At 41.0% G+C, this 72,089-nt stretch overlaps 1 protein-coding gene and 1 long non-coding RNA gene across 2 annotated transcripts; one reads left to right on the forward strand and one right to left on the reverse strand.

The window, feature by feature from the left end:
* Positions 1-7,365: 7,365 nt before the first annotated feature.
* On the forward strand, positions 7,366-13,525 carry LOC109244505. Its single transcript, XR_002070704.1, has 2 exons — positions 7,366-8,032; positions 13,283-13,525. It is a non-coding gene; the product is annotated as an uncharacterized LOC109244505 (long non-coding RNA).
* Positions 13,526-13,795: 270 nt separating this feature from the next.
* Positions 13,796-56,959, reverse strand: LOC109244502. The gene is made up of 8 exons (XM_019411606.1): positions 56,699-56,959; positions 16,921-17,094; positions 15,632-15,774; positions 15,395-15,450; positions 14,845-14,956; positions 14,615-14,734; positions 14,286-14,427; positions 13,796-14,086 (listed from the first exon to the last, which is right to left on the reverse strand). Exons 1-8 carry the CDS (start codon positions 56,957-56,959, stop codon positions 13,796-13,798), a joined length of 1,299 nt encoding a protein of 432 aa, XP_019267151.1.
* Positions 56,960-72,089: the final 15,130 nt, after the last annotated feature.

Consider the following 72,089-nt stretch of genomic DNA (forward strand, 5'->3'; position numbering starts at 1 on the left):
TTCCTTCAAGCGCAAGAGCCAAATTACTTTCAAAACATGATGTCGGCAGTTGGCAAATCCTTCTCGGAAGCAATCAAAATGGGAGAAATGGTAGAGAATGGTCTTAAGACAGGCAAAATTATAAGTCAAGCAGTTCTTAAAGCCGCAATCAGGCTGTCCAAGTTGAATCTGATAATTTTAGTGACACAAATGAGAAGGATGAAGAAATCATGATGACAACAGGGTCGAGAAGAGGTCCCAGGAGAGCACCTCGAAGGTATGCGCAGCCTCATCAGGTTTCCCATGACTCCCCTGAGCATTACTATCCACTTCAGAACATACAATACTCTGTTGCTCCACCTCAGTATGTTGGCCAGCCACCAAAACACCACAGAAGGCGAGCACGAGCACCGCAAAATCTCCTTAAGCCTCCATAAAATTTTCAATTTCCCTATTACCAACATCCAAGCCAGTGGTATAAAGGGGAACAAAGGTTGAAAGATAATTTTACGCCAATAGGAGAGTCCTATGCAAGCTTATTTGAGAAGTTAAAGCATCATGACATGATTGCACCCATTTCTCCAAATCATGTGGACCCACGCGCAAGAAGCTTTGACCCTTCTAAAAGGTGCGAATACCATTCTAATGCCCAGGGGCACAATGTTGAAAGCTGTCGGGATTTGAAAAGAGAAATAGAAAGGATGATCCAGGAAAAACGGATGGTGATCCAAGACAAAGGCACCCAGAATATCGTGCAGAATCCTTTACCTGCACATGATGATGCACACTTTGTGGGGATGATGCCTGGTGACATGGAGTAAGAGAATCCTCTCGAGAACTTGCCGACTGAAATTGGAGAAGGCCGTGGTGATTCAGATGAGCAAATTTGTGGCTAAATGTCAAGCTTAGCAATTGAAAAGTCATTATCTCCTTACTAGGAAGGAATCTTGGTAGCTTGTTTTGATGTTTTTTCTATTATTTGGGTTATTTCAGGGTTGTGATCCAGATTTTATTTATTTCATTGAGTCAAACCCTACTATCCCTCCACTCTGTCTGTGTGAGTCTTGTCCGTTTGTTCTGTTGCTATTTTCATTATTCGGGTTATTTTAGGGTTATTCGTGTCATTCTGTTCCTAGTTCTTTTCTCGCTAGTTCTAATGACATGACATGCATGCGGAAATTTTGGCCAGATCTTAGAAATTAATTCAATCTGGAGTTGGAAAACTGGAAAAAAAAACATTTTTGAGGATGAATAAAGAGTTGAAATACTTTGGAATTAAGGTCGAGTAAAATTCACCTTCAAATCATTGTGAAGATTGGGCTTGAAGGTGTTTAATCAATTGAAGTTTGTTGGAAAGTTTAACACTACGGGATAGGAAATTGTCTTGTGACCACGACACGCCAAGAAGACATACATGTTCGTCAATGTTGTGATCGCAAAAAGATACTATGTCTGGCATTCTCGAGGTTGGGAGGCCCTTTTTCTGCTACCCAAACACTTTACACCCTTTGTCACCCCTTTGAGCCTGTGTTATTTTCTTCGACCACCCTCTTTTGGAATCAAGTTTAGAGTCAAAAATAAAAAAAATAAAAAGAAGAAGTTCATGTCCCAAGAGTACAAACTGGGGCAACTCTAGAAAGTTTAGAAAAGGAAAAAAGAAAAAGAAAAGTCAAAGGACCATGTCCCCAGAAAATAAAAGCTGGGGGAATTTATTTTGAAAAAAAAAAAGAAAAAAAAGAAAAAAAAAAGAGACAAAGAAAAAGAAAGAAAGATGAAAAAAAAGTTAGGTCAGATGTTTGAACTACGTTAGACCTGATTCCTTAAAAAAAAGGATACGTAGGCAGCCTCACGGTTCGGTCCAACCAAATAAGAATTCCAAAAAAAAAAAAGAAAAAAAAATAAGAATTCAAAAAAAAAAACCAAAATAATCCCCAATAGCTGAAACCGGGGAAGAGATTTTATTTCACTTTTGAAAGAGTCGATTCCAAGAGTTGCAAGTCTACAACCCCTAATTTTGAGTCTACTTTGAGCCTTCATGCCGACCCTTATTTCCAACCCTGTCCAAAAATGTCACGACCCCAACCCCGGTCGTGATGGCGCCCAACACACTGCTAGGCAAGCCCGACCATTTAGACAACCTTAACCAATTAATCACAGTGCATGAATAAATTAACATAGCTGAATCACTAAGTCAAATGCTGAAATCCTGAAATAGATTCGAACATACGGAAAACCCAAAGTATGAAATGACCACACAGCCCGTAGAATCCGGTGTCACAAGTCTGAGCCTCTAATACATGAGTATCAACCTATTACATATCGTCCTCTAGAAATGCAGAAATAAAATAAATAGGATTGAAGGAAGATCAGGACTGCGAACGTCAGATGCAGCTACCTTGAAACTCCCAGATGTGATGCTAGGCAGAGAAGTCCTCACTCAGCCTCAGTAGTACCTAGATCTGCACGCAAGGTGCCGGGAGTAATGTGAGTACTCCGACCCAGTGAGTAATAAACATAAATAAAGGCTGAGAATAAGAAATCCTGAATAGGCACAAAGTAATTCTATAATACAGCAACTTGAACCCGGTAGCATAAAAATCAGTAAAACAGTGAAAAACAATTATAGAAATATCACAGTAGATAAAGGGATAAATGACAATTAAGAATATGCAATGCAACACATAGACCGGTACTCTCCAGTACCCGCTGCGGTGTGCAGCCCGCTCCATTTATTTATCGTCGACGACGCTCACTGGGGGTGTATAGACTCCGGGAGGGGCCCCTTACGGCCCAAGCGAAATAATAAACCATATCGTGGCACCAACTAGGCCCTCGGCCTCATATCAATATCAACTTCATACCGCTGCGGCGCGCAGCCCGATCCCATACTCAGTCCAAAATCACATAAGCCTCTCGGGCACATTAATATAGAAACATTCAACCCAAACTTCATTTAAAAATATTAGTTAAGTTTCTAGTTTGAGAAAAGTGGCTGAGTTCGCAAAACAATATTAAATTCTAGGACTGAGTTCAATGATATGTAGAAATGGTAAGAAACCAGTAACAACAATCCCTGAAGGATTTAATCAATTGGCACGAAGCCCAAATATAGCAATCAGCTCAATTAAAATAATAATAAGTGAATTTCAGTCAAATACGCAGTATATTCATCTACCGGGACGGACCAAGTCACAATCCCCAACGGTGCTCTACCCCATGCTCGCTACCCGGCGTGCAAGTCACCTCAATATAGCACTACGATGTGCAAACACGAGGTTTCAAACCCTCAGAACAGCATTTACATCTATTACTCACCTCAAGCCGGCCAAAATCCTAGCTCGCTATGCCCTTGACTTTCGAATTGACCTCCTCGTGCACCAAATCTGATCAAAACCACAACGAATACGTCACAATATGCCAATGGGACAATTCTCAATTGAAAATAATCGAAAAATAGCGGAAATCTCGAAATTAGCGAAACCCGAGCCCTGGGCCCACTTCTCGAAAATCAAAATTTTTACCATCAACGGATTCCTCATCTCGCCACGAGTCTATACATATAAAAGACACCAAAATCGGAGTCCAAATGACCCCTCAAGTCCCCATTTTAGTTCTCTTAAGTTTCAAGCCCTAATCACCATTTTTGTCTATTAATTCCTTGAGTTTTCCGCTCTAATCTATGTATCTACACCATAAAATTGTGTTTTAGACTCAGAAATCCTTACCTCAAAGAAGTCCCTTGATTTCTCTCTTCCAACTCGCCCAAATTCTCCAAGTCCGAAGTGAAAATTATGAAACCCTTCGAAATTTCGCGAAGGAGAAATAAAACATCAACGACCAGTTATTTCCGCATCTGCGGCTCCTTAGCCGCATCCGCGACTTCCGTTTTTGCGGTTAAGTGCCGCTTCTGCGGAATAAACCGCTTCTGCGGTGACAAGACCGCTTCTGCGGATCAAGCTTCGCATTTGCGGATTCCTTTAAGATCTCCAATCTCCGCATCTGCGGTCGTTTTGTCGCATCTGCGACTCCGCACATGTGGTCAGCCTATCTGCTTTTGCGATCCCTGCCGCTTTTGCGGCTAACATCTCGCTTCTGCGGTACCGCTTCTGCGGCGAAGCAAAAATACCAGAAGCAGTTGCAATCTTCTTAAGTTCTCAAACCAAAACTCCCCGCCAACCATCCGAAATTACCCCGAGGCCCCCGGGACCTCAACCAAAAGCACCAACACCTCCTATAACATCATTCAAACTTGTTCCAATCATAAAAACACCTCAAACAACACTAAAACCATCATTTCTCATCGAATTCAAGCCTAAGTTCTTTAAGAACTTCCGAAATACGCATTCGATCAAAACCTAACCAAATGACCTCCGAATGACCTGAAATTTTGCACACACATCCCAAATCACATAACGAAGCTACAACAACTCTCGAAATTCCATTCCGACCCTCGGATCAAAATCTCACCTATCAACTGGAATTCTCCAAAATACTAACTTCGCCAATTCAAGCCTAATTCTACACCGGACCTCCAAAATTACTTCCGATCACACTCCTAAGTCACAAATCATCCCCCGAAGCTAACCGAATCATCGGAATTCATATCCGAGCCCTCTAGTACATAGGTCAACGTCCGGTTGACTTTTCCAAAACAAGCCTTCCTTAAAGAGACTAAGTTCTCATTTCCTTCTAAAACCAATCCAAATCAACTCGTTCACACCCAACATTGATAATGAAGCATAAAGAAATAGAAAATGGGGGAAACGGGGTAGTAACCCACGTGACGACGTGTTGGGTCGTCACAAAAAGTCTCTTGAGACTGACTCAAGCTGATTGAGCACAAAGCCAAGATGCTCAAGACTTAAGGCCACAAACCGACCACCACTTTCAAAACTGACAAAATTTTCTTTGTTTGAAACAGGAACAACACGGTGCAAGGATAGTGGTTCAGAAAGAGCGAGAAAAAGAAAACAAAAAAAGAGAGAGATAAAAAGAGCCGACAAAGAGAAGTTTCTCAAATCTTTGCCTTTATTCGTCTTGCTATTGTGCATAAAATCTTGTCATTGATCTTCACATTTTTCCTTCTAGGATAAAAAGTCCTAGTCTGATGGATTTTCCTCCCAATATAAATTAGTCTGATGAATCTTTCTCCTAAAATAACAAAACAGAGGACCTAGTCTGATGAACTTTCTCCTAGGATCAAAATCTTAGTCTGATGAATTTTTCTCCTAAGATAGACAACCTAGTCTGATGCACTTTCTTCTAGGATAGAAATCTTAGTCTGATGAATCTTTCTCCTAAGATAACAAAAAAGAGGACCTAGTCTGATGAATTTTCTCCTAGGATAGAAATCTTAGTCTGATGAATCTTTCTCCTAAAATATTAAAAAAAAACGGGGGGGGGGACCTAGTCTGATGAACTTTCTCCTAGGATCAAAATCTTAGTCTGATGAACTTTCTCCTAAGATAATAATAAAATAAAAAACTAGTCTGATGAATCTTTCTCCTAGGATAAACATCTTAGTCTGATGAATTTTCTCCTAAGATAGAAGACCTAGTTTGATGAACTTTCTCCTAGGATAGAAATCTTAGTCTGATGAATCTTTCTCCTAAGATACCTAAAAAAAGGAGACCTAGTCCAATGAACTTTCTCCTAAAATAAAAATCGTAGTCTGATGAACCTTTCTCCTAAGATTAAAACCTAGTCTGATGAATTTTCTCCTAGGATAATGATTTTTTTAGAAATAAAAAAAAGGGAAGTCTAGATTTGAAAACAAAGGGTCAATTTTTAGTTTTCTTAAGTTATTTATCTTTAGTTTTCTTGAAATCAGGGGTCCCGCCTGGAGAATATGGTCAGTTTTTACTTTAGTCAAGCTTAGTTTATATTTTTCCACAAGCTTAATCATAAATCTAGGAGATGCACTTCCTAGTCTGGATCATTTAGGTTTTTTTTAGTAGATGCATTTGCAAGTCGAAATTTTCTTGGTTTTACTCATAGGAGACACACATCCTAGTTGAGTCTTTAGTTTTACTCTCATCGTTGCATCCTTTATCAATAGAATAGGTGATTTATAGTTCTGCTAATAACTCACAAATCCTCCTAGTGCAAACTGGGGCAGAAAAGTTTCTTTGTTTTGTCTGTTTTGCTGTAGTATCAGGCGCCCACCTGGAGAACGAGGGAACTCATTTTAGAATTCATTTCAGAGCCATTTGAAGTTTCAAGTCAGTAGCAGGTGCCCACCTGGAGAATGAGGGAATTCATTTCAAGTTCCAGTCAGAGACAGCAGGATCCCTCTTGAAGAATAGGGGCAACCTCCAGTCGTGTTGTCAATTCAAGTTAGAAGAAGCAGAAGCTCGCCTCAAGAATACGGGTTGACAAGGGTTCGAGAAGACCAAAAAGAAGTCTCAATCAAGAATAAAAGAAAGAAAAAAAAAGTGAATCCAAAGTGCTGAAGCGGAGAAAAGAGGTGGATTGCTCAAGACATAATTGAAGTCACAAGCTCTACATGTCCCGTCTTGATCTGGAAGAGCTGAAGAAGATTGAACCAACACCTGCAGCTAGCAAGCATCAAGGTTCAAATCAAAAGTCTTCATGAAGAATCATTCAAGACTCAAGATCAAGCTTCGGAAGACTTATAGATAGGAATCTTGTAACTCATAGCTGATAGGTTAAGTTAGTCTTTTTCATTTTGATTTTGATGTAATAACAGGACTGCGGATCGGAGCCTCGACAGAACCTCACTCGAATCTCAAACTCATCATTCCACATTTCTCCCAAAACTACACAGACCTGATTCTTTTATAGTCAAGGATATGTAGGCAACCTCCAAAGCAATGTTCGGTCAAATTTTTTCAAAATACTTCTCATGGAGTATCAAACGAGCAAAAATTGTTCATATTGCTCACTTTATCTTTGCCCGAAAACTCTTCATGTTTCCCAGCAAAGAGGGGCAGCTGTGAGCACCTAATTTTTTCCCTACATAGGAAATTACTCCTAAAATATTCAAAAATAGTTTTAGTGACTTCTGTAGAATTTAGAAATTTTTATTTCTATTTGTTTTGCATTCATTTGCACTTTCAACATGTTTTAGAAGCATTTCAAATCACAAAAATGATAAAAAAAATATTTTTCTTTTGCTTTTTGCATCCTTAGATTTTTACTTGCTTTATTAACATGTAGTTTACATTAAAATACAAAAATACTTTAGTTTGTTTTACATTTTAGGTTAAAAATTAATTAATTGACCTCAAAATCGAAACTGAGCCAAAACAATTCCACAATAGCCCAATCTTCTTTCACCAACCCAAGCTCATCCCCTCCTCACTCCCTAAAACAACCCTAATACACACATTAGGTGAGGACCTAATTTGGAATTACCCCCTTGAAGAAGAACGGCGGACTTGGAGTTAACACCCAATTACTCCAACCTAGCAAAACACTTTCCCTGACCCCAACAAAGAGAACGACACTATCTTCATCTCTAAGGAAAAATGAGCCACCTACCACATCTGAGGAGAGACTTCACTCTCTCTTTCACTTGAGAGACAGCCGTTGACCCCTAAACAAATTTCTTCTCGGATTTGGAGTTTTCTTCCTCAAATTTTTCCACTGTTTCCTTGAGATTATATAGATAATGGATGAAAAAGAAAGAGGAGGATTCTGTTGTTAAGCTAGTTTATGTTTGAGTTTCTAAAGATAAATCCGAACATATGCACTTTAAATTCCTCCATCCAGTTTTCATTTTCGAAATTTGAAGTTGAGGTCGATTCGAGTCGCGTTCGAAGGCTCCGTTCAATTTTCCGGTCGAGCTCAAGTCCCTGTTCATGTTCATACACCATCGGCGTAATTGAAAAGAGACCTACTCATTGAGCAAGAACAGCTCCATTTTCAACCGAAAATCCAGCAGATCCTAACCAAAATGGAATAAATCAAGTGAATCTTTCTGTTGAGTCCGGTTGCCGTTCTTTGAGTTTGTCGGCGAGGCTGTCCGGTCGAGTTTTGGAGAAAGATCCATGGCCATTAGTTTTGTTGTATTGCACCTCCGACAATAAAGGTCCGATTTCTCTATATTCTATTTTTGACTTTGAGATTTCCAAATCTCAGTGTTTTATCTTGTTGGTTCTTATTGTTGTTCCTCTTATTCAGTGTCACTCTATCTGCATTTTGCCGTTCTTACATAGTCATTTTCATTGTAACGTTATTTCATTCTTTAGTATTAATGGGTCATATGCTTTTCACTTTAAAACAATGATAATTGGATTTGGGATTAATTCTTGGTGAAATTGTTTCGATAAGGGAATTTGCTTTCTTCGTCTGGGATGATAACAGAATGAATTCTACTAAGCTTAGTTGGGTCTAGCTATAGTTATTCTACTTTAAATAAGTTTAATAACCTTTAGTATTGAATCCTACACCCTCCCAATACACCTCCCTAATCTGTTGGCTTCACACTGAATCCCGAATGTAGCAAGAATTATGAACATCGTAGTTTGCTTTAGGCGCAATTAATAAAATCATCGTGGCCATGGGTATGGTTCCCGTGGCATGGTCACGATACTTAATCCCAAATTCGGGTGCACATTTCATGTGACCTGACCACAACTTCGAACAATAATAAAAATACACATGTGGGTACGGTCCCCGTGATACGATTTGCAATGTGTACAAAAACAAATAAGTGTACGACAATCGTGACTTGTTCCAGAAATAACTCCATAAATAAATAAAAGCGGTTATAAAGTGAAAATGCACAATAGGTTTAAAACATGTAATAAATCAGATAATTGGGCCAATTATTAATAGTTGAGCGACCGTGCTAAAATCATAGAACTCAGGAGTGCCTAAAACCGTCTCCATGCTTAACGGAATTTCTTACCCGGTCTTCTAGTTTCGCAGACTTTAAAACAGAGTCAAATTTCCTCGATCTGGGATTTAAAATAAACCCGTGAATTGGGAAACCAATAATTATTCCAAGTGGCGACTCTAAACAAATAAGTAATCACATTTCGATTAATGTCACTTAAATTGGAAAATTTTTTATTCCCCCTCGGGAAAAAAGAAGGTGTGATAGTCAATGCTTTGAGTAGGAAGTCAGCTAGTATAGGTAGTCTTGCATATATTCCGGTTGGTGAGAGACCGCTTGCATTAGATGTTCAGGCTTTGGACAATCAGTTCGTGAGGTTGGATATTTCGGAGCCCAGTCGTCTTTTAGCTTGCACATTGCTCGGTTTTCCTTATTTGAGCCTATCAGAGATCGGCAGTATGATGACCCTCATTTTCTCGTCCTTAAGGACACGGTGCGGCATGGTGATGCCAAGCAGGTTACGGTTGGAGATGGTGGAGTTTTGAGGATGCATGGTCGTGTTTGTGTGCCTAATGTTGATGGAATTTGTGAGGTGATTCTAGAGGAGCTCACAGTTCCCGGTATTCTATTCATCCGGGAACCGCCAAGATGTATCAGGACTTGTGGTAACATTATTGGTGGAGGAGGATGAAGAAGGATATTATTGCATATGTAGCTCGGTGTCTAAATTGTCAACAAGTAAAGTACGAGCATCAGAGACCTGGTGGTTTGCTTCAGAAGATAGAGATTCCTGAGTGGAAGTGAGAGCATATCACTATGGATTTCGTTGTTGGTCTCCCACGGACTCAAAGGAAGTTCGATGCAGTTTGGGTTATTGTGGATAGACTGACCAAGTCAGCGCATTTCATTCCTGTGGCAGTTTCCTATTCTTCGGAGCGGTTGGCAGAGATTTATATCCGTGAAATCGTTTATTTTCACGGTATGCCCGTGTCTATCATTTCTGATCGAGGTATGTATTTTACTTCGCACTTCTGGTGGGCAATACAGCGTGAGTTGGTACGCGGGTCGAGTTGAGCACAACATTTCATTCTCAGACGGACGGACAGTCCGAGCGTACCATTCAGATCTTGGAGGATATGCTCCGCGCCTATGTTATTGACTTTAGAGGTTCTTGGGATTAGTTCTTGCCGTTAGCGGAGTTTGCCTACAACAAAAGCTATCAATCGAGCATCCAGATGGCTCCCTATGAGGCATTATATGGTAGACGGTGTCGATCGCCGATTGGGTGGTTCGAGCGGGGAAGGCTCGGTTATTAGGTACAGATTGGTACAGGATGCCTTGGATAAGGTTAAGATCATTCAGGATAGACTTCGTACAGCTCAGTCCAAGCAGAAGAGTTATGCCTGTCGTAAGGTTCGTGATATTGCATTCATGGTCGGAGAGAGAGTGTTGCTTCGGGTGTCGCCCATGAAGGGTGTAATAAGGTTTGGGAAGAAGCGCGAGTTAATCCCTAGGTTTATCGGGCCTTTTCAGATTCTTGATCGAGTGGGAGAGGTGGCTTACTACTTGCGTTGCCACCAGGCTTATCAGCGGTGCATCCACTATTTTATGTGTCTGCTTCGAAAGTATCACGCAGATCCATCCCACATGTTAGATTTCAGCACTATCTAGTTGGACAAGGATTTGACCTACGAGAAGGAGCAGATAACTATTCTAGACTGGCAGGTTCATCAATTGAGATCGCATAGTTATCCTTTGGTTCGAGTGAAGTGGAGAGGTCAGCCTGTTGAGGCAGCTACCTGGGAGTCCGAGTCTGACATGCAGAGTAGATATCCCCACCTTTTTCCTAGCCCAGGTACTTTTCTATGTCCGTTCAAGGACGAACGGTTGTTCTAGAGGTGGAGAATGTGATGACCCAAAAGGTCATCTTATGTTTTAGAGCTCGATTCCGTGTTTCGAAGCCTTCAAAACCTCATTCTTAAGGAATGATATAAAAAAAGAGGGAAAATATTCATATTAAATAAATATGAAGTAGAAGAACCTAGATTCCAAATAAAAAAATTCAAACTTGAAAAGGATTTTATTCCTCCTCGATTTTCGTGCGCAGTCCGAACGTGTTTCCGAAAAGCTTTTATGTTGAAAGTTAATAAAAAAAATTGCATTTAAAAGTGAATTTAGTTGACTTCGGTTAACGTTTTGGGTAAACGGACCCGGACTCGTACTTTAACAGTCCCAGTGGATCCGTATTGAAATATGGGACCTGGGCGTATGCCCGGAATCAGATTCGTAGGTCCCTAGCCCGAGTAATGAATTTTTGTTATTGTAAGTCTGAAAATCTAATGATTTAAATAATTTGATTAATGTTTGATCTTGTTGGTATCAGGTCCGTATTTTGGTTCCGGAGCCCGGTACAAGTTTAAAATAATATTTAAGTCATGTCTGTGAAATTTGGTAAAAATCGGAGTTGATTTGACGTGATTCGGGCATCCGGTTGAGAAAAGAGGAATTTCAAAATGTTCTTAAGAATTTCATGTGATTTGGTGCTAAATTCATAGTTCTAGATGCTATTTGGGGAATTTGATCGCACGAGCAAGTTTGTATGATGTTTTATGACTTGTGTGCATGTTCGGTTTGGAGCCCCGAGGGCTCCCGTGAGTTTCGAATAGGCTACAGAGTGATTTGGACTTAGAAAACGTAGCTGGTATGCTTAAGGTCTGCAGATATCGCATTTGCGAGGTCTGGCTCGCAAACGCGAGCCTCACATTTGCGAAGAAAGTTCGCATTTGCGAGCATGGGAGGAGACTGGGTAGTTTCGCATTTGCGAAGAATAGGTCCGCATTTGCGGAAGTCAAAGTTTGCATTTGCGAAGGGTGCAGGAATGCGACGAGTTCGCATTTGCGATACTTTACTCGCATTTGCGAGTTTCCCAAATGTGAAGCTCAGGTCGCAAATGCGACATTTGCAGCTGATAAGTCAAACTTAGACGGAATTTTTCATTCATTCTCCAATTTTTCAAAACCTAGAACACAAGAGGCGATTTTCCAAAGATCTTTTCTTCCCAAATCATAAGTAAGTGATTCTTAACTAGTTTCTTTCAATCTTTTACCTCTTTTTACAAGATTTTATCCTAGAATCTAGGGTTTTCATGGTGGAATTGGGGATTTTCGGGTAGAAATTAGGGATTTCCAAATTTGGGGATGTAGACCTCAAATTGAGGTCGGATTCCAAAACCAATTGTAAATCCAGGCTCGGGGGTGAATGAGTAATCGGGTAATTTCGGGTTTTGACCAAGCAGGCCCGAGAACGATTTTTGACTTTTTGGGGGAAATGTTGGGAAACTTATAATTATGTATTGGAATTGATTTCTTTAGCGATAATTGATGCTGTTAAGTTAATTATGACTAGATACGAGTGTCAGAGGTGGAAACTGGAGGAAACACGGTGACTGAGCTTTGAGTTGGCCGTGGGCTTGAGGTAAGTGTTGTGTCTAACTTTGACTCGAGGGATTAGGGATCCCCGACTTAATTGCTATGTGAAATCCATGTGTGTGGCGTATAGGTGAGGTGATGAGTACCTATACGCCACCAATTTATCCGTTTTGCCCGTTTCCTTCCCGTTCATAATATATTGTTCCTTGTCTTAACTGCTACATGCTTCACTAGTATTTCCATGCTTCATTGCTACTTGTTAGACATTGTTTGTCATTGTTGAAGGAATTAGCTATTTCATATTTTCATTGTCTCATATTATTGGCTCAATTCGGTTATCGGTGTTTTATGGTATATTTTGGGTTGATTTTGCTGAGTAGTATAATTTGAGTGAAGTTTCATAATTGTACAGCTTTCCGTTGCTTTAGTTTGAGGTTTAAATATAGTGGGGAGTTTGAGTTAAATTGTGACATTCTTGTTCTTATTGTGTGATTGGTATTGATATGGTGGGATCGGGTTGCATGCCGCAACAGGAGGAATAAGGGTGATGTATTGAGGAGGAATAAGGGTGAAATGTTATTATATGGTGGGATCGAGTTATGCGCCGCAACAGGAGTAATAAGGGTGGTATATTGAAGAGAAATAAGGGTGAATTACTATTGTACGGTGGGATCGGGTTGCACGCCGCAACAGGAGGAATAAGGGCGGATTGATATGGAGTAATAAGGGTGAATGTTCATATTGATATTGATTATATGGCGGGATTGGGATGCGCGCCGCATCAGTTTATGTGTTTATGTATCTTTCTTCTACTGTGCAAGTTATTCTGTAGTTTGCGTTTCACTTAAGGATTGGTTATAGCTGGGTACTGATGAGATACTTGAGATCTGTATTCCTTCCTTCCAAATACTGTTTCATTTTGTTCCGTACTTCTTTCCGCTTTATTTCATACTGTATACAGGTTATATTGTAATTGCCCTGCCGTAGCCTCGTTACTACCTCGTCGAGATTAGGCTCGGCACTTACCAATACATGGGGTCGGTTGTACTGATACTGCACTCTGCACTTTCAGTGCAGATTACGGAGCAGGCAGTGGCTGATTGAGAAATTGGCTTCAGGTTACTAAGTTTGGAGACCCAACGTAGTCTTGCAGGCGTCTGCAGGAACTGGTGTCCCCTTTTATATTTCTACATTTTTGTTTTCTTTCTTTTCAAAATAGTTGTAATTTCCTTCAGACCAATGTTTGTAGAAAATTCTGGTTTGTTCGTGAGTCGTGACACCGGATTCTGGGTAATAATAGCTATAATATTGGTAGTGTGTGTGTATATATATATATATATATATATATATATATATATATATATATATATATATATATATATATATATATATATAATGAGACTCATTACTTCCTTCCGCAATTATTTCTACTTGTTTAAGTTTGTTTACTCGTAATCATTAAATATAAAGAAAATTGGTTAATAACACTCTAACGTTGGCTTGCCTAGCAAGTGTGACGTTGGGCGTCATCACGGTCCCGAGGGCGGGAATTCCGAGTCGTGACAAGTACATAGAACTATCTTGATTATACCTGTTCTTTGGCATCCTTCCAGAGAGTAAGGGGATCCTCCCCTACAGTGACAGAATTAAGATATATAAAAACTGGTCCAAAGACTTTCTTCCATGGCTGCAGATTACTACTCACAGAAAGAGTAGTTGGACCAACATGAGAAATGAGGTTTTGTTTAAGGGGTCCCCCGGATCGAAATTCGTCACTGGGAATAATTGTCCAGAACCCCAGTGGTGGATCCATACAAATCCATCCATGAACCTTGAGATCTTTGTCCTCACATGAGTATTGATACTTGTCATCGACCTGATAGGATTGATCAATCAAGAATCAACAGCCAGTTAACAGAAGTAACATTACTGACACATTATGTAAATGGATAAATAGAGATGCAGATATGTGTGTAACTATCCTATCTAAAACCTTAAGTTGTTAAAGAGAACATACATTTAATGGAGTACTTGATTATATTATACATCAGCAAATGGTAGAAGAAATTATGTACCTCGCCTTTGAACTCAGGCTCCACGGGATTGACAAGTAGGACTGCTTCTGGATAAACAAGTGGTTGTCCTCTATCTGGTAACCTGTCATCAGGTAAGGTCATGTATCTCTGCCTGTTATCTGCGATTGCCATGTAATGTAACCTGGTTGATGTTCAAGATTAATTAAACAATAAAACATCCTTCATACATAAGAGATGACATCGTGTCTTTGATATATACAAACATTAATCACTAATATTATACATTTCATTATGTAAATATGAGAACTTAAAAAGATATGCCAGTAAGAAAAAGTTAACAGATTGGATGAAGAGAAAATGAGTATTACTTGTCTTTTCTGAGCTTGAATGCGATCCTAGTCTCATCAAGGTTGAAAGCAGGCCATCCCTCTAAATGCTCATAAATTGCATCAGAATAGAAACCTGAGGAACCTTTAAGCATTATAAACCTGAACATTCATACTTCTGGTTAGTCATCATGTATAATGTCTTTTCGCTTTTCTAGGTTCAAAAAATACCAACAAAAATCTAACAAAGGGAGAGAAAAGCAAAACAAAACCTTTTGTCTATGTTCAGGGGAATAAGCTTGTCCTGAAGTGACACATCCCAATTCCTTGAGAAGGATTTGATCATCTGTTTCCAATATGACCTTATAGGTTGTGCATATGAGCCTACATTATATTGGTGAAACAATCTTATTGCTCAAAACAATTTTGGTTTTACTAACAGTTTTTGTTTTTTGGGAACCCTATGGTCAGTGGCTTGGGGTAGGGTATATATACCTTTCAAATATTCCTGTTAGAAATATGCTTTAGAAGCTGCTCTCAGTAAAATTATTTTACTGTTTCAGCTATTTACTGCAGTAATTTAGTTTGGATTTGAAATAATTTTGAACTAGTCTTTAGGAGTGAACTAGTCTCTAGGAGTTAGTTATTTTCAGCAGATTTTTAGGTCTTTTAAATTAGTATTTCTCTTATAAATTGTAGTCCAAAATGCAGTAAAATAATATAGTATTTTCAGCTTCAGTTCCTTTTACATCTATTCCAGTATATTTTTTTATTTTCTTGTCATCTTCCCAGTTATTTCCCTTAATTTCTTTTATCAAGAACCAACAATTCCAGTAGTTCCTTTAGTCCCAGCCCAACTCCAGACAACATCCCAGTATCTAGACGAAACATTTACCAAGTGTCACATTCAATTAATTCCTTTTGCAAGGGAAACTTAGTTAATCCATTTTCATGATGAAAGAGAGAAGTTATATATTTATAGCAGACCTCTTCTTCTTGTTTTTCTTAAAGAGAAAAATATCAGAAGCATTTGACGAAAGAAATGGCAGATAGAATTACCCTCTGTTTGTTTCATCATCATTTAGAATCTCAAGCAAATTGTCAACACCATTGTATTTGATTCCAGTTACAATGCCATCTGGTACCGATAATATCACTTGGACAATACCATTATCCATTACCAGCTGAAGAATTTTGTTTACCTATTACTGCACTTAACAATACTTCATTAAAAACACAAGAATTTTCAACATGTTTAAGCTGCGCCCCATGTATTGATTAAGGAAAAAACTTAATGGCTTTGATCCTATACTTGAAAACTAGTGAAGTTAACCTTCTTTTCAAAAATGAAAATGCTTTTTTCTTGTAAATTCTATGCTTCCACTGCCACATATAGTCACCACCAACAACAAACTAGGGTCTGGGTAGGGTAGAGTGTACGCAGATCTTACTCCTTGTAACGACCCGACCGGTCGTTTTGAGCCCTAGCGCACCGTTTAGCAGTTCGAGGCCATAAGCAGCTTCAATTCAGGTATTATGACTTGTACGCGTGGTCGAAATTAAATTTCGGAAAGTTCGGAGTCGACTTGGAGAGGAAAGTCTCATTTCAGAAGCTTTAAGTTGAAAGAATTAGCTAAGATTGGATTTTTGAGTAAACGACCTCGGAATCAGGATTCGAAGGTTCCAGCAGGTTTATGATGATTTCCGACTCGGGCGTATATCCGGGTCGGCTTTTGGATGACCCGGGAGCGTTTTGGCGCATATTGTGGAAGTTAGCATTTTGGAGAAAATTTTATAAGTTGGGTTGAAGTACATTTCAGTGTTATCGATGTCCGTTTGGGATTTCGAGCCAGGGAGCAGCTCCGTATGGTGATTCAGGAGTTGGGAGCGCGATAGGAAGTGAATTCGGAGGTCTGTGGGTCATTTTGGAGTCATTTGGCTAAAGATAGAAATTTGAAAGCTTTTGAGAAGTTTGACCGGAAGTGGACCTTTTGATATCGGGGTCGGAATCCAATTCCTAAAGTTGGAGTAGGCTCGTAATGTCGAATATGACTTGTGTGCAAAATTTGAAGTCAATCGGACGTGATTTGATAGGTTTAAACATCGAAAGTAGAAGTTTGAAATTCTAAAGTTCATAAAGCTTGGATTGGAGATCGCGATATGATTTGAGGCCTCGAGCAAGTCCATAATGTGTTTTGGGACTGGTTGGTATGATTGGTTGGGGTCCCGGGGGCCTCGAGTGGATTCCGGGTTGTTAGCGGATCGAAAATGGATTTGTTTGAGAAGGGCTGAAGTTTGCTGCTTCTGTCATAACCGCACCTGCGGTTGGTGGACCGCAGGTGTGAGACCGCAGATGTGGTCCTCGTATCGCAGAAGTGGCCCAGGCAGGCCAGGCCAGGAACGCAGAAGCGGCTCCCAAGCCGCAGATGCGGCTCCGCAAATGCGGCTCCAGACCGCAGAAGCGGTCCCGGCCTTCTCTCCCCATTTCGTAGATGCGATCGTCTCCTCGCAGATGTAGTCCCCTGACCGCAGATGCGGAAATGCTGGAGGCAGTGAGGTTCTTTTAAATCGGGGATTGGGTTCATTTTAACCTCATTTTCTTCCATTGGAGCCGATTTGGAGCAACTTTGAGGTGCCATTTTCACCACCAAGCATGAGGTAAGTAATTTGTGTTAGTTTTGAGTTAAATACATGATTATATACGGCTTTGGACAAGGAAATTTGTAGAAAACTTGGGGTTTGAGGGGAAACCTAGAAAATTGATATTCTTGGAATTTGACCACGATTTGGGTATGAAATTAAGAGAAAATCATATATTTGAGTTCATGGAGTCATGGGTAAGCTTAATCTTCAAAAAATTTCGGAATCCGGGCACGTGGGCCCGAGGGCGTTTTTGTCAACTTTCCAATCGGGGTTAGGAATTGTTATAAATTGGATTAATATGAGTAGTTTATCGTATATTAATGAATTTGCATAATCATTGGCTAGTTTTGGGAGTATTTAGCATCGATTCAAGTATTCGGAAGGGCGTGGAATGCCGGTTATGGATCTTCGGAGCGAGGTGAGTCTCCTTTCTAACCTTGTAAGAGGGTATTGTCCCCATAGGTGAGTTAATTGGTTATGTGCTCCTATTTGTGGGGGCTACGTATGCACGAGGTGACGAGAGTCCGTGCGTAGCTACTATTATGTTTAAGTCCGGGTAGTCTAGGACCCGAAAGCATATTATACTTGGAATGTTTGTAATCTTATTGATAGTTCGAATTTGCTTAAATCACATCGAATTAGTAATTAAATTTCTAAAATGATTTACCTTCATTTTCTTGAATTGTTAAAGAGAATTGGTTTTTCCTTGGACAAATTGCCCCCTGATGAGTTCTTAACTGACCGTTTGAATGTGTTTATATATTGTGGAACGGGCCGAACGCCTCGGTAGATTAAATAGATGTATCTATGGTTCGCGCCATTCGACCCTCTGGCAGTGCACAATTTAAATATTGTAGGATGGGGTCGTACGTCCTCGGCATGATTTGCGCATGCTTGTATTGCTTGCCTTGAAATTATTGAAGTTGATATTGCTTCTTCCCGGCTTGTGATAACTGTTAATTAATGGATTATGAATACGGAGACTTTTAATAAAAAGGAACTTTTACCCATTTGGTAACTTATTTGAATCTACTGTTGTCCTTAATAAATCCGTGAGTCATCGCATTTATAATAGTATTATTGGACCATTAGTAAGTGTCAAAGTTGCCATCTCTGTCACGACCCGGATTTTCCACCCTCGGGAGTCGTGATGGCGCCTACTCGTAGAAGCTAGGCAAGCCACGATCTTAGAAATCATTACTCTTTTTGTTTTTAATTCCTTTTTAACCAATTAAATTAACCGAAATAAACAATTAAATAACAGCGGAATAAGAAATTTAGCGGAAGTCTTAACTAAAATATAAAACCAAAATATCCTGAAGACCAACACATGCCTCTAACCAGAACCTGGTGTCACAACATCCACGGACTGTCTAGGATTACTATAAATAAGTGTTTGAAAGAAGGGAACATAGTCTGTCTCGAGTACAAATGACAACAGAACATTAAAACTGATAGAAGAGACGCCGGGCCTGCGAACGCCAGCAGGGCTACCTCGGAGTCTCGGACTGAAGGATAGCTCCCAATCTACTGCTGATGACCAAATGCTACTCCGGGACCTGGATCTGTGCAAAAGAGCACAGAGTGTAGTATCAGCACAACCGACCCCATGTGCTGGTAAGTGCCTAGCCTAACCTCGACGAAGTAGTGACGAGGCTAGACCAGACTACCATATAAACCTGTGCAGTTAAATATATATATACAGCGGAACAGAGATACAGAGATAACCAACCGATATGGGAGGGGGAGCATGCTGTGGGGAAAGTTAACAACTCCGAATAAAACATCAAGTAAGGAAAGGATCGACATAACTACAATGTCAACAAGAAGCAGAAATCAAATAAGTGCACGGCATCACCCTTCGTGCTTTTACTCTCGTCCTCACCAAGCAATAATATAATGAAAACGTGCACGACATCACCCTTCGTGCTTTTACTCTCTTTCCTCACCAAAGCAATTAGAATAATAAAATGTGCACGGCATTACCCTTCGTGCTTTTACTCTCTTTCCTCACATATAATCAATAGAATTGGCACGGAATGGTACATCGTGCGGCACGGCATCACCCTTCGTGCTTTACACTCTTTCCTCACAATAGCAACAATGCACGGCATCACCCTTCGTGCTTTAACACTCTTCCTCACCCAAACAACAATCACAAACAAGGGGCAAGGGAATAAGCAAAACAATAATAGAAATCCCGGCAAGGGAACACAATTAACCAATTAAATACCGGCAAGGGTATAACATTAACAATCTCAACATCCCGGCAAGGGAGATAATTCATAAAGCAACAAATATCCCGGCAAGAGAACAATTTAATAACTCTTTCTCTTTTGCTTTCACTTTTAATTCATAGATCACTTTACCACTTGAGCCAATGCTCCAAAAGGTTCAATCATCTCATATTCTTTCACAATTCATAATATAACTCGAGCCAATGCTCCATGATGTTCAAAGGTCTCAATTCCTTCCACAAATTTTTCACAACAACTAGAAATCATCACCAAAACATGAAGAATACAATGAAATCAAGATATTCACAATATAAGGACTCACGGTCTTGCTAGATACCAACGTATAGATACTCGTCACCATTCCTATACGTCGTACACGACTCATACCACATAGCAAATAGGACTCAATTCCTAGTCCCTCAAGCTAAGGTTAGACCAAACACTTACCTCGATGCCTTGAACACAACTAAAGTCTCAATTATAGCTTTACCCCTTGATTCCACCGCCAATTCGCTCGTATCTAATCACAAATTACTTAATTACATCAATAAACGCTAAATGAATCAACCCCAATGCATGAAAGTGAGTTTTCCAAAATTTTACCCAAAAAGCCAAATAGCGCCCCCGAGCCCACGTGGTCAAAATCCGAGGTTCGAACCAAAACCCGATTACCCATTCCCCCACGAACTCAAATATATAATTTGTTTTGAAATCGGACCTCAAATTGAGGTCCAAATCCCCAATTTTTGAAAAACCTAGGTTCTACCCAAAACACCCAATTTCCCCCATGAAAATCTTTGATTTTAAGTTGAAATCATGTTAAAAGATGTTAAAGAGTGAAGAAATTAAGTTAGAAATCACTTACCAACGTTTTGGAGAAGAAAGGTTATTTGAAAAATCGCCTCTTATGTTTTTAGGGTTTTGAAAAATGAAAAATGACTGAAAATCCCGTTTATTTATACCCCTTTGAGACCCCCTGTGCGGACCGCGTTAAATGGACCGCGGCCGCATAGGCTTACCTGAAGACCTGCAGTTCAGTACCCTGTGCGGACCGCACAAAGCCGACTGCGGCCGCAAAACCTCCACCGCGCCCCGCACAAAGGCGACCGCGGCCGCGCTAGCCCCTCCGCGGTCGCACGCAATTTCTCGCGGACCGCATTAGAGGGTTCAGAGACCTGCAACTCCTGAACCTGCAACATCTGATTTTCTAAGCCTAAGGCATCCCGGAACCTACTCGAACCTCACCCGAGCCCTCGGAACTCCAACCCAAGTATACACGCAACCTCAAAAATATTCTACGAACTTATTCGTGCGATCAAATCGACAAAATAACATCATAAACATCGAATTAAACCTCAAAATCCATGAATTCTTCCAAAATTCATAAAACATCAAATTTTCCAATTTAGGTCCGAATCACGTCAAACGACGTCCGTTTTCAACCAAATTTCACAGGAAGGACTTAAAACATATATAAGACCTGTACCGGGCGCCGGAACCAAAATACGGGCCCGCTACCAACACGTTCTAACCAATTTTCATTTCAAATTTCCTTAAACATTTTTAGACAATAATTTTACAAAAATATTCAATTTCTCGGGCTTGGGACCTCGGAATTCGATTCCGGGCATAAGCCCATGTCCCATATTTTCCTACAGACCCTCCGGGACCGTTAAATCACGGGTCCGGATCCGTTTACCCAAAACGTTGACCAAGGTCAAATTTATTCATTTTAAAATCAAAACTTAGCATTTTTCACAGAATTTCTCATTTAAGCTTTCCGGCTACGCGCCCGGACAGCTCACGCAATTCGANATGTTCAAAGGTCTCAATTCCTTCCACAAACTTTTTACAACAACTAGAAATCATCACCAAAGCATGAAGAATACAATGAAATCAAGATATTCACAATATGAGGGCTCACGGTCATGCTAAACACCAACGTATAGATACTCGTCACCATGCCTATACGTCGTACACGACTCATACCACATAGCAAATAGGACTCAACTCCTAGTCCCTCAAGCTAAGGTTAGACCAAACACTTACCTCGATGCCTTGAACACAACTCAAGCCTCAATTATAGCTTTACCCCTTGATTCCACCGCCAATTCGCTCGTATCTAATCACAAATTACTTAATTACATCAATAAGTGCTAAATGAATCAACCCCAATGCATGAAAATGAGTTTTTTTCGAAAATTTCACCCAAAAAATCAAAAGCGCCCCCGGGCCCACGTGGTCAAAACCCGAGGCTCGAACCAAAACCCGATTACCCATTTCCCCACGAACTCAAATATATAATTTGTTTTGAAATCGGACCTCAAATTGAGGTCCAAATCCCCAATTTTTTTGAAAAACCTAGGTTCTACCAAAAACACCCAAATTCCCCCATGAAAATCTTTGCTTGAAAGTTGAAATCATGTCAAAAGATGTTAAGGAGTGAAGAAAATAAGTTAGAAATCACTTACCAACGTTTTGGAGAAGAAGGGTTGTTTGAAAAATTGCCTCTTATGTTTTTAGAGTTAGAAAAATGAAAAATGACTGAAAATCCTGTTTATTTATACCCCTCTGAGACCCCCTGTGCGGACCGCATTAAATGGACCGCGGCTGCACAGGCTTACCTGAAGACCTGCAGTTCAGCACCGTGTGCGGACCGCACAAAGCCGACTGCGGCCGCATAGCCTCCACCGCGCCCCGCACAAAGGCGACCGCGGCCGCGCTGGCCCCTCCGCGGTCGCACGCGATTTCTCGCGGACCGCATTAGAGGGTTCAGAGACCTGCAACTCCTGTACCTGCAACATCTGATTTTCTAAGCCTAAGGCATCCCGGAACCTAGTCGAACCTCACCCGAGCCCTCGGAACTCCAACCCAAGTATACACACAACCTCAAAAACATACTCCAACCCAAGTATACACACAACCTCAAAAACATTCTACGAACTTATTTGTGCGATCAAATCGCCAAAATAACATCATAAACATAGAATTAAACCTCAAAATCCATGAATTCTTTCAAACTTCATAAAATATCAAATTTTCCAATTTAGGTCCGAATCACGTCAAACGACGTCCGTTTTCAACCAAATTTCACAGGAAGGACTTAAAACATATATAAGACCTGTACCGGGCGCCGGAACCAAAATACGGGCCCGGTACCATCGCTTTCTAATCAGATTTCATTTCAAATTTCCTTAAAAACAATTTCAGAAAACAATTTTTCTAAAAAATTCATTTCTCGGGTTTGGGACCACAGAATTCGATTCTGGGGACACGCCCAAGTCCCATATTTTTCTACGGACCCTCCGGGACCGTCAAATCATGGGTCTGGGTCCGTTTACCCAAAACGTTGACCAAGGTCAAATTTATTCATTTTAACATCCAAAACTTAGCATTTTTCATAGAATTTCATATTTAAGCTTTCCGGCTACGCGCCCGGACTGCGCACGCAATTCGAGGTGACTCTAAATCAGGTTTTCAAGGCCTCGGAGTCATAGAATTCAATTAAAACAGGTGATGACCCCTTTGGGTCGTCACATTCTCCATCTCTAAAACAACCGTTCGTCCTTGAACGGACAGAAGAAGGAAGTACCTGAGTCGGGGAAAAGATGGGGATAACGACTCCGCATATCAGACTCGGACTCCCAGGTCGATGCCTCAGGAGGCTGACCTCTCAACTGAACAGGAACAGAAGGAAAACTCTTTGATCTCAACTGACGAATCTGCCGGTCTAGAATAGCCACCGGCTCCTCCTCATAAGACAAGTCCTTGTCCATCTGGACAGTGCTGAAATCTAACACGTGGGATGGATCGCCGTGATACCTCCGAAGCATGGACACATGAAACACTGGATGCACAGCCGATAAGCTCGACGGTAAGACATAAGCCACCTCTCCCACCCGATCAAGAATCTCAAACAGACCAATGAACCTAGGGCTAAGCTTGCCCTTCTTCCCAAATCTCATCACGCCCTTCATAGGCGACACTCGGAGCAATACCCGCTCACCAACCACAAAAGCCACATCTCGAACCTTGCGGTTTGCATAGCTCTTTTGCCTGGACTAAGCTGAAAGAAGCCTATCCTGAATGATCCTGACCTTGTCCAAGGCCTCCTGAACCAAATCTGTACCCAACAATCGAGCCTCTCCCGGCTCAAACCATCTGACCGGAGACCGACACCGCCTACCATATAAAGCCTCATAAGGAGCCATCTGAATGCTCGACTGGTAGCTGTTGTTGTAGGCAAACTCCGCTAAAGGCAAAAAGTGATCCCACGAACCTCCAAAGTCAATAACACAAGCTCGGAGCATATCCTCCAAAATCTGAATAGTCCGCTCTGACTGACCGTCCGTCTGGGGATGAAATGCTGTGCTCAACTCAACCCGTGTGCCCAACTCTCGCTGAACTGCTCTCCAGAAGCGTGAGGTAAACTGCGTACCCCGGTCCGAAATGATAGATACGAGCACACCATGAAGGCGAACAATCTCCCGAATATTGATCTCAGCTAACCTCTCAGAAGAATAGGAGACTGCCACAGGAATGAAATGTGCTGACTTGGTCAGCCTATCAACAATGACCCATACTGCGTCGAACTTCTTCCGAGTCTGCGGAAGCCCAGTAACAAAATCCATAGTGATCCGCTCCCACTTCCACTCGGGAAGCTCAATCCTCTGAAATAAACCACCAAGCCTCTGATGCTCGTACTTAACCTGCTGACAATTCAAACAACGAGCCACATATTCTACGATATCCTTCTTCATTCTATGCCACCAATAATGCTGCCGCAAATCCTGATACATCTTCGCGGCGCCCGGATGAATAGAGTACCGAGAGCTATGGGCCTCCTCCAAAATCAACTCTCGGAGCCCATCCACATTAGGCACACATACTCGGCCCTGCAATCTTAAAACTCCATCATCATCTAAGGTAACCTGCCTGGCACCTCCGCGCTGCATCGTGTCTCTAAGGACACACAAATGGGGATCATCATATTGCCGATCACGGATACGCTCCAATAATGAAGAACGAGCGACCGTGCAAGCTAACACACGACTGGGCTCAGAAACATCCAGTCTCACGAACTGATTGGCCAAAGCTTGGACATCCAAAGCAAGCAGCCTCTCACCGACCGGAATATAAGCAAGACTGCCCATACTGGCTGACTTCCTACTCAAAGCATCGGCTACCATATTGGCCTTTCCCGGATGATATAAAATGGTGATATCATAGTCCTTCAACAACTCCAACCACCTCCTCTGCCTCAAATTAAACTCCTTTTGCTTGAACAAGTACTGAAGACTCTTGTGATCCGTGAACACCTTACATGCCACTCCATACAGGTAATGCCTCCAAATCTTCAATGCGTGAACTATGGCTGCCAACTCCAAATCATGAACCGGATAGTTCTTCTCATGAATCTTCAACTGCCTCGATGCATAGGCAACGACTTTGCCATCCTGCATCAGCACTGCTCCAAGCCCAACAAGGGAAGCATCATAATAGACTGTATAAGGCCTGAACCTGTGGGCAAAACCAACACCGGTGCCGTAGTCAGAGCTGTCTTGAGCTTCTGAAAGCTCTCCTCACACTCATCCGACCACCTGAACTGGGCACCCTTCTGGGTCAACCTGGTCATCGGGGCTGCAATAGATGAAAACCCCTCCACGAACCGACGATAGTAGCCTGCCAACCCCAAGAAACTCCGAATCTCCGTAGCTGATGCTGGTCTAGGCCAGTTCTTGACTGCCTCAATCTTCTTTGGGTCCACCTGAATACCCTCTGCTGATACGACATGACCCAGAAATGCAACTGAACTCAACCAGAATTCACACTTCGAGAACTTAGCATATTAACGACTATCCCTCAGAGTCTGAAGAGCCACTCTAAGGTGTTGCTCGTGCTCCTCCTGGCTGCGGGAATATATCAATATATCATCAATGAAGACTATCACGAACGAGTCCATAAAAGCTGTTGGGGCATTTGTCAACCCGAATGACATAACCAAGAACTCATAATGCCCGTACCGAGTGCGGAAAGCTGTCTTAGGGACATCAGATGCCCTAATCCTCAACTGATGGTAGGTAGATCGCAAGTCAATCTTGGAAAATAACCTGGCACCCTGAAGCTGGTCGAACAAATCATCAATCCTCGGCAGTGGATACCTATTCTTGATCGTTACCTTATTCAATTGCCGGAAATCAATACGCATTCTTACTGACCCATCCTTCTTCTTGACAAATAACACCAGCGCACCCCAAGGTGAAACACTGGGTCTAATGAAACCCTTCTCAAGCAAATCCTACAACTGTTCCTTTAACTCCTTCAACTCGGGCGGGGCCATGCGATACGGCGGAATGGAAATGGGCTAAGTGCCCGAAGCCAAATCAATGCAAAAATTAATATCCCTATCGGGTGGCATACCCGGCAGGTCTGAAGGGAAAACATGAGGAAACTCACGAACGACGGGCACAGAATCAATAGAAGGAACCTCAGCACTAGAATCACGAACATAGGCTAAATAGGCCAAACACCCCTTCCCGACCATACGCCGAGCCTTCTCATACGATATAACACTGCGGGTAGAATGACCAGGAGCCCCTCTCCACTCTAAACGAGGCATACCCGGTAAAGCTAAGGTCACAGTCTTGGCATGACAGTCCAAGATAGCGTGGTAAGGTGATAATTAGTCCATCCCCAATATAATATCAAAGTCAACCATGTCTAAAAACCCCAATCACTACAACACAAGAACGATGAACTCGATCGACCACAATAGAGTCACCCACCGGTGTAGACACATAAATAGGAACACTCAATGCATCACTAGGAATGACCAAGTACGGGGCAAAATAAGATGACACATACGAATACGTAGACCCCGGATCAAATAACACTGAAGCATCTCTATCACAAACCAGAACCGTACTTGTAATAACTGCATCTGAAGCCTCAGCCTCGGGCCTGGCCTGAAGAGCATAACATCGGGGCTGGGTCCCACCACTCTGATCTACCTCTCTGGGACGGCCTGCTGCTGGCTGGCCTCCACCTCTAACGACCTGAGCTCCACCTCTAGTACCTCTACCTCCACCTCTAGCACCTCTACCCCCACCTCTGGCTGGTTGGGCGGGCTGTGGAACATCTGGTGCCTGTACCATGGCACGAGAACCCTAATGCTGAGAGTTGCTCGGTGCTCGAGGGCAAAACCTGGCAATGTGGCCCGTCTCACCACAAGTATAATAAGCCCTCGGCTGCTGGCCCTGGCGGCGGCGCACTGATAGGAGCAGGTGGTGCGCTGTAGGACTGCTGATCGGAACACTACATCTGGGGACTACGGCCACCTGAAGCTCCGTGAGAAACCTGAAGTGCTGACTGATAAGGCCTAGGGGGATGGCCTCTACCCAATGAATCTCTGCCTCCAGACGAGGCACCACTGAATCTGCCTGACTGACGGGGTCTCTTGTCTGCTCTATGACCACCCCCTGTGATAATACCATTTCAACCCTCCGGGCCACATTGGCAGCCTCCTAGAAGGATATCTCACTCCCAGTCTCTCTAGCCATCCGGAGATGAATCGGCTGAATGAGTCCATCAATAAACTGTCTCACTCTCTCCCTCTTAGTGGGAAGTATGATAAGAGCATGACGAGCCAACTCAATGAACCTGGTCTCGTACTGGGTGACAGTCATGGATCCCCGCTGAAGGCGCTCGAACTGTCTCCGATAGGCCTCTCGCTGTGTGATAGGGAGAAACTTCTCCAGAAATAGCTACGTGAACTGCTCCCAGGTCAAGGCGGGCGATTCTGCTGGTCTAGCTAAGCAATAATCCCTCCACCAAGTCTTGGCAGATCCAGACAAGCGAAATGTAGCGAAATCAACCCCATTGGTCTCAACAATACCCATGTTTCGAAGAACCTCGTGGCAGCTGTCAAGATAATCCTGGGGATCCTCAGTAGATGCACCGCTGAAGGTAGTAGTGAAGAGCTTGGTGAACATGTCCAACCTCTACAAAGCATCGGCAGACATAGCTGCTCCATCACCGGCCTGGGCTACCATGCCCGGCTGAGCTGCTCCATTTGGCTGAACTGCTGGAGTCTGAGTCTGGGGAGCTACCTGCTCCGGAGTACGAGTAGCAGGAGTCTGGGCTCCTCCTCCAGCCTGAGAGACGGCTGGTGCTACAGGAAGCAAGCCTGNTGACCAGCTTCAGGGTACCAAGGTGTTTTCCAAGATTGACTAGAGATCTGGCTACCATCAGGTAAAGATTAGGGCATCAGATGTCCCTAAGACATCTTTTCATACTCGATATGGTCACTAATAGTTCTTAGTGATTTCATTTGGCTTTACTAATTCCCCAGCAACTGTTATGGATTTGATGAAGCGGGTGTCAAATCCATCCGGATTCCTTTGTGAATGTCTTCATTGATGATATTTTAGTTTACTCCTGTAGCGAGAGGAGCATGCAAAACATCTCCGGATCGTACTTCAGACTTTGAGGGATCATTAATTATACAACAACAACAACCCAGTGAGATCCCACATAAGGGGGTCTGGGGAGGGTAGTGTGTACGCAGACCTTATCCCTACTCCGAAGGAGTAGAGAGGCTGGCCGTTTTTCAACCAAATTTCACAGGAAGGACTTAAAACATATATAAGACCTGTACCGGGCGCCGGAACCAAAATACGGGCCCGCTACCAACACGTTCTAACCAATTTTCATTTCAAATTTCCTTAAACATTTTTAGACAATAATTTTACAAAAATATTCATTTCTCGGGCTTGGGACCTCGGAATTCGATTCCGGGCATAAGCCCATGTCCCATATTTTCCTACAGACCCTCCGGGACCGTTAAATCACGGGTCCGGATCCGTTTACCCAAAACGTTGACCAAGGTCAAATTTATTCATTTTAAAATCAAAACTTAGCATTTTTCACAGAATTTCTCATTTAAGCTTTCCGGCTACGCGCCCGGACAGCTCACGCAATTCGAGGCAATTCTAAATGAGGGTTTCAAGGCCTCGGAGTCATAGAATTCAATTAAAACAGGTGATGACCCCTTTGGATCGTCACATTCTCCACCTCTAAAACAACCGTTCGTCCTCGAACGGACAGAAGAAGGAAGTACTTGAGTCGGGGAAAAGATGGGGATAACGACTCCGCATATCAGACTCGGACTCCCAGGTCGATGCCTCAGGAGGCTGACNAGTAGTGACGAGGCTAGGACCAGACTACCAAATAAACCTGTACAGTTATATAATATACAGCGGAAAGTAAAGCAGAAATAAACAAGCAAGGATTGGGGGGGGGGGACATGTTGCGGGGAGATAACTGTTCCGAATAAAGCATCAAGTAAGGAAAGGAACAACATAACTACAATGTCAACAAGAAACAGGAATCAAACAAGTGCACGGCATCACCCTTCGTGCTTTTACTCTCGTCCTCACCAAGCAATAATATAATAAAAACGTGCACGACATCACCCTTCGTGCTTTTACTCTCTTTCCTCACCAAAGCAATTAGAATAATAAAATGTGCACAGCATCACCCTTCGTGCTTTTACTCTCTTTCCTCACATATAATCAATAGAAATTGGCACGAAATGGTACATCGTGCGGCACGGCATCACCCTTCGTGTTTTACACTATTTTCTCACCATAGCAAACAATGCACGGCATCACCCTTCGTGCTTTAACACTCTTCCTCACCCAAACAACAATCACAAACAAGGGGCAAGGGAATAAACAAAACAATAATAAAAATCCCGGCAAGAGAACACAATTAACCAATTAAATCCCGGCAAGGGTATAACATTAACAATCTCAACATCCCGGCAAGGGAGATAATTAGCAAAGCAACAAATATCCCGGCAAGGGAACAATTTAATAACTCTTCTCTTTTGCTTTCACTTTTATTTCATAACTCACTTTACCACTTGAGCCAATGCTCCAAAGGGTTCAATCATCTCATATACTTTTCACAATTCATAATATAACTCGAGCCAATGCTCCATGATGTTCAAAGGTCTCAATTCCTTCCACAAACTTTTTACAACAACTAGAAATCATCACCAAAGCATGAATAATACAATGAAATCAAGATATTCACAATATGAGGACTCACGGTCATGCTAGACACCAACGTATAGATACTTGTCACCATGCCTATACGTCGTACACGACTCATACCACATAGCAAATAGGACTCAACTCCTAGTCCCTCAAGCTAAGGTTAGACCAAACACTTACCTCGATGCCTTGAACACAACTCAAGTCTCAATTATAGCTTTACCCCTTGATTCCACCGCCAATTCGCTCGTATCTAATCACAAATTACTTAATTACATCAATATGTGCTAAATGAATCAACCCCAATGCATGAAAATGAGTTTTTTTCCAAAATTTCACCCAAAAAGTCAAAAGCGCCCCCGGGCCCACGTGGTCAAAACCGAGGTTCGAAATGAAACCCGATTACCCATTTCCCCACGAACTCAAATATATAATTTGTTTTGAAATCGGACCTCAAATTGAGGTCCAAATCCCCAATTTTTTTAAAAAACCTAAGTTCTACCCAAAACACCCAAATTCCCCCATGAAAATCTTTGCTTGTAAGTTGAAATCATGTTAAAAGATGTTAAGGAGTGAAGAAACTAAGTTAGAAATCACTTACCAACGTTTTGGAGAAGAAGGGTTGTTTGAAAAATCGCCTCTTATGTTTTTAGGGTTTTGAAAAATGAAAAATGACTGAAAATCCCGTTTATTTATACCCCTCTGAGACCCCATGTGCGGACCGCATTAAATGGACCGCGGCCGCACAGGCTTACCTGAAGACCTGCAGTTCAGCACCCTGTGTGGACCGCACAAAGCCGACTGCGGCCGCACAGCCTCCACCGCGCCCCTCACAAAGGCGACCGCCGCCGTGCTGGCCCCTCCGCGGTCGCACGCGATTTCTCGCGGACCGCATTAGAGGGTTCAGAGACCTGCAACTCCTGAACCTGCAACATCTGATTTTCTAAGCCTAAGGCATCCAGGAACCTACTCGAACCTCACCCGAGCCCTCGGAACTCCAACCCAAGTATACACACAACCCCAATAACATTCTACGAACTTATTTGTGCGATCAAATCGCCAAAATAACATCATAAACATCGAATTAAACCTCAAAATCCATGAATTCTTTCAAACTTCATAAAACATCAAATTTTTCAATTTAGGTCTGAATCACGTCAAACGACGTCCGTTTTCAACCAAATTTCACAGAAAGGACTTAAAACATATATAAGACCTGTACCGGGCGCCAGAACCAAAATACGGGCCCGGTACCATAGCTTTCTAATCAGATTTCATTTCAAATTTCCTTAAATAATTTCATAAAACAATTTTTCTAAAAAATTCATTTCTCGGGTTTGGGACCTCGGAATTCGATTACGGGCATACGCCCAAGTCCCATATTTTCCTACGGACCCTCCGAGACCGTCAAATCACGGGTCCGGGTTTACCCAAAATGTTGACCAAGGTCAAATTTATTCATTGTAACATCCAAACTTAGCATTTTTCACAGAATATCATATTTAAGCTTTCCGGCTATGCGCTCAGACTGCGCACGCAATTCGAGGCAACTCTAAATGAGGTTTTCAAGGCCTCGGAGTCATAGAATTCAATTAAAACAGGTGATGACCCCTTTGGGTCGTCACAATATTAGCTAATGCACTAATACTTAGTGCATAGTATAGTATAAGTATATATATGTCACGACCCGGATTTTCCACCCTCGGGAGTCGTGATGGCGCCTACTAATATGAGCTAGGCAAGCCAATCGTTTGAACAATTTAACTTTTTACCCATTTTATATTCTTTAACAATTACGAAGATATAACATTTAACAGCGGAATTTAACATAAGCGGAACAAAAACAATAAGCTATCTGAGCAATACAACTGTTTGAGTCTCGACTACCCAGAACTGGTGTCACAGTTTCACAGACGGTCTAAGAATACTACACATAAAGGTCTGAAAGAAATAAATTCAACACTGTCTCTGAAAATACATGAAAGAAATAGGAAAGTAGATGAAAGGAGACGCCAGGGCCTGCGAACGCCTGCAGGACTACCTCGGGTCGCCTGATGAATAAGATCCAGCAATCTCACTGCGGTCCGAAATCTACAACACTGGGGTCTGCACAAAAGATTGCAGAGTGTAGTATCAGCACAACCGAACCCATGTGCTGGTAAGTCCCTAGCCTAACCCCGGCGAAGTAGTGACGAGGCTAGGACCAGACCATCAAATAAACCTGTGCAGTTGTATAATATACAACGGAAAGTAAAGCAGAAATACACAAATAAAGATGGGAGGGGGAAACATGCTTCGGGAAATAACAGATAAAGCAGAATCTCAAGAGAATTATCAGGAAACCAAAATTCAACTTCTAACAAGGATAAGGAAAACAAAGGCAGATTTCACTCTCGGTTCACAACTCATTGCAGGCGTGCAACCCGATCCCATTTCTCATATCTCGTGGTAGGCGTACCAACCGCTCCCATTTCATTAAATCTCGTGGTAGGCGTACTGTAACGACCCGACAGGTCGTTTTGAGCTCTGGCACATTGTTCAGCAGTCTGAGGCCATGAACAACTTCATTTCAGGTATTATGACTTGTACACGTGGTCGGAATAAAGTTTCGGGAAGTTCAGAGTTGATTTGGAAAGAGAATTCTCATTTCGGAAGCTTAAAGTTGAAAGAATTAACTAAGATTGGATTTTTAAGTAAACGACCTCGGAACTGGGATCTGAAGGTTCCAGCAGGTTCGTATGATGATTTCGGACTTGGGCGTATGCCCGGATCGGGTCTTGGATGACCCGGGAGCATTTTGGCGCCTATTGTGAAAGTTAGCTTTTTGGAAGAAATTTCATAAGTTTGGCTTGAAGTGCATTTCAGTGTTATCGATGTCCGTTTGGGATTCTGAGTCCGTGAATAGCTCTGTATGGTGATTCTGGAGTCGGGAGCGCGATCGAAAGTGAATTCGGTGGTCCGTAGGTCATTTTGGAGTCATTTGGCTAAAGATAGAAATTTGAAGGTTTTTGAGAAGTTTGATCGGAAGTGGACTTTTTGATATCGGGGTCGAAATCCGATTCCGAAAACTGGAGTAGGTCCGTAATGTCGAATATGACTTGTGTGCAAAATTTGAGGTCAATCGGACGTGATTTGATAGGTTTAAGCATCGAAAGTAGAAGTTGGAAGTTCTAAAGTTCATAAAGCTTGGATTGGGGGTTGATTCATGATTTTAGCGTTGTTTGATGTGATTTGAGGCCTCGAGTAAGTCCGTAATGTGTTTTGGGACTGGTTGGTGTGATTGGTCGGGGTCCCGGGGGCCTCGGGTGTGTTTCGGGTTGCATCTCGCTCTTATTTGATGTTTCAACATTGTTTCTTTGGACATAAAAGGGTACAATATTAAGAAAATGAGCTCCAATTTAAGTTTTTATTGTACCATTAGATCCGTATCGTAATTACGGAGCCATAGCAAAAAGAATCGTCGAATTTGGACATCGTATGAGGAAGTTATGCTCATTTCCGTGTCGAGAAAAGTGCTGGTTGCTGTCATAACCGCAGAAGCGGAAAATTTCCGCAGAAGCGAAAACTGCTGGAGGCAGAGAGATTTCTTTAAAAATCGAAGTTTGGCTCATTTCACTTTATTTCTTCCATGGGAGCCGATTTTGGAACAACTTTGGAGTGCCATTTTCATCACCAAGCATGAGGTAAGTGACTTCTACTAGTTTTGAGTATATACAAGGTTTATATATGGATTTAGACATGGAAAATTGTAGAAAACTTGGGGTTTGAGGAAAAACCTAGAAAAGTAGTATTCTTGGATTTTTACCACGATTTTGGGTATGGAATTTAGAGAAAATCATATATTTGAGTTCGTGAGGTCATGGGTAATCTTTATCTTCGAAAAATTTCGGATTCCCGGCACGTGGGCCCGAGGGCATTTTTGTCAACTTTTCGATCGGGGTTAGGAATTGTTATAAATTGGATTATAATGAGTACCTTAGCATATATTAATGGATTTACATAATTATTGGCTAGTTTTGGAGCGTTGTGCATCGATTCGAGTCTTCGGAAGGGCGTGGAATGTCGGTTATGGACCTTCGGAGCGAGGTGAGTCTCCTTTCTAACCTTGTAAGAGGGAATTGTCCCCATAGGTGAAATAATTTATTATGTGCTCCTATTTGTGGGGGCTACGTATGCACGAGGTGACGAGAGTCCGTGCGTAGCTACTATTATGCTATTGTCCGGGTAGTTAGGACCCAAAAGCATGCTATACTTGGATTATTTACGAACCTATTGATAGCTTGAATTGCTTAAATCACATCGAATTAGTAAACGAATTTCTAAACAGATAAAACTTCATTTTTCTTAAATGGTTAAAAGAGGATTTGTTTTCATTGGATAATTACTCCGTGTGGACTTCTTTATTGACTGTCTGTGTGTTTATTTATGGAACGGGCCGAACGCCTCGGCAGATTAAATAGATGCATCTATAGGCGCGCTGTCGACCCTCGGCAAGTGTACTATTTATTTCTGTTGGATCGGGACGTCGCCTCGGCATAATATGCGCATGCTTGCATTGGTTATCCTGAAACTTAATGAAGTTGATATTCCCTTTTTGGCCCGCTATAATCTAATAAAGATATCGAAAAGTAAATCTTGAAATTTCCTTATTATTTGAGAAGGTGTTACCTATTTTCTTGCTCTATGAGTTATAATTGCTAGATAAATCCATGTTTTCCTCACATCTTCACCATATTATTATTGGACCACTAGTAAGTGTCGAAGTTGACCATCTCGTCTCTACTTCTTCGAGATTAGACGGGATACTCATTGAGTACACGTTGTTTTCGTACTCATAATACACTTCTGTGCATTTTTGTTGTACAGGTATATGTAACTCTAGTGGCCTACTGGGCGTAGAAACATGGTGGATACGGAGACTTAGGTGAGCTGCACTTGTCGAGGCGACCCGCAGTCAGCAGAGTCTCTTTCAATTATCTGCATTTATTTTCTGTCCAATATTGTGTTCCGGACAGTTGTTGTACTTTATTTAATTTTTCTTAGAAATTGCTCATGCACTTGTGACACCAGGTTCTAGGATGGTTTGAAGTATTTTGTATTAACTGCTTATCATTTAAATTTGATTTGAGACAATTTTCTTTTAAATTGCTAAATTTGAAGGAAAATCCTAGATTTCAAAAGTATTAAAACGAGAATTTGATTAAGTAATTTGGTTGGCTTGCCTAACAGCAGTGTCCGGCGCCATCACGACCCTTAGTGGATTTTGGGCCGTGACAACATGGTATCAGAGCACTAGGTTCCCTTAGGTCTCACGAGTCATGAGCAAGTCTAGTAGAGTCTCGCGGATCTTTACGGAGACGTCTGTACTTATCCTCGGGAGGCTGCAGGGCTGTTAGGATTACTTCCCTTCTTGATTCCTCATCGTGCGATTTGATTCCTGTGAGGCTTATGCCTTTGTTTCCTTCCTACTCAATCTTACGCGACACGAACCGCTTGTTATAAATCGAGAATTGAAGAACCGTAATGGTACTACAGATGTGATATGGGATGTTTCTCCCGGTATAGCTGATCGGATTATTATCGTCGCTTTGTAGAAGGATATTTTATTGTTTCAGCCCAGTAGCGGTACTTCTGAGGGCTCTGGGGCTAGACACAAGTTGCCATGATGCTTATGAACGATTGTTCCGCAGTAGTGATATGATGGTAGGATGTTTGCCCACGTGTCGGGGCAGTGAATGACTTGAAGGGAAGTTTACTTAGTGCGTGATTCAGAGATTCAGTATTTTACTTCCGGCGGGGGAAAGGCAATCGGACTAAGAATGTGCAGATTTGCGATGATGGTGTAACGAGGCTTGGTATTAGTAAGCGTGGAGGAATTCTCATCTGTGATGAGGTGTCATTATCCTTGATGAATGTACTAAGCTCGTCGGTGTTACGATCTTCTACAATTCGCCTTTGGGGCAGGATATTGCGGGGCAAGGTGGTTCAGGGTTGAATCAGCATTTCTAATATTGGCAGCTCGAGAGAGATGATCTCCGGAAAAAAAATTTAAAGTTAGTAGCGATTTGTGGATTCAAGTGTTATGAAGATAGATTTTATTAAGGCAACAACTGAGTAGCAAAGGACGAGGAAAGATGTGTGGAAAGTGTCAGACGACGGCTAAAAATTTCTAGAAGGCCGAGTATAAGGGGTCAAGGGCTGAGTAGTCGATTAAAAGGATGAGTTCCGCCAAAGTGGGAGAGTGGCGGAGTTGCATATGGACATTGTGGTAGGATGACTATGCACCTTGATAAGAGTTTGGAGTGATTTGGGGAAATTTTTGGTGATTGGTGATTTGGGCCTACGAATTAAATTTGAAGTATGGGCTGTTATGCAACAGGAGATTTGATATAACGGAAAGGAGCTGCTTGAATGAAGAATGATGAAAATAACTTTGAATTTGGAAGATGTTGCCGCACGTTTAATGGATGTCCACGAGGGGTGAATGGACTTGTGCAGCTGGAGAGTGAGCTCGGACTCTGGACGAGTTATTGATGTCTTAGTGATTGTACCCTGTGTAGCAGCGCTGGAAGATGTCGGGAGTGATTTCTACAGGTAGTTCATCCCTGTGAGCAAGTTAGCGATCGCGTGGTTTGCGAGCTTCTGCGAAGAATTCTATTGGTTATACAGCGAAGGGATCGATCGTGCCAATGTTGTTGATGATTCTGAGTATAAAAAGGGGGTTTCTATAGTAAGATATCGAGCATGTTGGCATTTGATTGCGCAAGGTTATGTCAATAGGAGATTAAGAATCCTGGTAAATTCCAGAGTTGTGTAATAGTGGCTTCGAGCTAAGTGGGAGAGTCCCACCGCCTATGATGGGGTTGCATGGTTAACTACTTGTGAGGTTTCTGGTTATTAGCATATTGATGGGCTATTTCAGCAACGGGAAAAGGCCATAAGTGATAATTTGAGCAGAGGAATTATTAAAGGTGGGCTATCGTTGGCCTTATTGGCCCATGTTCAGACTTGGGGAAGGATTCAAGATTGTGTTTGTAAAGATGCGGGTTCCAAGGGAATGGATTATGCCAGGTGCATCACCAATGGGGTATTCATGTGCTAGAAGATTTATGTAATTGATTATATTCGGGGCCAAGTCAGAGCGGGTGGCTCTCAACAACGGTCCTAGTGAATTCAAAAGATAAAGTGTGATGCCTAATGATTTTGAGCCTATAGATACGGTTTAGAATCGAGCTTGATAGCAGCCTATGAGAAGAGGCACAGAGTGTTCTATGATGTTTTGACTTGCAGTGTAGAACTTGAGAGGAAAATGAGAAGAGATTTTGGATTCCTAATAGGATTAGCAGAATGGGCATATCAGTTGAGGGTGCGAATATGCGCGCAAGGAAGGTATGAAGTGGTTCGTGGGATTCGGGACAGCATGGTCTCATGATTCAAGGTCACTCGAGATGAGTGCAGATGGAGTATGTTATGTGTTGGATGGAGTTAGTATTATCTCTAAGGCAGTCAAGGATAAATTGGAAGAAGGTAGATTGATTAGCCATAGTTGAATTTGGCATATTGGTGTTAGTGATCAGTTCCTTCAGCGTGATCAAGTTATGCAAGTGATTTGTGATGGTACGTGTGAGGCCTGTCGGCCGCCGTAATTGATTTTATTCAGAGGTATTCCACTGTTATGGCCTGTTGCGTATAGGCGGACCTTGGAAGGGTTATGGTGGGGTTAGACCACTACTTAGAGATTTGTATATTCTACGGTCATGAGAATTCACCTGTGTGCTGCCATGGTTCTCCCGAAGTGAGTTAAGTGGAAAGTTTTATATGATGAAGTGTTAACCTAATAGTGGTTCCGAATCTATGATGGAAAGCGTGTTCTATCGTATGTTTGCATTTTAGGTGCAGTGAGTGGTATGGAATTTGAAGTGGAGATCAAGGTAACAGTTCGGTGTGGACAAGGATGTCACGAGCTCAGACGAGCAGGAAAGGAGTTTCGATGTTTAAAGTAAGTTGGTATTGTCTTCAGCGTCACCTGAGATCGGTGTTTTGTGAAAAAGGCTTTGCATCCTGGTTAATGATTCTTGATCGCTTTTCAGCGTTAGTGCGACCGGTGGTTTGGAGGTAAGACCCAGTTATTTGTTATGGTAGGTTGTGGGAGTGTGTCCCACAGGAAGATTGTATAAATATGGCATGTAGTCACTTGATTGATTAAAGATTTAAACCAAGTATGAAGGTTGTAGTGATTTCGTTAAATTGAGAATTAATGCCTGGAGGGCACTCGGATTCTGAGTTGTGGACTGTGGATGAGTACTCCGGTTATGACGGTTGTTCTTGTGTGTTATAAGAAGGGGGAAGTTAGTATGGACCTTTGAAAGGTTATTGGCCTAGTTTGATACGATCAGGATTGACTTGAGGTCGGTGGATGGATTTAAGCGTGAATATGGGCCCTATGTCAGGCCAGTTGTGTTCATTTCAGCAAGCGTTCCTTATGGAAGAGCAGTCGGAGTGTTATTTGTCGTCAGCTATTTCGTGCAATGATATATATATTGCGCCGTATGAGTTGTGAGACGGCTTGGTAAATTTCTTATGTGTTGAGATTCCGCGTAGCGATGATGTTATATGAGCAGGGTGGCTCTTGAGATTCGGGTCGGGTATCGCACCTCAGTTGTGCTTGAATTTTGTAGCCTATAGTGCTATCTGTTCCCTCAGGAATGGTATTATGCACCTAGCGTGTTTCTGACCGATATTTGGTATTTCGTTTTAGCGAGCAATTTAGCTTGACGTATATCTCCTTATGTGAGTTCTATGTGTGGATCGGGTTGCACGCCGTCATGGGTATGTTGTTTGGATCGGGTTGCCCGCCGCAACAGTGTGGTGTTCGGTACAGTTCCTCATATTTGTTTTTACGTGTTCTGTTTCCTATTTTTCGAGGAAAGCTCATATTAGCTGTGCGCCCGCGTCGCATGTATAATTCGCGAGCGGGGTAATTGAAATTCCTTTTCAGAGTTCATTTTCCTTTTTGTATCGCATTCTAATTGGTAGCCTATTGGCACATTGTGGCATTATATGAGACTTTTGGTCATGTCGGGATGGCTTATTGCTTGAGCAGTTCGTACTGGGTGAGACGAGATTGTTGGATTTAGGATTAGTGCATTCTGATTACGTGAAATATATTAAGGAGCAAAGATCATTATTTGGTTCAGAATATGGTAATGTTTATTGTCAGAAGTATACACTCAATGATTGGTTGACTCGGCAGTTGATTATGAATTTCTGCACATCTCTTCCGTTATGGCGGTATTGTAAGAGTTAGAGTAAGACCTGTGTATGTCATGGGGTGAAATGGGAGCATCAGATTCGTGGAACTTCGACTAAGTTGATCAGAAAATGTTATTGTGGTCCGGTGAGTAAAATGATGCAAGGTATGAATTCAGCAAAATTATGCAGTCATGTTTGGGTACAGCGTGTAGTGATTGATATGGTGATCGTATGTTGGAAACAGGTCGGGCACAGAATTCCGGATGTTGGAATTGCGCTCTAAGGCTTACTTGCTTGAATAAAAGGGAATATCTTCAGAATTGATCGAGCTGATGTGCTCAACTGAGTTGTGGTGGCATGGGAAGGTGCATGAGAAGTTAAACAGTGATTTCAGACTACTTTAGTGTAGTTTTCAGCACGTTCGAGGACGAACGTATGTTTAAGTGGGAGAGAATGTAACGACCCGACCGGTCGTTTTGAGCTCCGGCACATCGTTCAGCAGTCTAAGGCCATGAACAGCTTCATTTCAGGTATTATGACTTGTACGCGTGGTCAGAATTAATTTTCGGGAAGTTCAGAGTTGATTTGGAAAGAGAATTCTCATTTCGGAAGCTTAAAGTTGAAAGAATTAACTAAGATTGGATTTTTAAGTAAACGACCTTGAAATTGGGATCTGAAGGTTCCAGCAGGTTCGTATGATGATTTCAGACTTGGGCGTATGCCCGGATCGGGTCTTGGATGACCCGGGAGCGTTTTGGCGCCTATTGTGGAAGTTAGCATTTTGGAAAAAATTTCATAAGTTTGGCTTGAAGTGCATTTCAGTGTTATCGATGTCCGTTTGGGATTTCGAGTCTGTGAATAGCTCCGTATGGTGATTCTGGAGTCGGGAGCGCGATCGGAAGTGAATTCAGAGGTCCGTAGGTCATTTTGGAGTCATTTGGCTAAAGATAGAAATTTGAAGGTTTTTGAGAAGTTTGACCGGAAGTGGACTTTTTGATATTGGGGTCGGAATCCGATTCCAAAAGTTGGAGTAGGTTCGTAATGTCGAATATGACTTGTGTGCAAAATTTGAGGTCAATCGGACGTGATTTGATAGGTTTAAGCATCGAAAGTAGAAGTTGGAAGTTCTAAAGTTCATAAAGCTTGGATTGGGGGTTGATTCATGATTTTAGCGTTGTTTGATGTGATTTGAGGCCTCGAGTAAGTCCGTAATGTGTTTTGGGACTGGTTGGTGTGATTGGTCGGGGTCCCGGGGGCGTCGGGTGTGTTTCGGGTTTCCTCTCGCTCTTATTTGATGTTTCAACATCGTTTCTTTGGACATAAAAGGGTACCATATTAAGAAAATGAGCTCCAAATTAAGTTTTTATTGTACCATTAGATCTGTATCGTAATTACGGAGCCATAGCAAAAAGAATCGTCGAATTTGGACATCGTATGAGGAAGTTATGCTCATTTCCGTGTCGAGAAAAGTGCTGGTTGCTGTCATAAACGCAGAAGCGGGACCGCAGAAGCGAAAATTTTTCCGCAGAAGCGAAAACTGCTGGAGGCAGAGAGATTTCTTTAAAAATCGAAGTTTGGCTCATTTTCACTTTATTTCTTCCATGGGAGCCGATTTTGGAGCAACTTTGGAGTGCCATTTTCATCACCAAGCATGAGGTAAGTGACTTCTACTAGTTTTGAGTATATACAAGGTTTATATATGGATTTAGACATGAAAAATTGTAGAAAACTTGGGGTTTGAGGGAAAACCTAGAAAACTAGTATTCTTGGATTTTGACCATGATTTTGGGTATGGAATTTAGAGAAAATCATATATTTGAGTTCGTGAGGTCATGGATAATCTTTATCTTCGAAAAATTTCGGATTCCGGGCACGTGGGCCCGAGGGCATTTTTGTCAACTTTTCGATCGGGGTTAGGAATTGTAATAAATTGGATTATAATGAGTCCCTTAGCATATATTAATGGATTTACATAATTATTGGCTAGTTTTGGAGCGTTGTGCATCAATTCGAGTCTTCGGAAGGGCGTGGAATGTCGGTTATGGACCTTCGGAGCGAGGTGAGTCTCCTTTCTAACCTTGTAAGAGGGAATTGTCCCCATAGGTGAAATAATTGATTACGTGCTCCTATTTGTGGGGGCTACGTACGCACGAGGTGACGAGAGTCCGTGCGTAGCTACTATTATGCTATTGTCCGGGTAGTTAGGACCCAAAAACATTCTATACTTGGATTATTTACGAACCTATTGATAGCTTGAATTGCTTAAATCACATCGAATAAGTAAACGAATTTCTAAACAAATAAAACTTCATTTTTCTTAAATGGTTAAAAGAGGATTTGTTTTCATTGGATAATTACTCCGTGTGGACTTCTTGATTGACTGTCTGTGTGTTTATTTATGGAACGGGCCGAACGCCTCGGCAGATTAAATAGATGCATCTATAGGCGCGCCGTCGACCCTCGGCAAGTGCACAGTTTATTTCTGTTGGATCGGGCCATCGCCTCGGCATAATATGCGCATGCTTGCATTGCTTATCTTGAAACTTAATGAAGTTGATATTGCCTTTTTGGCCCGCTATAAACTAATAAAGATAACGAAAAGTAAATCTTGGAATTTCCTTATTATTTGAGAAGGTGTTACCTGTTTTCTTGCTCTATGAGTTATAATTGCTAGATAAATCCATGTTTTCCTCACATCTTCACCATATTATTATTGGACCACTAGTAAGTGTCGAGGTTGACCATCTCGTCTCTACTTCTTCGAGATTAGACGGGATACTCATTGAGTACACGTTGTTTTCGTACTCATACTACACTTCTGTGCATTTTTGTTGCACAGGTATATGTAACTCTAGTGGCCTACTGGGCGTGGCGGCATGGTGGATACGGAGACTTAGGTGAGCTGCACTTCTCGAGGCGACCCGCAGTCAGCAGAGTCTCTTTCAATTATCTGTACTTATTTTCTGTCCAATATTGTGTTCCGGACAGTTGTTGTACTTTATTTGATTTTTCTTAGAAATTGCTCATGCACTTGTTACACCGGGTTCTGGATGGTTTTGAAGTATTTTGTATTAACTGCTTATCATTTAAATTTGATTTGAGACAATTATCTTTTAAATTGCTAAATTTGAAGGAAAATCCTAGATTTCAAAAGTATTAAAACGAGAATTTGATTAAGTAATTTGGTTGGCTTGCCTGACAGCAGTGTCCGGCGCCATCACGACCCTTAGTGGATTTTGGGCCGTGACAAATGGGGTACCAAATTGGCCATCACTTCTCGTCACCCCAGTTATTGAAGTCATTGGAAAGGCAATAATTGAAAAAACACCACCAAAATATTTTATCAACAAGCATTATCGAAGATTTGCAATGCCAAACGCCACCAATTAATTATTTGGTGTCAGGTAGGGAAGCCAAAAATATACTCTAAATTTAGTTCCTTTAAAATTTACAAGAAGTGCACGAAGGGATAATTCATGAAAGGTTAGTTACAAATTAAAAGAAGGGATACAATACTTGTAGTTACTCTTTGAAAGAACACAACTTTTAGAGGAGGCACTTTAAATTAGACTTTTATTCTTTTATTTGAATATTATTTTAATATTATTATTCAATACCTATATATGTTATTTAGAAGGATATATTAGTAATTCAACTTTTAACTTTTGGGGTTCCTACTTTTATAATAATACACATATATATATATATATATATATATATATATATATANGGAAAACCTAGAAAACTAGTATTCTTGGATTTTGACCATGATTTTGGGTATGGAATTTAGAGAAAATCATATATTTGAGTTCGTGAGGTCATGGATAATCTTTATCTTCGAAAAATTTCGGATTCCGGGCACGTGGGCCCGAGGGCATTTTTGTCAACTTTTCGATCGGGGTTAGGAATTGTAATAAATTGGATTATAATGAGTCCCTTAGCATATATTAATGGATTTACATAATTATTGGCTAGTTTTGGAGCGTTGTGCATCAATTCGAGTCTTCGGAAGGGCGTGGAATGTCGGTTATGGACCTTCGGAGCGAGGTGAGTCTCCTTTCTAACCTTGTAAGAGGGAATTGTCCCCATAGGTGAAATAATTGATTACGTGCTCCTATTTGTGGGGGCTACGTACGCACGAGGTGACGAGAGTCCGTGCGTAGCTACTATTATGCTATTGTCCGGGTAGTTAGGACCCAAAAGCATGCTATACTTGGATTATATACGAACCTATTGATAGCTTGAATTGCTTAAATCACATCGAATTAGTAAACGAATTTCTAAATAGACAAAACTTCATTTTTCTTAAATGGTTAAAAGAGGATTTGTTTTCATTGGATAATTACTCCGTGTGGACTTCTTGATTGACTGTCTGTGTGTTTATTTATGGAACGGGCCGAACGCCTCGGCAGATTAAATAGATGCATCTATAGGCGCGCCGTCGACCCTCAGTAAGTGCACAGTTTATTTCTGTTGGATCGAGCCGTCGCCTCGGCATAATATGCGCATGCTTGCATTGCTTATCTTGAAACTTAATGAAGTTGATATTGCCTTTTTGGCCCGCTATAAACTAATAAAGATAACGAAAAGTAAATCTTGGAATTTCCTAATTATTTGAGAAGGTGTTACCTGTTTTCTTGCTCTATGAGTTATAATTGCTAGATAAATCCATGTTTTCCTCACATCTTCACCATATTATTATGGGACCACTAGTAAGTGTCGAAGTTGACCATCTCGTCTCTACTTCTTCGAGATTAGACGGGATACTCATTGAGTATACGTTGTTTTCGTACTCATACTACACTTCTGTGCATTTTTGTTGCACAGGTATATGTAACTCTAGTGGCCTACTGGGCGTAGCAGCATGGTGGATACGGAGACTTAGGTGAGCTGCACTTCTCGAGGCGACCCGCAGTCAGCAGAGTCTCTTTCAATTATCTGTATTTATTTTCTGTCCAATATTGTGTTCCGGACAGTTGTTGTACTTTATTTGATTTTTCTTAGAAATTGCTCATGCACTTGTGGCACCGGGTTCTGGGATGGTTTGAAGTATTTTATATTAACTGCTTATCATTTAAATTTGATTTGAGACAATTATCGTTTAAATTGCTAAATTTGAAGGAAAATCCTAGATTTCAAAAGTATTAAAACGAGAATTTGATTAAGTAATTTGGTTGGCTTGCCTGATAGCAGTGTCCGGCGCCATCACGACCCTTAGTGGATTTTGGGCCGTGACACGTACCACCCGCTCCCATTTTATTATATCAACAGTTCTTCCAAATGAAGTTTACTCTAACAAACGCAGCAATTAATACGAATTCATAAGACAACAAGTACACAATAATTATGATTCACTGAGAAAAATAAATAATGACAAGTAGAAATAAATTATGGACTTTAAGGAGCAATTAGGCAATTTAATATTGAGTATGCTAAATGTCAAGTAGCAGTTAAGTCACATAAATATGTAGCAATTATAGCATAAATTCAAGGCATATTGTTGCGCAAGGATACCTTGATCCAATAACAACAAATAACACAATAAAGGAAAATGTCTAACATAACGAATCACAGTAATAGTGGAATAAGACAATTAATGCACTTGAACTGATAACAACAAGAAATCACAACAAACGGCAATAAGTGCACGGCATCACCCTTCGTGCTTTAACACTTTCTCACCAAAATAATACACGGCATCACCCTTCGTGCTTTACACTCTTCCTCACCCAAGCAACAATTACAAAGCAATTAGGGCCAGGGAATCAATGACATCACCATAAAGTCAAGTAACAACAGAAAATCAGTAAAATAAACGTAAAGAACAACACAACTCAATTATCAGCAAGAATCAGGGAAATCAAGGACAAGTACACGGCATCACCCTTCGTGCTTTTACTCTCATCCTCACCAAGCAATGATATAATAAAAACGTGCACGGCATCACCCTTCGTGCTTTTACTCTCTTTCCTCACCAAAGCAATTATATGATAAAATGTGCACGGCATCACCCTTCGTGCTTTTGCTCTCTTTCCTCACATATAATCAATAGAATCGGCCCGGAATGGTACATCGTGCGGCACGGCATCACCCTTCGTGCTTTACACTCTTTCCTCACAATAACAAACAATGCACGGCATCACCCTTCGTGCTTTAACAATCTTCCTCACCCAAACAACAATCACAAACAAGGGGCAAGGGAATAAACAAAATAATAATAATAGAAATCCCGGCAAGGGAACACAATTGACCAATTAAATCCCGGCAAGGGTACAATATTAACAATCTCAACATCCGGCAAGGGAGATAATCCACAAAGCAACAATATCTCGGCAAGGTAACAATTTAATAACTCTTTCTCTTTCTTTCACTTTTATTTCATAACTCACTTTACCACTTGTGCCAATGCTCCAAAGGGTTCAATCATCTCATATACTTTCACAATTCATAATATAACTCGAGCCAATGCTCCATGATGTTCAAAGGTCACAATTCCTTCCACAAACTTTTCACAACAACTAGAAGTCATCACCAAAGCATGAAGAATACAATGAAATCAAGATATTCACAATATAAGGACTCACGGTCATGCTAGACACCAACGTATAGATACTCGCCACCATGCCTATGCGTCGTACACGACTAATACCACATACCAAATAGGACTCAACTCCTAGTTCCTCAAGCTAAGGTTAGACCAAACACTTACCTCGATGTCTTGAACACAACTCAAGTCTCAATATAGCTTCACCCCTTGATTCCACTGCCAATTCGCTCGTATCTAATCACAAATTACTTAATTACATAAATAAACGCTAAATGAATCAACCCCAATGCATGAAAATGAGTTTTCCAAAGTTTTACCCAAAAAGTCAAAAATCGCCCCCGGGCCCACGTGGTCAAAACCCGAGGTTCGAACCAAAACCCGATTATCCATTCCCCCACAAACTCAAATATGTAGTTTATTTTGAAATCGGACCTCAAATTGAGGTCCAAATCCCCAATTTTTGAAAAACCTAGGTTCTACCCAAAACACCCAATTTTCCTCATGAAGATCTTTGATTTTAGGTTGAAATCATGTTAAAAGATGTTAATGATTGAAAGAAATGAGTAAAAACTAATTTACAATTGATTTGGAAGAGGACTTGTTCCTGGAAAATCGCCTAAGTGTGTTTGGGTTTGAGAAAATATGAAAAATGAAGTTCAAAAATGCAACCCGTGGCCTATCCAAAACTCACCCGAGCCCTCGGGGCTCCAAACCAAATATACACACAACCTCAAAAACATCCTACGAACTTATTCGTGCGATTAAATCGCCAAAATAACATCATAAACATCGAATTAAACCTCAAAATCCATGAATTCTTTCAAACTTCATAAAACATCAAATTTTCCAATTTAGGTCCGAATCACGTCAAACGACGTCCGTTTTTTACCAAATTTCACAGAAACATCTTAAATCATATATAAGACCTGTACCAGGTGCCGAAACCAAAATACGGGCTCGATACTAACATGTTCTAATCAAATTTCATTTCAAATTTCCTTAAACAATTTCATAAAACAATTTCTTTCAAAAATCCATTTCTCAGGCTTGGGACCTCGAAATTCGATTCCGGGCATACGCCCAAGTCCCATATTTTTCTACGGACCCTCCGGGACCGTCAAATCACGGGTCCGGGTCCGTTTACCCAAAACATCGACCAAAGTCAAATTAATTTATTTTATAGTCAAAACTTATCATTTTTCACACAGTTTCTCATTTAAGCTTTCCGGCTACGCGCCCGGACTGCGCACACAAATCGAGGTGACTCTAAATGAGGTTTTCAAGGCCTCGGAGTCATAGAATTCAATTAGAAACAGGTGATGACCCTTTGGGTCGTCACAATATATTATATATATAAGCTATATTCGATATAATATTAGCTAATGCACTGATACTAAGTGCATAGTATAGTGTAAGTATATATATATATATATTATATATATATGAGCTATATTCGATATAATATTAGCTAATGCACTAATACTTAGTGCATAGTATAGTGTAAGTATATTATATATATATATATATATATATATATATATATATATATAAAAGCTATATTCGATATAATATTAGCTAATGCACTAATACTTAGTGCATAGTATAGTGTAAGTATATATATTGTATATATAAGCTATATTCGATATAATATTAGCTAATGCACTTATACTTAGTGCATAGTACAGTGTAGGTATATATATAATATATACTAGTCTTAGGCTACGCGCGTTGCGCGTGTACCTTACAATAACTTTATATTTTCTTAAAATTGCATAAATATTATTAAACGATGTATGTGAGATATAAAGATGTAAACTAAAGATTAAATAAAAATTTAAATCTCTGAATATGAAGAAGGTTAATGATATTTAACTAACTAAACAAAGAATTGTCCTTACTTTTTATTCTATGTTTAGTCACTTGTTTTTATAAATAAAGTGTAACTTCGATGGCATGGAATTAGAGGAACGAATTGTAATTTACTTTTAATTCTATGTTTAGTCAATTGTTTTCTTAATAAAATAAAGTATTCGTAAAATTTCTTAAAATAAGAAAAGGTAAAAAACAAAACATTCCTAGATTTCTTAGCATAAATAACAAAAGAAAACACGCATCTAATAAAGAATCATTAGTTATTTTGGGTATGACATCTAATATTTAAAGGTTTTATTATAATGCCTAACGGAGAGAAATTTCAATTTAAGGAAGGTCCTAAATATTAGACCAAGTATATTAATGAGAATTAATTTTAAAATTCTAAATAGTAAGAAAGTAACTTAAATTACTATTTTGTCCAATATAAACTCTATTTTTAAAGAGTGAAAAAGACTAACGACATTTCGCTAAGGGCCTTCGTGCTTTTAATATAGTATAGATATATAAGCTATATTCGATATAATATTAGCTAATGCACTAATACTTAGTGCATAGTATAGTGTAAGTATATATATATATATATAAAAGCTATATTCGATATAATATTAGCTAATTTACTGATACTTAGTGCATAGTATAGTGTAAGTATATATATTATATATATATAAGCTATATTCGATATAATATTAGCTAATGCACTAATACTTAGTGCATAGTATAGTGTAAGTGTAATATATATATAAATATATATATATATATATATATATATATATATATATATATATATATATATATATAGGCACTCACGCACGCTTCGTAGTACTACTTAACTGCATATATAGCATGTTAGAGTATATTTTAGTCTATTCATCCCTTGTATTACAAAAAGTGTTAACGGCTTACATTTATCTTATTTAGATAGTAAATACAAAAGTGATTTTTAATTTTGACCATTGTTGACCTGAAAAGAGACCAAAGTTGGTCGCTAAATATCCAGAAAATTAAAATTAGCGACCAAAGTTGGTCGCTAAATTTAAATCAGATTTATTTATATTTTATATAATATTTAAAATAATAATATAATTGTTAAACGTTAGAACTGGGTCCCAGATTAGCGACCAAAGTTGGTCTCTATTTTAGTAAGCGACCAACTTTGGTCGTTAAATTTGAATTATATTTATTTATATTTTATAATTTTTTTAAAATAAAAATATAATTCTTAAAATTTTATAACTGGGTCCCATTTTAGCGACCAAAGTTGGTCGCTATCTGGTTACTCCTTAATTAGCGACCAACTTTGGTCGCTAATTTTAAATATATTTATTTATATTTTATAATTTTTTTAAATAATATTACAATTATTAAAATTTTATAAGTGGGTCCCCCAGTAGCGACCAACGTTGGTCGCTAATCTCAGTATACCTTTGACCAAGCAAGTCTGACCAGTCCGGTCAATATTTTTACGAAATTAGCGACCAAGTAGCGACCAACCTTGGTCGCTAATGTATATCAAATAATTATTTTATTATTTTCGCCAATTTAGCGACCAACTTTGGTCGCTTTCCTTGACAGACCAACTTTGGTCGCTAAAGATTGGTCGCTTTTTTCCGAAATTCTAGTAGTGATAGACATTCACCATAAATAAAATTATATTTATGACACTCCCCTTGAATGTCTATTCAACAGATAATGTGTCTCGTTAAAACCTTAACTAAAATAAAATCCAGTGGGAAAAAAATTCTACAAAAGGAAAAAGAGTACACATGTTTAGAAATGCGCCTTTTGGTTGCCTTGTTAAAAACCTTGCAAGGAAAACCCAGTGGGACAAAACCTTGTAAGGGGAAAAAGAGTGCAACGCGCATTAACTCCCCCGGATGAGAGCATCAATTCACATCCTTAAGCCTTCGCATCCCAATCTTGTACACTAGCTTCCTGAAGGTTGAAGTCGGTAGAGACTTGGTGAACAAATCAGGCCAAATTATCACTTCACGAATTTGTTGCACATTGATATCACCATTCTTTTGAAGATCATGAGTAAAAAATAACTTTGGTGAAATGTGCTTTGTCCTATCTCCTTTTATGAATCCTCCCTTCAACTGGGCTATGCATGCTGCATTGTCTTCATACAAAATTGTGGGTAGTTTGTCACATTTCAAACTACAGTTGTCTCGAATAAGATGTATTATGGACCTCAACCACACACATTCTCGACTTGCTTCATGAATAGCAATTATCTCAGCATGATTAGATGAAGTAGCCACAATTGATTGTTTAGCCGATCGCCAAGATACGGCAGTGCCTCCACAAGTAAACACATAACCTGTTTGAGATCGAGCCTTGTGTGGGTCAGATAAATACCCAGCATCGGCATAACCAATAAGATCGGGGCTGCAATTATTGTCATAAAATAAGCCCATATCAGTAGTTCCTTTTAGATACCGCAATATGTGTTTGATTCCATTCCAATGTCTCCTTGTAGGAGCAGAGCTATATCTTGCTAAGACATTAACTGAAAAGGTTATGTCGGGCCTTGTAGTGTTAGCAAGATACATTAGTGCACCAATTGCACTAAGATATGGTACTTCAGGACCAAATTCTTTTCTAGAGGTCGGAATGGATCCTTATTCACATCAAGTGATCGAACAACCATCGGAGTACTTAATGGATGTGCTCCATCCATGTAAAACTGTTTCAATACCTTTTCTATGTAGGCAGATTGATGAACAAAAAATCCGTTTGCCAAATGTTCAATTTGCAAACCAAGAAGTAATTTTATCTTTCCGAGATCTTTCATCTCGAATTCCTTCTTTAAATAATCAATTACCTTTTGGAGTTCTATAGGAGTTCCAATAAGGTTTATGTCATCAACATATACGGCAAGTACAACAAATTCCGATGTTGTTTTCTTTATAAAAACACATGGACAAATGGCATCATTTATATAACCTTCCTTTAATAAATACTCACTAAGACGATTATACCACATTCTTCCTGATTGTTTTAGACCATACAAAGATCTTTGCAGTTTGATTGAAAATATTTCCCGGGACTTTAAATTATATGCGTTAGGCATTTTAAATTCCTCGGGAATTTTCATGTATATCTCATTATCAAGTGAGCCATAAAGGTAGGCGGTAACCACATCCATTAAATGCATGTCAAGCTTTTCATGGACAGCAAAACTAATGGGATAACGGAACGTTATTGCATCCATAACGGGTGAATATATCTCTTCATAATCGACACCAGGCCTTTGTGAAAATCCTTGTGCAACAAGGCGTGCCTTATATCTTTGTACCTCATTTTTCCCATTCCTCTTGCGTACAAAGACCCATTTATAGCCAACAGGCTTAACACTATTAGGTGTTTGGACTACAGGCCCAAAAACTTCACGTTTTGCAAGTGAATTCAACTCTGATTGGATTGCTTCTTGCCATTTTGGCCAATCACGTCTTTGTCGACATTCTCTAACAGATTGAGGTTCAAGATCCTCATTACTTGTATAATGCTAGATGCAACATTATATGCAAAGACATAATCCATCACTATATCCAATCGATTCAAATTTGTCTCAATATCGATTGGATTTATTGATAGTTTCTTATTTTTCTTGAGTCTCGGGCTCAGTGGTTTCCTCATGAATCTCAGGATTGGTTGTTATACCCCATTTTAATACGGGTCAAATTAGAGTATAACATATTGGTAAGTCGCCACCTAATTATGTTAATGGTGAATTAGGACACCAATTTTAACTAAGTAATGCTTAAAGTTATCTCCGTTTTATATGGTCTGCTTAGTTTTAGAAATTCTAGGTAAGGGTTCTAGTTATCTCAAAAGGAAGGGGTAAGACACCTTTTAAGATCCATTAAAAATGGTTAACCGACCGGACTAAATTTAACTAAGGCTAATTATTATAATATAAAAAATGATTAATGAGATTAAAAAATGTAGTAACGTTGATTTGAAAAGAAAAAAAAAATGTCATGAAAGAGAGCTAATTTTGAAAGCACGTTTTTAAGACATTCAAACAGCAAAAATCCCAATGTTTCTTTTAAAATGGAAGTCACTTTAGAATAAATGAGTTGAGGCCAAAGATGTCTTATTTTGGGGAAGAAAAGTCACTTCTGCCACACAACTAGATTAAAGAACTAAGTAAAACAAATGTGATTAATGAAGAACTCAGGTTTTGTAGACACCATTGTTTAACAAGTTGTCCAAAACTTAACCAAGTTTTGACTTAATTCAGCAAATACTTATACCAGAAATTAAATATTCCTCTGTTATCCTAACATTGTGAAATGCATGGTAATTAGATAAGCTAAACAGGAGAGTAGGTAGGAAAAGTTGTTAAGCCATTGACTTTAAAATCTTCATATCTAGGGGGTTGTATCCTATATAGTGAAATAAGTATTCCCTCATTAGCTAGAGTAAACTTGGTGAAAACCAATCTTAACATACGCAACTAAAGCAGACTTCATTCGTTTGGTAAGAAGACATATTGTCACTGTAAAGATCAAGATAGGAACTAGTAAAATAAAGATCAAGCTAGAATAACGAGTATTCCCCGTCAACATCCCAAAGGGATGATTTCTTTTTGGTTTTCGCTCTGAGTTTCAACATTAGAATGCAACAGGTAATGCGGTCTCCATGCAGTGCCACGACATCGCCGAGTCTCAAAGTGAGATTCTTTGGTTCCGGTGTATCATGCAAAACAAAAGAAGAAAGAAAACAAAACAATTAGAAGAGAGACATCTACATTGTGAACGTTCATAAGAAATAGCTAAAATGAAAGAAGTCATATTATTATCTGATTTCAATTGTATTTAAGCCACACAATTCACATCAATAGATTAAGACTAGGACATCACATATATATTTAAACAAACTCAATATTCTAACTGGGATACATATAGTTAGTGGTAATGAACAGAAAAGGCTCTAAAATGTCATCTAGTAATTCATATGAAGAGACAGAAAATATGTAACTCTATGTTTAGAACAAACTATACTTATGGAGAAGTCTATTAATAATCCTTCATTATCTAAGTTTAAACAATTAAGGCCAGCATATAGACTCAAGCACGAAAGATGAAAAATAAGAAACTACAGTCATGGTGTCATGAAATTGATATGATGGTAAGAGATCAAAGAGAAATTTAGGTCGTTAAGCTTATCTTAGCTACTGGTTTATAAGAGTATTTCTTTAGAAAAGTTCTATTTCATAAGGCCTGAATATTTAGATGAATTCTTTCTAAATTAAAGATATAACTACATACATAATTTGCAAAGCACAAATTCCACATTGGACAACTAGCTTTAGCGAATCGAGACTTCATCTCAATTAACAGAAGTAAACAAACTCGTGCTACGGTGTGAAGTCACAAAGCGAGTCGAATTCTTAAACTACAACAATGTTTAGTACAAGGCATTTTAGAATATTAAAAGAATGATGTTTTAACCATCCTAAAGTCATTCCTCCTATTATAAAGACCTCCAACAGAAAGTTTCCTTCTACTATACAACATTCAAGTAGGTAAGACAGCGATTAACACAAATTACACTTCCGCACATGCCGTTAGTTGAATGTGGCCAAAATACTAAAATACCTAAGGGCATGATATCCACATACAAACAAGTCTTAAATCATGATTCTCTAAGTGGTGTTAATGAAAATATGTTCTCGACAAAATGTGTTAGTGACTAACTTGTAAACAGAAATTTCGTAATGATAAAATGAAGAAAAGTTTACGGAAAAACTCACGATTTGTAATGTACCATTAATATTTGCAACATAACTCAAACTTTAGAACAACTAGTAAAGTAAGCGAACCTAAGACATGAACTTTTAGGCAAATACAGTGTGTTTAATAGAAAGAGAAAATAGCGTCGCATATTATCTGTTGTGGGGCAGTGAACGGGGCGTCGGTCTTCGAATCTACTCTCTCCTTATGAACAGATCCGAACCCCGACCCAAAGAAATTCGAACACCTCTATCACGGCTAAAGTATACCGGGACAGAAAATAAAGATTAAAGTGTTTTCTTAGAGTTTCAAAGGGACTAGAACAATAGCCAGAGTAAAAAAAAAATAGTGTTTTTAGCAGCAGCTCCCACCTCTCGTCTAGGTGGCTCTAAGGTGTCCAGAAGTGGTACGATATGCAAGTATTTATAGTGGAAAATATAGGGTTTGCTCTTGAGCGGATCTTGATTTAATTTTGAATTTGTGGTCAAAAGAGTCGTTCGAATCCGAACGTTTGAGGCCTTCACGTGATTTGCTTCAGAAAGCTCTCGAAATGGAGAGATTCACTCTAGCTTAAAAGGATTAAAGTGTACCAGAATATCACTTTGGGAAAGAGAACAAGACTTGCTTCGAGAAGCGAGAGATAGTAAGAAACCTTGTACGAAAATAGAGTGGACAATTCTCTGCCATGGCTGAGGAAGAGCTGAAAATCCACAAAAGTGGAATGAGAGAGAGAGGAGAAAGAGGCATAGGGTTTAGAGTTTGTTGGGCTCTTTACTTGGATTAATTCAAAAGCTGATGGGCTTGTTGGGTCAGGTGAATTTTGGCACAATATGGCTATGGAGATGGAAATTTTGGTGGGCTTTGAAGAAAAAATATTTAAACCTTGTCTTGGTCGAATTTTGGTCCATTTCAATCTTCAAATTAATTCTTTTGAACTTCTTTGTATTAAAAATAAATTTTATATATACGAAAAATAATATTAAATAGATGTTAATAAAATAAATATAAAAAAAAGTTATAATAATATTAGTTACAGTAGTACTATTAATAGTAGCAATAACAGACATAATAATAATAATGAGGATGATGATGATGATAATGATAATTGTGATAGTAGTAAAAGTAGTAGTAGTAGTAATAGTAATAATAATAATTATAACAATAATAACAATAATAATAATACTAATAATACTAATAATAATAATAATATTATTAATAATAATAATAATAATAATAATAGTAGTAGTAGTACCAATACTAATAAAAATAGTAATACTTATACAAATATTAATACTAATGACAATGGTAGTAAAATAAGGTATTAGGTTTATTAGTAACTTAGAAGCTCAAGAAAATTAACTAAAAGAAAGGAGGGACAAAATTGATTGTCAACATTGGTTAAATCGTGGATTTCTTCATGAGACTCTTTCTTAGTGTCATCTTGATCATTTGTTTTCCTTTTTCTAAGATTTCGATCCTTAGAACCTAATGGTCTGCCACGTTTTAGGCGTGCTTTTGACTCATTAGCTATGACACTAGAAGATTGTCCTATAGGGACATCAATAGGGATAGGAACATTCTCTACAGGGATATGTGATTTTGTTATCCTTTTCAAATCCGTAAATGCGTCTGGCATTTGATTTGCTATTCTCTGCAAATGGATAATCTTTTGCACCTCTTTTTCACAAATAGAGGTACGTGGGTCAAGATGAGATAATGATGGGTTTTTCCACAAAATTTTCCGTTTGGTTTCACCAACTTCTCCCCCTAATTTTGGGAAAAGTGTCTCGTCGAATTGACAGTCTACAAATCATGCAGTAAACAAATCCCCTGTTAATGTTTCGAGATAGCTGTCATGGCCCAAATCCCAAACCTGGCCGTGATGGTGCCTCTCGTGAAGACAAGGCCCGCCAGAACAATACCAACACCTCTTTTAAGTAGTTAATTACCATTAAACAATTCTAAAGCATAATTTAATAACAATAATCCGCGGAAGTATAGAATATAACAGTAGAAACCATCCCGACACAGCCCAAACCGGGGTGTCACAAGCCATGAGCTACTATAGAATTTCTATAAGTCTACAAACAGAATATCTGATACAGAAGTCTGGAATAACTGAAATAACATGAAATAGAGGAGTCAAGGGGGCTGCGGACGCCAACAGCTACCTCGAAGCTCCGAACTCGCGGCCTGATCTGGACAAGGATATCAGTGCTCAAGAACGGACTCTGCCATACCTGAATCTGCACACATGGTGCAGGGAGTAATGTGAGTACTCCGACCCAGTGAGTAATAATAATAAATAATAGCTGAAGATAAGAAAACACATAACAGCACAAGGCAGTTCTATATCAGGCAGTAAATCCCTTAAAGCAGTAAAATCCGTGAAATCATGTGAAATCTCCGTTTTAAAAGCAGATAAATCAGGTAAAACAGCTAATAAGTGGTAAATAGTAAAACTGCCCCTCGGGCCCAGTATCAACTGCGCAGTACAGTAACTCAGATTACTCTCAGAATAGTATCATATAATAACCACTACGGCGTGCAGCCCGATCCATATCTCGCTGCGGCGTGCAGCCCGATCCATCGTTGCGGCGTGCAGCCCGATCCATATGGGTACCCGCGCTCACTGTGGGGGTGCAGACTCCGGAGGGGCTCCTACAGCCAAGCGCAATGTTTTTGCGGCGCGCAGCCCAATCCACATAAACATTTGCTGCGACGTGCAGCCCGATCCATATGAGTATTTGCCGCGGCGTGCAGCCCGATCCATAATATGTATAATATCCTCACTGTTGGGTTCTCAACCCCTCTCAGTCATTTTAGGACACAATGGTATAGGGTAGGGATCTCAGCCAACATATCTTCCCTCATTTAAGATTAACACTTATAAAAACGGTTCACATTGTTTAATCAATTAGAAACATGACTGAGGATGTGAATTGTACTAAGTAAAGTGAGGAAAATCAGTCATAATACCCCTAAGGGTTCTACAAGTCGACACGAGGCCCCAAACATGGCAACTAGCCCAAATCATGATGATAAACAAATCAGATTAATCAAATACTCAGTAAAATATCAAACGGGACGGACCAGATCACAATCCCCTATAGTAAACAACCTCGCGCTCGCCATTAAGCGCGCGTTTCACCTCAATATAGCACTACGTTGTACAAATCCGGGGTTTCAAACCCTCAGGATATCATTTACTATCATTACTCACCTCAAGCCGGCCAAAATCCTAGCTCGCTATGCCCTTGCCTCGCACATCGACCTCCTCGCGACCGTCGAATCTGGTCAAAACCACAACGAATACGTTACAATAGGCTAAGGGAACATAACCCAATCGAAAAGACTCGAAAAATATCGAAATTTACAAAATTGGCAAATCCCGAGCCCCGGGCCCACTTCTTGAAAAATCAAAAAATTAACATCATCCAATTCCTTATCTCGCCACGAGTCTATACATATCAAAATTACCAAAATTCAGAGTCCATTTGACCCCTCAAATTCCACTTTGAAATACCAAATTCCCAAGCCCTAGCTTTACCCTCTTTTGATGAATTTTCACAAATTCCACGTTAATTCTACCATTAAATCATGTATTAAGGTCGAGGAACTCACCTCCAATCACACCTAGTCGAAATCCCCTTCAAATTCTGCCCAAAAGCTCTCAAGGTCGATCAAAAATGGTGGAAATGAACTCAAGCTCGCGGAACAAAATGAGCTTTAAAACCCTTTCTCTGAACAGTCGTTTCCGCATCTGCGGTTACTTTGCCGCACATGCGACTTCCGCTTCTGCGGTTGCACCTCCGCTTCTGAGGATCTTCAATAGGCCAAGGACCGCTTTTGCGGTAACCATCCCGCTCCTGCGGTCTCCGCACTTGCGCACCACTTTCCGCTTCTGCGGAATTCCCCTCATAAACGCGGACCGCTTTTGCGGTCAATAACTGCATCTGCGGGTACCGCACCTGCGGAAACCCCCTCGCTTCTGCAGAAATTCTCCAAATGACCACGCTCGCACCTCGCCTCATGACTTCGCATCTGCGGCCCCTTTTTCCGCAGATGCGGAAATACCAGATATCAGCTAAACTTCAGCAATCACCAAGTCTAAAATCAACTCGATGGCCATCCGAAATCACCCTGAGGCCCCCGGGACCTCAACTAAAAGTGCCAACCCATCCTAAAACATCATTCAAACTTGTTCCAATCATCAAAACACCACAATTAACACCAAAACTATCAAATTACATCGAATTCAAGCCTAAGTTCTTCTAAAACTTCCGAATTACGCATTTGATCAAAAACTCGACCAAAACACCTCCGAATGACCTGGAATTTTGCACACACATCCAAAATCACCTAACGAAGCTACTGCAACTCTCGAAATACCATTCCGACCCTCGGATCAAAATCTCACCTATCAACCGGGATTCGCCAAAATACTAACTTCGCCAATTCAAGCCTAATTCTACACCGGACCTCCAAAATCAATTCCGATCACACTCCTAAGTCACAAATCATCCCCCGAAGCTAACCAAATCACCGGAAATTACATCCGAGCCCTCTAACTCATAAGTCAACATCCAGTTGACTTTTCCAAAACAAACCTTCCTTAAAGAGACTATATGTCTCATTTCTATCCGAAACCAATCCAAATCGACTCATTCACTCAAGACTCTTATAATAAAACATAAGGAAGCAGAAAATGGGGGAAACGGGGCGGTAACTCACGTGACGACGGGCCGTGTCGTCACATCCTCCCCAAATAAAACAAACGCTCGTCCTCGAGCGAGTCAAGAAACATACCTGGAGCCTCAAACAGGTGAGGATATCTGCTCCGCATCTCCCGCTCGGTCTCCCAAGTAGCCTCCTCTACGAGCTGACCCTTCCACTGCACTTTCACCGAAGCTATATCCTTAGATCTCAACTTTCGAACCTGACGACCCAAAATAGCCACTGGCTCCACGTCATAGGTCAAATCATCATCCAACTGAACAGTGCTGAAATCCAATACATGAGACGGGTCCCTAACATACTTCCGGAGCATAGAAACATGAAATACCGGATGCACGCCTGACAAGCTGGAGCAAGCTCATAAGCCACCTCCCCAATCCTCCTAAGTACCTCAAAAGGTCCAATAAACCGCGGACATAGTTTCCTTTTCTTCCCAAACCGCATAACACCCTTCATGGGCGAAACCTTCAGCAAGACCTTCTCACCAACCATATAAGACACATCTCGAACCTTCCGGTCCGCATAACTCTTCTGAAGCGACTGTGCTGTACAGAGCCTCTCCTGGATCAACTTCACCTTCTCCAAGGCATCCTGAACCATATCTGTCCCCAATAGCCTAGCCTCATCGGGCTCAAACCAACCAATAGGAGATCTACACCGCCTCCCATACAACGCTTCATACGGAGCCATCTGAATGCTCGATTGATAACTGTTGTTGTAGGCAAACTCTGCAAGCGGCAAAAACCCATCCCAAGAACCTCCAAAATCAATAACACAGGCACGCAACATGTCCTCCAATATCTGAATAGTACGCTCGGACTGTCCATCAGTCTGAGGATGAAATGTTGTGTTCAACTCCACCTGAGTACCCAACTCTCGCTGAAAAGTCTTCCAGAACTGGGAAGTGAACTGAGTACCCCTATCTGAGATAATAGACACTGGAACCCCATGCAATCGGACAATCTCCCGGATAAAGATCCCTGCCAGTCGCTCCGAAGAATAGGTCGTACATACTGGAATGAAGTGCGCGGACTTGGTCAGCCGATCCACAATCACCCAAATCGAATCAAACTTCTTCAAAGTCCGAGGGAGACCACTCACAAAATCCATAGTAATCCTCTCCCACTTCCACTCTGGAATAATCATCCGCTGAAGCACACAGCCCGGCCTCTGATGCTCGTACTTTACCTGCTGGCAGTTGAGACACCGAGCCACAAACCCTACAATATCCTTCTTCATCCTCATCCACCAATAGTAATGCCTCAAATCCTGATACATCTTCGCGGCACCCGGATGAATGGAATACCGCAAGCTGTGGGCCTCCTCTAATATCAACTCCCGAAGCCCATCCACATTGGGCACACAAATCCGTCCCTGCATCCTCAACACGCCATCATCACCAATGGTCACATCCCTGGCATCATCATGCTGAACCCTGTCCTTAAGGACAAGCAAATGCGGATCATCATACTGGCTGTCACGACCCAAATCCCCTACGGATCGTGATGGCCCCGGACGCCGTTGTCAGGCAAGCCAACTAAATTATCAATTTAAAGTATCTTTTAATAACTTTGCAATCTAAGAGTTTTTCTTTCATTTTTCATATATAAAATAACCTCTGTCTCAATTCGAATGAAGAAATAACCAATAATACGCATCTTTCAAAGAAAACCCATCCCAGAACCCGGTGTCACAAGTGCATGAGCAACTACTGATAAGGATATAAAATACAGCACAACATCCGTCCGGAATACAATGGACAGAAAGGAAATACAATTTACTAGAAAAGGGCTTTAAAAGCTGCGGGCCGCCTTGCATACTGCAACTCACTTAGTCCCCAGATCATCCGTGCTGCTATCAAATGTAGAATATACCTGTGCAACAAAAATGCACAGAAGTGTAGTATGAGTACGTAATCAACGTGTACTCAGTGAGTATCCCGCCTAATCCCGAAGGGGTAGAGACGAGATGGTCAACCTGGACACTCACTAGCGGTCCAATAATAATATACTAAATATGTGAGGGAATCATGGATTATATATATACAGTTTTAACTCACAAAGCTGTAAAATAGGCAATACACCTTCAACAAGTAATAAGGGATTTTCAAGTTTTACTCTTCTTTATTTTATCCATTTACATCAAGCCATGAAAGGCAATATCTTCATTTAAAATTTCTCATGCATCAATATACACAAATATCATGCGCAAATCATGCCGAGGCGACGGCCCGCTCCAACAGAAAAGAAATGTGCACTTGCCGAGGGTCGACGACGCGCCTATAGATGCATCTATTAATCTGCCGAGGCGTTCGGCCCGTTCCAAAATAAACACACACAGATAGACAGTCAGTCAATAAGTCAACATGGAGCAATTATCCAAGAAAGGCCAACTCTCTTTAAATAATCTGAGGAAGCGAAGCTTAAGTCTTTTTAGAAATCCATTTATAAATTTAATGTGATTTAAGCAATTCAAACCCTCGAAGGGTTCACAATTAGTCCAAATATAACATGCTCAATCAATCAAGTAAGAACTTATCAGGGAGTGTTTATCGATATATATATCAATTCCTCTTTTAACAAAATTTTACAAGTAAGGTTAAATCTCTTTAGAAATTCATTTACAAATTCCATGTGACACAAGCAATTTGAGCTATCCAAGAATTTACAATTAATTCAAGTATTCATGCTTTTGGGTCCTAGCTACCCGGACAATAGCAAATAGTAGCTACGCACGGACTCTCGTCACCTCGTACGTGCGTAGCCCCCACAAATAGGAGCACATACCAATTTAACTCACCTATGGGGTAAATTCCCCCTCACAAGATTAGAAAGGAGACTCACCTCGCTCCGAAGATCCATAACCGGCATTCTACATTCCTCCGAAGGCTTGAACCGACGCACAACGCACCAAAACTAGCCAATTAACGACAAACTAATGAGAACATGCTCAAATACTTGCTAACAATTCAGATTATACAAATTCCCAACTTCGCTTAGCGAAATGACCAAAATGCCCTCGGGCCCACGTGCCCGGAATCCGAAATTTTTCGAAGATAAAGTTTACCCATGGCTTCACTAGCTCAAATATACAATTTACTCCTAATTCCATGCTAAAATTCGTGGCTAAATTCTAAGAATATCATTTTCTAGGTTTCCCCCAAAAACCTCCATATTTACACTAATTTTCATGCTTAAATCCATACATAATTGATGTATTTAACTCAAAAGTGATGGGGATAACTTACCTTAACATAGCAGACGAAAATCCCTCGTTGAAGCTCTCCAACAATCGCCCCAAGCCATGAAAAATGAGAGAAATGAACCAAACCACGATTTAAATCAACCTCACTGCTTCAGTCATTTTCGCACCTGCGGACCTTGGACCGCTTCTGCGGTTCCGCAGGTGCGGTCAAAAACCGCTTCTGCGATCCGCCCTGGTTGCCCCCTTTTCGCTTCTGCGATAACCACTTCCGCAGATGCGGTCCCGCTTCTGCGGAACCTTGGCCGCATCTGCGGTCCACGATCCTTCGAACAAATCCGCTTCTGCGGCGCCCTCTACCGCTTCTGCGGTCCCATTTCCGCAGAAGCGGAAACACCAGCAACCAGCAAACTCAGCCTTCCCAAAAATCCATTTTCGATCCGTTAACCACCCGGAATTCACCCGAGGCCCCCGGGACCCCAACCAATCATACCAACCAGTCCCAAAATACATTACGGACTTGCTCAAGGCCTTAAATCATAACAAACAACGCTAAAATCATGAATTACACCCCAATTCAAGCTTTATGAACTTTGAACTTTCCAACTTCTACTTCCGATGTTTAAACCTATCAAATCATGTCCGATTGACCTCAAATTTTGCACACAAGTCATATTTGACATTACACACCTACTCCAACTTCCAGAATTGGATTCCGACCCCGATATCAAAAAGTCCACTTCCGGTCAAACTTCTCAAAAACCTTCAAATTTCTATCTTTAGCCAAATGGCTCCAAAATGACCTACGGACTTCCGAATTCACTTCCGATCGCGCTCCCAACTCCAGAATCACCATACGGAGCTATACGCAGTCTCGGAATACCAAACGGACATTGATAACATTAAAATGCACTTCAAACCAAACTTATGAAATTTCTTCTAAAATGATAACTTCCACAATAGGCGCCAAAATGCTCCCGGGTTATCCAAAACCTGAACCGGGCATATGCCGAAGTCCGAAATCATCATACAAACCTGCTGGAACCTTCAGATCCTGATTCCGTGGTCGTTTACTCAAAAATCCAATCCTAGTTCACTCTGAACTTTAAGCTTCCCAAATGAGAATTCTCTTTCTAAATCAACTCTGAACTTCCCGAAACTTAATTCCGACCACGCGTACAAGTCATAATACTCGAAATGAAGTTGTTCATGGCCTCCGACTGCTGAACAGAGCGCTAGGACTCAAAATGACCGGTCGGGTCGTTACATTCTCTCCCACTTAAACAAACGTTCATCCTCGAACGTGATGAGAACTATGCTGGAGTAGTCTGAAGTCACTGGTTAACATCTCATGCACCTTCCCGTGCCATCACAACTCAGTTGAGCACATTAGCCCGATAAATTCTGAAGATATTCTCTTTTATTCAAGCAGATACGCCTTATAGCCCAATTCCAACATCCGGAATTCTATGCCCGACCTGTTTTTTAATATAAGGTCACCATTTCAACCACCACACATTGTACCCAATCATGGCTGCATAACTTTGCTGAATTCATACACTGCATCACTTTACTCACTGGACCACAATAACATTGTCCGTTCAACTTAGTTGAAATTCCACGAATCTGGTGCTCCCATTGCACCCCATAACATACACAGGTCTTACTCCAACTCTTACAACACCGTCACAACAGAAGAGATGTGAAGAAATTCATAATCATTGCCGAGTCAACCAATCATTGAGTCTATACTTCTGACAAGAAACATTACCATATTCTGAATCAAGTGGAGATCTTGCTCCTTAACATACTCTATATAGTCGGATTGCACTGATCCTGAATCCAATGGGCTCATCTCACCCAGTACGAACTGCTCAGGCAATAAGCCACCCCGGACATAATCAAAAGTCTCATGTGATACCACAATGTGCCAATAAGCTACCAATTTAAAATGCGATACAAAAAGAAAAATGAACTCTGAAAAAGAATTATCTAACTCCCGCACTAATACGGACTTTCCTTAGAAAATAGGAAACAGAACACAATATACAGGTATGGGGAACCGTACTGAACATTACACTGTTGCGGCGCGCAACCCGATCAGAACAACATAACCATGGCGGCGTGCCAACCGATCCATACGTAGAACTCACATAAGGAGATATACATCGAGCTAAATTTGCTCATTATACAACATACCGAATATCGGTCATAAGCATGCTAAGTGCATAATACCATCCCTGAGGGAACATATGGCGTCATAAGCCACAAAACTCAAACACAACTGAGGTGCGATACAAGACCTAAGTCTCAAGAGCCATCCTGCTCACATAACATCATCGCCACGCGGAACCTTAACACATAAGAATTTACCATGCCGTCTCACAACTCATACGGCGCAATACATCATTTCATGAAATATATCTGCCAATGAAATAACACTTTGACTACTCCCACATAAGGGGCGCGTTACTGAAATGAACACAACTGGCCTGACATAGGGCCCAAATTCACATTTGCACCCATCCACCGACCTCAAGTCGATCCTGAACACATCAAACTAAGCCAATAACTCTTCAAAGGCCCATACTAGTTTTCCTCTTCTCATAACACACTAGGACAACCATCGTAACCAGAGCAAACCTCCACAGTCCATAACCCAATAAACAGAGTGCCCTCCAGGCATAAATTCTCAAATTAATTATATTACCACAATCCTCATACTCGGTCTAGATCTTAAATCAGTCAAGTGACTACGCGCCACATTTTATGAAACCTTCCTGTGGGACATTCCCCCACAATCTACCATAACAATTTACTGGGTCCTACCTCCAACCCACTGACCGCACTAACGCTGAAAAGCGATCAAAAATCATTAACCATGATACAAGCCCCCTTTACTAAGCACCAATCTCAGGTGATGCTGAAGACAATGCCAACTTACCTTAAACACCGAAGCTCCCTTCCTGCTCATCCGAGCCCGAGACATCCTTACCAGCACCAAGCTGCAACCTTGATCCTCACTTCGAATTCCCATGCTACTCACTGCACCAATGTGCAACATACGATAGAACATGATTTTAACATTAACACTTTAACACTTCATCATATAAGAACCTTCTACTTAACTCACTTCTGGAGTACCATAGGAGCACACAGGCGAATTTTTCATAACCGTAGAATATGCAAATCTCTAAGTAGTGGTCTAAGCCACCATAGCCCCTTCCGGAATCTGCTTCCACACAACAAGCCATAACAATAGAAGGCTTCTGAATAACATCAATTGCGGCGGCTGACAAGCCTGATACGTACCATCACAAATCACTTACATGACTCGATCATACTGCAGAAACTGACTGCCAACACCCATATGCCAAATTCAACTGTGGCCAATCAACTACCTTCTTCCAATCTATCCTTGATTGCCTTAAAAACATTACTGATTCCTTCCAACACATAACATACTCCTTTTGCACTCACCTTGAGCGACCTCGAATCACGAGACCATGCTGTCTCAAATCCCACGAACCATTTCATATCTCTCAAATGTTACATCTCAAGTTAAAATATCATAGAACGTTTTGAGTCTCTATTCGTAAGCTGCATAGGCTTGATTCTCAACTGCACCTATAGGCTCGAAATCATTAAACATCATACTTCATCTTTTGAATTTTCACTAGGACCGCTGCCGGGAGCCACCCGCTCTGACTTGGCCCCGAATATAATCAATTCCGTAAATCTTATAACACATGAATACCCTCTCGACAAGGCACCCGGCGAAATCACTTCCTTTGAAACCTTCATTTACACAAGGCATAAACCCTGAATCCTTTCTCAGATCTGATCATGAGCCAATAAGGCCAACCATGGCACACCTTCAACAATTCCCCTGCTCAATTCATCTCTTATGTTCTTTTCCCGAAGCTGAAATAGCCCATCAACATGCTTACTTAATATCCGGAAGCCTTGCAAGTAATCAACTCTGCAACCCCATCACAAGCGGTGGGGCTCTCCCACTTAGCTTGAAGCCAAAATTTCACTAATCTGGAACTCACTCGTCCTTTTACTCCTTATTGACATAACCTTGCACAATCAACCGCCAAAATTCTTGAGATCTCTCTGCAAAACCCCCTTCTTATACTCTAAATCATCCACCACATTCGCACGATCGATCCCTTCGCTACACACCCGATAAAATTCTTCGCAGAAGCCTCGCCAACCACGCGACTGCTAATCTGCTCACTTGGCTAATCCACCTATAGAAGGCTCTCCCCGGCACCTTCCGACACTGCTGCACAGGGTACAATTACTACGATATCAATGACCCTTCCTGAGTCTGAGCTCACACTCCAGTTGCACATGTCCATTGTACCCCTTGTGGACATCATTGAAATGTGCGACAACATCCTCCCAATTCAAAGCCATGCTGCATCCTTCTTTATTTAAGGGGCTCCTTCCCGTTATAATAAACCTCCGGCCGCACAAGAACCCCCTGCTTCAAATTGAATCCGTAGACCCCAATCACCAATCACTAATGTTATCAAATCACTCCAAACTCTTCTTAAGGTGCGTGGTCCCTCCACTGCAAGCCCATATGCATCTCCGCCACTCTCCCACTTTGGCGGAACTTATCCCCTTTATTGATTACTCATCCCTTGCTTCATATACCTGGCCTTTTTTAGCCATTTAAAAACTCCGCTTGAAACTTCTCGCGTGCCCTTCTCATCTTTTGCTGCTCGGTTGTTGCCTTAATAAAATTTATCTTCATCGAACTTGAATCCTCAACTTGCTACTAACTCCAAACCTTTCCGAAGGTCATCTGTTTCGAACCGTTAACTATAGAAATACTGATTTAATCCTGAACCACCGCATCCTGCGATATCTGATAGTTGCATCTCCGATACTATTTCACAATACCTTGCCTCAAAGGCGAATTGTAGAAAATCATGACGCCGACAAACTTAATATGCCCAATTAGGACAACAGCTCCCCCAATATAGAAGAAAAATCCACCACGTTTGCAATTACCAAGTCTCATTACTTCCACCAGTCCACATCTGCCCCTCCTTAGTTCGATTGCCTTTCCCACTGCCGGGAATAACATGTTAAATCTCTTGATTATGTACTGAGTAAACCTCCCTTGAAATCATTCACTGCCCTGACACGCGGGCAACACTTTACCATCATATCACTACTACAAAATAGTCTTTCATAAGCATTGCGGCAACTTGTGCCTAGCCTCAAAGCCCTCGAAATTACCGCTACTGGGCTGAAACAACAAAATATTCCTCCATAAGGTGACGACAATAATCTGATCAACTATACCGGGAGAAACACCCCGTATCTCATCTGTAGTACCATTACGACTCTTCAATTTTTGATTTACATCAAGCGCTTCGCGTCGCATAAGATTGAGTGAAAAGAAACAAAGGCATAAGCCTCTCATGAAATCGAATCGCACGATAAGGAATAAGAAAGGGAAGTACTCCTAACAGTCCTGCAGCCTCCCGAGGATAAGTACAGACGTCTCCGTACCGATCCGCGAGACTCTACTAGACTTGCTCATGACTCGTGAGACCCTGGGAACCTAGTGCTCTGATACCATGTTGTCACGACCCAAATCCACTACGGGTCGTGATGGCGCCGGACACCAATTGATTTATTTAACTCAAAAGTGATGGGGATAACTTACCTTAACATAGCAGACGAAAATCCCTCGTTGAAGCTCTCCAACAATCGCCCCAAGCCATGAAAAATGAGAGAAATGAACCAAAACCACAATTTAAATCAACCTCACTGCTTCAGTCATTTCCGCACCTGCGGACCTTGGACTGCTTCTGCGGTTCCGCAGGTGCTGTCAAAAACCGCTTCTGCGATCCGCCCTGGTTGCCCCCTTTTCGTTTCTGCGATAACCACTCCTGCAAATGCGGTCCCGCTTCTGCGAAACCTTGGCCGCATCTGCGGTCCACGATCCTTCGAACAAATCCGCTTCTGCGGCGCCCTCTACCGCTTCTGCGGGGCCGCTTCTGCGGTCCCGTTTCCGCAGAAGCGGAAACACCAGCAACCAGCAAACTCAGCCTTCCCAAAAATCCATTTTCGATCCGTTAACCACCCGGAATTCACCCGAGGCCCCCGGGACCCCAACCAATCATACCAACCAGTCCCAAAACACATTACGGACTTGCTCGAGGCCTTAAATCATAACAAACAACGCTAAAATCATGAATTACACCCCAATTCAAGCTTTATGAACTTTGAACTTTCCAACTTCTACCTCCGATGTTTAAACCTATCGAATCATGTCCGATTGACCTCAAATTTTGCACACAAGTCATATTTGACATTGCGGACCTACTCCAACTTCCGGAATTGGATTCCGACCCCGATATCAAAAAGTCCACTTCCGGTCAAACTTCTCAAAAACCTTCAAATTTCTATCTTTAGCCAAATGGCTCCAAAATGACCTACGGACCTCCGAATTCACTTCCGATCGCGCTCCCAACTCCAGAATCACCATACGGAGCTATACGCAGTCTCGGAATACCAAACGGACATTGATAACATTAAAGTGCACTTCAAACCAAACTTATGAAATTTTTTCTAAAATGCTAACTTCCACAATAGGCGCCAAAACGCTCCCGGGTTATCCAAAACCTGAACCGGGCATATGCCCAAGTCCGAAATCATCATACGAACCTGCTGGAACCTTCAGATCCTGATTCCGAGGTCGTTTACTCAAAAATCCAATCCTAGTTCATTCTTTCAACTGTAAGCTTCCCAAATGAGAATTCTCTTTCTAAATCAACTCTGAACTTCTCGGAACTTAATTCCGACCACGCGTATAAGTCATAATACTCGAAATGAAGCTGTTCATGGCCTCCGACTGCTGAACAGAGCGCTAGGACTCAAAACGACCGGTCGGGTCGTTACATTCTCTCCCACTTAACCAAACGTTCGTCCTCGAACGTGATGAGAACTATGCCGGAGTAGTCTGAAGTCACTGGTTAACTTCTCATGCACCTTCCCGCGCCATCACAACTCAGTTGAGCACATTAGCCCAATCAATTCTGAAGATATTCTCTTTATTCAAGCAGATACGCCTTAAAGCCCAATTCCAACCTCCGGAATTCTATGCCTGACCTGTTTTTAACAAAAGGTCACCATTTCAACCACCACACATTGTACCCAATCATGGCTGCATAACTTTGCTGAATTCATACACTGCATCACTTTACTCACTGGACCACAATGACATTGTCCGTTCAACTTTAGATGAAATTCCACGAATCTGGTGCTCCCATTGCACCCCATAACATACACAGGTTTTACTCCAACTCTTACAACACCGTCACAACAGAAGAGATGTGAAGAAATTCATAATCATTGCTGAGTCAACCAATCATTGAGTCTATACTTCTGACAAGAAACATTACCATATTCTGAATCAAGTGGAGATCTTGCTCCTTAACATACTCTATATAGTCGGATTGCACTGATCCTGAATCCAATGGACTCATCTCACCCAGTACGAACTGCTCAGGCAATAAGCCACCCCGGACATAATCAAAAGTCTCATGTGATACCATAATGTGCCAATAAGCTACCAATTTAAAATGCGATACAAAAAGAAAAATGAACACTGAAAAGAATTATCTAATTCCCGCACTAATACGGACTTTCCTTGGAAAATAGGAAACAGAACACAATATACAGGTATGGGGAACCGTACTGAACTTTACGCTGTTGCGGCGCGCAACCCGATCCGAGCAACATAACCATGGCGGCGTGCCAACCGATCCATACGTAGAACTCACATAAGGAGATATACATCGAGCTAAATTTGCTCATTATACAACATACCGAACATCGGTCATAAGCACGCTAAGTGCATAATACCATCCCTGAGGGAACATATGGCGTCATAAGCCACAAAACTCAAACACAACTGAGGTGCGATACAAGACCTAAGTCTCAAGAGCCATCCTGCTCACATAACATCATCGCCACGCGGAACCTTAACACATAAGAATTTACCAAGCCGTCTCACAACTCATACGGCGCAATACATCATTTCATGAAATATATCTGCCAATGAAATAACACTTTGACTACTCCCACATAAGGGGCGCGTTACTAAAATGAATACAACTGGCCTGACATAGGGCCCAAATTCACATTTACACCCATCCACCGACCTCAAGTCGATCTGAACAATCAAACTAAGCCAATAACTCTTCAAAGGCCCATACTACTTTTCCTCTTCTCATAACACACTAGGACAACCATCATAACCAGAGCAAACCTCCACAGTCCATAACCCAATAAACAGAGTGCCCTCCAGGCATAAATTCTCAAATTAATTATATTACCACAATCCTCATACTCGGTCTAGATCTTAAATCAGTCAAGTGACTATGCGCCACATTTTATGAAACCTTCCTGTGGGACACTCCCCCATAATCTACCATAACAATTTACTGGGTCCTACCTCCAACCCACCGATCGCACTAACGCTGAAAAGCGATCAAGAATCATTGACCATGATACAAGCCCCCCTTTACTAAGCACCATTCTCAGGTGATGCTGAAGACAATGCCAACTTACCTTAAACACCGAAGCTCCCTTCCTGCTCATCCGAGCCCGAGACATCCTTACCAGCACCAAGCTGCAACCTTGATCCTCACTTCGAATTCCCATGCTACTCACTGCACCAAAGTACAACACACGATAGAACATGATTTTAGCATTAACACTTTAACACTTCATCATATAAGAACCTTCTACTTAACTCACTTCTAGAGTACCATAGGAGCACACAGGCGAATTTTTCATAACCGTAGAATATGCAAATCTCTAAGTAGTGGTCTAAGCCACCATAGCCCCTTCCGGAATCTGCTTCCACACAACAAGCCATAACAATAGAAGGCTTCTGAATAACATCAATTGCGGCGGCTGACAAGCCTGATACGTACCATCACAAATCACTTATATGACTCGATCATACTGCAGAAACTGACTGCCAACACCCATATGCCAAATTCAACTGTGGCCAATCAACTACCTTCTTCCAATCTATCCTTGATTGCCTTAAAGACATTACTGATTCCTTCCAACACATAACATACTCCTTTTGCACTCATCTTAAGCGACCTCGAATCACGAGACCATGCTGTCTCAAATCCCACGAANCTTCTTCTTCAAAACGATTGGTAAGTGATTTCTAACTGATTTTCTATACTCCTTAACATCTTTAAACATAATTTCAACTTCAAAACAAGATTTTAATGGGGAATTTGGAATTTAGGGTAGAACTAGGGTCCTAAATTGGGTTTTGTACCTCAATTGAGCCGATTCAAATAACTCACATATCTGAGTTCATGGGGGAATGGGTAATCGGATTTTGGTTCGAACCTCGGGTTTTGACCACGTGGGCCCGGGGGAATTTTGGGAATTTTTGAGTAAAACTTTGGGAAATTCATTTTCATGCATTCAAATTGATTCGATTAGCAGTTGTTGATACATTCAAGTAATTTGTGACTAGATTCGAGCGGTTTGGTGGTGAATTCGAATGGTAAAGCGATACTAGAGGCTTGAGTTGAGTTTGGAGCATTCGAGGTAAGTGTTTGATCTAACTTTAGCTTGAGGGAATAGGATTAGAGTATTATTTTCTAATTGCTAAATGTTGAGTACGGTGTATAGGCATGGTGACGCGTATCTATACACCGGTGTCTAGCCTGACCGTGGGTCTTTATTTACGCTTAATTGGGATTCTGTAGTGACTCTTCCTTGTTAATTGATGGTTTCTATATGATATGAAGAGAATGAGAAGGAAATATGATGTGTAAACTCTTTGGAGCGTTGGCTCGATTTTCGACTTGATTAAAGAGTAAGAAATGAACGTAAAAGAAAGAGATGTGATTATTCCCTTGCCGGGACGTGTAAGTTATTGTTGTTGCTCCCTTGTCGGGATTTAACTGCTTAGTCGTATTCTCCCTTGCCGGGAAACAACTTATATATATTATGAAATGGGATCGTGTGGCACGCCGACCACTTATATATTATGAAATGGGATCGTGTGGCACGCCGACCACTTATACATTATGAAATGGGATCGTGTGGCACGTCGACCACTTATATTTGTTAAAATGGGACCGTGTGACACGGCGACCACCTATATACTATGAAATGGGATCGTGTGGCACGCCGACCACTTATATAGATTATGAGATCTGATGTAGTTTCACGTTTACTTCTGATAAGTTGCTTTCATCTGTATTTCCCCTAAGCATGTCCCCTCCCCGCCTTAATTGGTATTTTCTGCTGTTATTTCGTTGCACTTGTATATATATATATATATACACAGGTTGTTTTTGGTAGGTCCTGTCTAGCCTTGTCACTACTTCGCCGGGGTTAGGCCAGGCACTTACCAGCACATGGGGTCGGTTGTGCTGATGCTACACTCTATGCATCTTTTTGCACAGATCCAGGAGCAGCTTTTGGGCCTCAGCAGTAGGATTTGATCGGGAGCTGACTTCAGTCCAGGGACTTTCGAGGTAGCCTAGCTGACGTCCGCAGGCCGGAGTCCCTTCTATGTTATTAGTTTGTTTTCCTTGTACCGAGACAAACATTGATGTACTTCTATTCGGACTTGTTTTTAGCACTCTTTAGTAGTTCGTGAGCTAGTGACACCGGATCTGGGTAAAGTTGTATTTAAACTTCCGCATTTGGTTTTTAGTTATCTATGTTTTTAAGACTTCCGCTTTTATTTAAATGTCTCATTTTTTTTTATATCGTTGTGATGTTATCAGAAAATGTTTTAATACTTGGCTTGCCTAGCTCCGACAGTAGGCGCCATCACGACTCCCGATGGTGGGAAATCCGGGTCGTGACAAGTTGGTATCAGAGCACTAGGTTAAATAGGTCTCGCTACTCACAGACAAACTTAGTAGAGTCTGAGGGATCGATACGGAGACGTCTGTATTTATCCCCAGAGGCTACAGAGTTAGGAAAACTTCACTCTTGTTCTTTCTTGTCGTGCGATTCTGTTTCCCAAATACTGATTGTCTTTCCACTCTGTTCTTTCGAGATGACGAGAACACGTGCTTCTTTTTCTACCGCGCAGCAGCCCGAGCCCCCAGCAGCAGTTCCTACAAGGGGCAGAGGGCGAGGCCGAGGCCGTGCCAGAGGCCGAGGCAGGGGCAGAGCTCAGCCCCGAGCGGCAGTCCC

Source organism: Nicotiana attenuata, unplaced genomic scaffold (assembly GCF_001879085.1).
Source record: "Nicotiana attenuata strain UT unplaced genomic scaffold, NIATTr2, whole genome shotgun sequence".
NCBI lineage: Eukaryota > Viridiplantae > Streptophyta > Magnoliopsida > Solanales > Solanaceae > Nicotiana > Nicotiana attenuata.

What these genes read in the sequence shown, in the direction of transcription:
- LOC109244502 (XM_019411606.1), bottom strand. Translation starts at nt 56,959, where the DNA reads ATGAGGCGAGGTGCGAGCGTGGTCATTTGGAGAATTTCTGCAGAAGCG. An exon ending in GAAGTCGCATGTGCGGCAAA is followed by an intron (nt 17,095 to 56,698) that starts GTAACCGCAGAT and finishes ATCTGCGGTCAG; the next exon opens with GGGACTACATCTGCGAGGAG. An exon ending in TTCAAGCTCAGAAAAGACAA is followed by an intron (nt 14,428 to 14,614) that starts GTAATACTCATT and finishes AACATCAACCAG; the next exon opens with GTTACATTACATGGCAATCG.